General features: G+C 49.3%; 2 long non-coding RNA genes and 1 pseudogene across 2 annotated transcripts; 1 reads left to right on the top strand and 2 right to left on the bottom strand.

Annotated features, from left to right (window-relative positions):
• Positions 1–4,688: 4,688 nt before the first annotated feature.
• LOC119878514 lies at positions 4,689–6,103 on the bottom strand. The gene is made up of 3 exons (XR_005386962.1): positions 5,941–6,103; positions 5,714–5,859; positions 4,689–4,950 (listed from the first exon to the last, which is right to left on the bottom strand). It is a non-coding gene; the product is annotated as an uncharacterized LOC119878514 (long non-coding RNA).
• Positions 6,104–25,079: 18,976 nt separating this feature from the next.
• LOC119878512 lies at positions 25,080–32,861 on the bottom strand (annotated as a pseudogene).
• A 20,228-nt stretch (positions 32,862–53,089) lies between these two features.
• LOC119878513 lies at positions 53,090–54,541 on the top strand. The gene is made up of 3 exons (XR_005386961.1): positions 53,090–53,311; positions 53,393–53,538; positions 54,302–54,541. It is a non-coding gene; the product is annotated as an uncharacterized LOC119878513 (long non-coding RNA).
• The last annotated feature ends 8,294 nt before the right edge of the window (positions 54,542–62,835 follow it).

The following is a 62,835-nucleotide window of genomic DNA, read 5'->3' as shown; positions in this document are numbered from 1 at the left end:
CTAAAGTCTATACATTTCATTTGAGACAATTGCAATTTGTAAACATACATAGTATGATGACCCCCAGATAATGCTCCCGGTCCAGCCAGGGCCCTGCACTGACCATACGGGGCCCCTGGGGCAGGTGTCACAGCAAACCCCAGACTGGGGTCGCCATTATCTGTAGACGTCCGTGTGCATCTTAGAGAAAGAGGATGCCCTGTGTCTGCAGGCACCCTGAGCCATCCTGCTCATTCCCCACCCCCACACCATCCCCTACATCATCATCCCCCATGGCATTGTCCCCATACCATCCCCCCTACACCATCCCCCTCACACCCCCACACAATCCCTGACCACACTATACCCCCACACCATCCCCCTACACCTTCCGCCACACTCCACCACCATCATACCTCTGCCCAACACCATCGGCCCCCCAGCAAGCACCCAGTGCAGCTGCCCCTGTGGGACATGCTCAGCCTCCCCGGGGTTCTCTGGACAGCCTACTCCCATCAGAAGCCCTGGCTGTCCCATAGAGTACCCAGGGGTTGCAGGGAAGAGGGAAGGCCGGGAGCCCCTGACAGGGTGGGTGCAGGTGGATGGAACACAGGATGCACTGTGCCCTGCCTCCTCCCACTGTCCGTCCTGGAGGGCGGCACACCCTGCACAGGACACCAGCCCCTAACCCAGAGGGACCTGGGCTGGCCTGGCCCTGGGCTCTGTGGGGGCTGGGGTGATTTGAGCCCTCCCCAGGCCCAACACAAAGACTAATGGGATCCATTAGTCTGGCCGGGCCTGGATTCTGGCTCTAGGCTGAACGAGTCCTCCCACAGCTGGATGTGTCCTCCTGGGCCCTGGGCGTGCCCCACAGATCCGGGTCGCTGACCTAGGGCAGCCCTGGGGATCCCGGGACACCCGAGGGTGGGGAGAACAGGGGTAGGCTGGTGGGCCCCACCAACACCCACAGCAGGAGGCAGGCTCCTCCAGGTGCTGGGGCCCCAGGGGGCCCGAGGCCGGGGTCCAGCTGCCCTGAAGGGACCCAGCGCAGGAGCCCATGAGCTGCAGGTCCAGGTCAGCTCTGCTGTCCTCAGAACCGTCTCTCAGGCTGAAACCTGTGTTTGGGGGACACACGCCCCCAAACGGAGTCCACACATGCTTCCAGGTGGGGGACTCCAGCCCCCGCCCCCCCACCCCGTGTGATTCTTGCCCTCGCCTGAAGGACAGAAAGGGCTCCCTCCCCAGGGGAAGGTGGGCACCCTCGGCTCTGAGCCCGTTTGCTGTAGCAAGTCAAGAAAGTGTTGTGGTGCGAAAATGCACAGCCAGCCCATTTCTGTGTCTCCAGGAACTCTGTGCACGGGGCGTGGAGAGACCCCCAGAGAGGAGGAGGGGCACCACCCAGGCCCCAACCAGCCCCTGCAGGGGCGCCGCCAGGCATACACACAGCTGACGTCCCCACGTGCCTACCAGGGGCGGCCAGACACCAGGGTCAGGACCCCACGGACTTTACTGGGACTCAGCCCGTGCCCCCGGGCCAGGAGGGGCTGGGACAGAGTGACAGTCAGGGAGCCTCAGGTCACCAGGGTCTGTGCAAAGCGACCTAGGAGGTCTGTGCTCCCTCTGTCCTGGGGGCCCGGGCTGGCCGGGTTCCGGGGCACTTCCTCCCCTCCCCGCATCCCCGTGCCTGTGTGCCTCGGGCACAGAGGGCCTGTGGGGCGGTCAGTGTGGCCCTGGAAGGGAGGTCAGGGCAGCAGGCCCTGGTCTTGTGCCCAAGATTGCAAATACGAGAAACCACCAAGGAGCTGACACCGATGCAAACACACGAGGGTTTATTTACAAGCTCCAGCATGGGTCCAAATATACCCGACACTGCGGAGCAGGGACTTGGACCCCGAGACTAAGAGGCGGCGTATCAGCTTTATAGGGGCCAGTGGCCCATGGGATTAACAGAAAGGTGCACAGTCATGTCGGTCCACACGCAGGTGGCCGATTGAATTACATCTTACCCTATAGTATCCATTTTAGCTGGCCTATTACTTTGGTCAGAATTGGCACGCATTTTTGGCGGGCACAAAGCAGGGTTACATTGTTCTGAGCCGATTTCCGATTAGGGTGTGCCCAGCGGCTCGACTAGGGTGGGGCAGCGCCTTAAGCAATAAGCAGGTTATGTGGGGGTCATACAGGAGGTGGCAGGTGTAGCACAAAATGGAATCAGTCCTCCTCTGCTTGTCCAGGGGTAGGGGATTTTTGTTAAATTTCCTGGGTCCCACATTCCCCCCTTTTTCAGAGGATCCTATGCAGGATCCAATCAAGGGTCCAGGTTGCTCTTAGGGTGAGCCAGGTGGAATGATTAAACCAGGATTTTAACCAACCTTGTTGCTGTTCTCGCTGCCATTTATATTCCAGTGAAGAAGCAGCATTCTACGTTTAAGGCAGCACATACCCCCCACACACACCACACACACACCCTTTGTTGTAAGAAGACTAAGTCTAATCCCTTTCTATTTTGAAGGACAACCTCAGACTAGGGAGTCTTGGAGGTGTGAAATTAGTGAGAACGGTGCACTCTTAGCTTTAGGGGATTGTCCTTGTCCGGGTGGCTTTTCCATTCTGGAACAAAGTTCTTGAGAACGGTATGTGGGTCAGCTGGCTGGACGTGGGTGTAGTGGACCAGGGAGTAATCCCGTCGACCTTGAGAGCATTGGGAGTGGTCAGGATCAGGGTGTAGGTCCCTTGCAGCGAGGTTGAAGTGTCCGGTGTTGGTATCTCCACACGTACACATGTACACCCAGTCACCTGGCTGATATCGATGGGGATCCGGGGGTGGCCCAGTCTCATAGAGGGCCCTCAGCTTAGGCCACACCTGCTCATGGGTTCATGACATTTGGAGGGAGAGAAGATGGTGATCATCAAATTCAGCAAGCACCTCAAGTTTTAAAATGGGGATAACAGGTGGAGGAAGACCGAACATGATCTCGTAGGGAGTCAGTCCCATCTTATATGGGGAGTTCCTCACCCGATATAGGGTGAAGGGGAGGAGAGTCACCCAGTCCCCGCCAGTCTCCAGGGCTAATTTAGTTAAGGTCTCCTTTAATGTTCTGTTCATCCTCTCTACCTGTCCTGAGCTCTGGGGCCTATATGCACAATCTAATTTCCAATCTGCCCCAAGTACTAGTGCCACTCCCTGTGTTACCTTAGAGAAGAATCCTGGGCCCTTGTCTGACCCAATCTTAACAGGAAAGCCATACCTCGGTAAGATGTTTTCCAGTAGTTTCTTGGTCACGGTCTGTGCCGTTTCATGTTTGGTGGGAAATGCCTCTGTGCATCCTGAAAAAGTATCTACAAACACTAATAAATACCTGTATCCATATTTTCCAGGTTTTACCTCAGTGAAGTCCACTTCCCAGTAGGCTCCTGGGCGGTCCCCCCGGAGCCAGGTGCCTGGGTTAGATCCATGGGCGGTGGCATTAGTTAACTGGCATGAGTGGCAGCTTGCCACGATCTGCTCGATCTTTGCTCGAGAGTCTTTAATAGTGATCTTTGCATGTCGTATGAGGTCTTCCATCTTCCTTGTTCCCGTGTGAGTACTCCGATGCGTTTTGGATAGGACTCGCCGTCCCAGTTCCTCTGGCAAGATGATGCTGGAGTCTGTGGCCCTCCACCAGCCACACAATCACTGGGTCATAGGCAAGCGTTTGATCCAGTGTAAGTCAGCATCACTATAGTTGGGGGTGTCCGGCAGGTTCCGTTCCCCCAGATCAGGTAGCGTGGTTGCTAAGACCTGGGTCACCAAAAGGGACACCTCCTTTGCTTTTAAATCGGCTAGCCGGTTTCCCCTGGCTACTGGTGTGTCTGCCTTTTGGTGCCCCGGACAGTGGATGATGGCTAGGGCCTTGGGCAGCCAGAGGGTCCTCAGGAGTTCAAGAATCTCCGTTTTGTTTTTAACAGTCTGCCTCTGCTGTCAGAAGCTCTCTCTCTCTCTGTAAAGGGCTCCGTGAATGTGAGCGGTGGCAAAGGCGTACCTGCTGTCGGTGTAGATGTTTATTCGTTTACCTTCCTCCATGGTCAGTGCCTTGGCCAGTGGGATCAGTTCTGCCCATTGAGCCAACATTTAGGCTGTCAATGGCTCCGCCCAGACGGTCTCTGTCTCCGTGGTTATGGTATGGCTGCCCCCGCAAATCGGACTCCTTCTCGGACAAAACTGCTGTCGTCCGTGTACCAGGTGGCATTGGCGTTCGGCAGTGGCTGGTCCTGGAGATCAGCTCTGATTCCGTACACCTGTGCCAAAATTTCTTGACAGTCATGCAGAGGGGGGTCCCAGTCTGGGTTAGGGAGTAGCGTTGCCAGATTCAGGGTTGTCGGTGGCTTAAATAAAATTCTGGTGGGGTTTAGCAGTAGGCTCTGATAATGGGTCAGATGGGCATTGCTGATCCAGCTGTCTGGGGGCTGTTTGAGTACCCCTTTAATAGCGTGTGGGGTGGTAACATGCAGTTCTTCCGGACTTTTTCTATTATAGACTCGTTCTGCTATTGTCACTAAGTCCTGCAAGCTCTTCTCTCCCAGTCTCTCTACTCTTTGCAATTTCTTTTTAATGTTCAGAACGGCCTGGTTAACAAAAGCCATGATAATTGCGGCCTTGTTTCCGGGGCTTCTGGGTTCATAGGGGTGTACTGCCTAAAAGCCTCTATTGCTCCCTCTAAGAAGGCTGCTGGACTCTCATCCTTACCCTGTCTCACATCATAGACCTTGGCCAGATTGGTAGTCTTGCACGCGGCAGCCTGGAGACCTGCCATTAGAGTCTGGCGGTGGACCCGGAGTCTCTCCTTACCTTCAGGCGAGTTGTGTGCTTTGGGGAGTAAAAACGGGTTTTAGCCAAGGAGGGGAATTCTCGATCATGTCCTGACAGGCCAGGATGTTGGGCATCTGGTCAGGGTGGCCATCTGGTTTGTCCCTGAAGTTCACGGCCTTAACCTGTAAGATAATAGGTAGGTGAAAATTTCCTTCTCGGGGCCATCCCACGTCAAAGGTTGGCCATTCTGATATGCAATAAATTTGGAATCTCTCTCTCTGTATGTCTATGCTCACAATAAGAGCTCTTTCCCTAACATCCGAGAAGTGGGAGAGCATAAGAGACAAGGGTATGGTTTGCATCTGTCCCATTATGTCCCCCGTCCACACCAAGGCACAGACAGTTATGACAGTTCACAAATAACACAGTCAAACACACAGTTAACAAGAACACAGTAACACAGACCAGCACACAAACAGGTAACACAGACCAGCGTGCAAAGAGGTAAGAAGAGCACAGTAACAGACAAACGTTCTAGTGCAGCTGCGGAGACAAGACAGAAAGTAATCCGAAGGGCTGGCAGCCAGCCCTCCTTACAGATGAGGACCCCCGTCCTCCATACAGACGAGGACCCCCATCCTCCTTACGGATGAGGACCCCCTGTCCTCCTTACGGATGAGGACCCCCGTCCTCCTTACAGATGAGGACCCCCGTCCTCCATACAGAGGAGGACCCCCGTCCTCCTTACGGATGAGGACCCCGTCCTCCATACAGATGAGGACCCCCGTCCTCCTTACAGATGAGGACCCCCGTCCTCCATACAGAGGAGGACCCCCGTCCTCCTTACAGATGAGGACCCCGTCCTCCATACAGATGAGGAGCCCCGTCCTCCTTACAGATGAGGACCCCCGTCATCCATACAGATGACGACCCCATCCTACTTACATATGAGGACGCTCATCCTCCATACAGATGAGGACCTCCATCCTCCTTACAGATAGGACCTCCATCCTCCAGGCAGGGGCAAGGGACGTCTCCTCAAGACCCCCGGTTGATGGCCCACCAGCGCATCCGCCTAAGTCAATGCTGACCTAATACAGATTGGAATTCCTACAGGTTAGAGCTCTTAGAGAATATGCACGCAAAAGGTGGAAAAAGTTGAGTGCACTCACCACGCGTGAAATCCTCCGGATAAGGTCCTGGAGGTCTCTCAGATCCCGGACGAGCCCCCAAATGTTGTGGCCAAGATTGTGAATCCTAGAAACCACCGAGAAGCCGACACCGATGCAAACACAAGAGGGTTTATTCACAAGCTGGAGCGTGGGTCTAAGTATACCTGACACAGCGGAGCAGGGACTTGGACCCCAAGACTAAGAGGCATAGCAGCTTTATAGGGGCAGTGGCCCATGGGATACACAGAAAGTTGCACAGTCATGTCGGTCCACACGCAGGTGGCCGATTGAATTACATCTTACCCTATAGTATCCATTTGAGCTGGCCTATTACTTTGGTCAGAATTGGCGCGCAGTTTTGGCTGGCACAAAGCAGGGTTACATTGTTATGGGCCGATTTCTGAGTAGCGTGTGCCCAAAAGCTTGACTAGGGTGGGGCAGCACCTTAAGCAATAAGCAGGTTATGTAGGGGTCATACAGAGGGTGACAGCTGTAGCACAAAATGGCATCTGTCCTCCTCTGCTTGTCCAGGAGTAGGGGATTTTTGTTAAATTTCCTGGGTCTCAGGGATCCGTGGGTGGCGCAGCGGTTTAGCGTCTGCCTTTGGCCAGGGGCGTGATCCTGGAGACCCGGGATCGATCCCATGTCGGGCTCCCGGTGCATGGAGCCTGCTTCTCCCTCTGCCTATGTCTCTGCCTCTCTATCTCTCTCTCGCTGTGTGACTATCATAAATAAATAAAAAGAAATTTCCTGGGTCCCACACTGACTGCATGTACACTTCGCTTCTAACAGGCCTAGGTTTGTTGCGGGACAGAAGTTGTGTGAGAGGCAATTGGAAGGTGCAGGCCAGGAGACATGTGTCTTGAAACTCAATCCAGCGACTACCGAGGAATTCCTCTCATACATTGCTACTACTTCCATACAAGAGAAGCTAGTTGAACGCAGTGTCCAGGGGAACTTGATTCTGAGAGGTGAGACCCCACGTAGTCCCTCACAGTTCCACACTGCCTGCAGATAGAGTTTTGAACATCCTCACTAGAGATGTATGCCAGAAGCTCATGGGACGCAAGGGGCAAGTTGAAGTCTTCAATGGTTGTGTCTCCAGGTGCAGTAGTGCGGTATTCATTGAACCTCCTGACTTTCGGCTTCGAGGCATGCTTCCTTTTGAGAGCTGAATTCAAGACAGGACCCTCCCGCATCCTGCCGGCCTGTAGACATAGCTGCTAACATCCTTATATTAGGTGCTGGGAGAGGTTGTGAGAAATGCATGTGGAAGCATGAGGCCTGTACTCACGTCTATCTGAGTTCAATACAATGATTGCCAACGTCCTTGTTCAATTAGAGTGTAGCTCGGGTATACCTCGCCTCGATAACTGTCTAGCAGACATCGGCCTGCAAAGCATACACACTTCTGAGAGTTTAGCTTTTGGCCTGTACTTTCCACATCCTGCCTGCAGGTACACTTCACTGCTAACAGGCCTAGGCTCGATGCGTGACTGAAGTGTTGTGAGAGGTAAGTGGAAAATCCCGGCATACAAGACTAGTGCCTCCAAGCTCAATCCAGCGATATCCTAGTAATTCCTGTAGTAGACAGGTGCTACATACTAAGTTCCATACGTGAGAAGCTAGCTGAACCCCGAGTCCAAAAGCATCTCTCTTCCGAGAGTTGAGCTCACACCCTGTCCCTCACAGTTCCACACTGCCTGTAGAATGAGTTTTGAACATCTTCACCAGAGACGTTTGTCAGAAGCTTGTGGGACACAAGTGGAATCATGCAGGCCTGGAAGGTGTCTCCAGGTGCAGTAGAGTGGTATTCTTCGAACCTCCTGAGTTAGAAGACTGCTATGGTCTCACGGCCATTAGAACGCAGCTAGTTGAAAGCTGGCTTCTAGGCATGCTCTCTTGTGAGAGCTGAGCTCAGGGCAGGACCCTCCCGCATCCTGCCTGCCCATTGTCATAGCTGCTAACATCCTTAAGTGAGGTTCTGGGAGATGTTGGAGAAATGCGAGTGGAAGTGTCAGAACTGTACTCATGTGTATCTGAGTTCAATATAGCGATTACGAACGTCCTTGTTCAATTAGAGTGTAGCTCGGGTATACCTCGCCTCGATAAGTGTCTAGCAACGTCGGCCTGCAAAGCATACACACTTCTGAGATTTGAGCTTATGGCCTGTACCTCCCCCATCTGACTGCCTGTGCGTTCCGCTTCCACAGCATTTCGTTGTATGCGAGAGAGTAGCGGAGTGAGAACCAAGTGTCTGCCTTGTTAATTTGGCTCCCAGCGGACAGCTGCCTGCAAGGCATGCACACACCTTTGGATTGAGCTTAGGACTTGAACCTCCCACATGCTGACCGCCTTTACGCTTAGCTTCCAAAGGATTTTGTTCGATACGGGACGCAAGTTTTGCGAGAGGCAAATGTGTGTTAGTTCAATCCAGCAACTTCTGAGGAATTCCTCCCTCAGATGGGAGCTACATACTAACTTCCAAACCTGAGTAGCTAGCTGAAAGCTGTCTCTCTGGGGAACTTCCCTCTCAGAGTTGAGCTGAAACGTGGTCCTTCCCAGTTCCACACTGCCTGCAGATACAGTTACGAACATCCTCACTAGACATGTTTGTCAGAAGCTCATGGGACGCAAGGGGCAAGCTGCAGGCTTCAAGGTTGTGTCTCCAGGTGCAGTAAAGCGGTATTCATGGAACATCCTGAATTACAATGCTGCCACGTTCTGATGGCCATCAGAACGCAGTAAGTAGAAAGCTTGCTTCGAGGCAGGTCTCCTTTTGAAAGCTGAGCTCAGGGCAGGACCCTCCTGCATCCTGCCTGCCCATAGTCATAGCTGCTAACGTCCTTATCTTAGGTGCTGGGAGAGGTTGGAGAAATGCAAGTGGAAGTGTCAGGATGGTACTCACGTGTATCTGAGTTCAATACAGTGATTGCCAACGTCCTTGTTCAATTAGAGTGTAGCTAGTTTCTAACTCCCATGTACGAGTGGGTAGCAGACATTTGCCTCCCAGTTGTACACACTTTTGAGAGTTGAGCTTATGGCCTGTACTTCCCACATCCTGCCTGCAGGTACACTTTGCTGCTAACAGGCCTAGGCTTGATGCGTGACTGAAGTGTTGTGAGAGGTAAGTGGAAAATCCCCGCATACAAGACTAGTGCCTCCAAGCTCAATCCAGCGATTTCCTAGTAATTCCTGTCTTAGACAGGTGCTACATACTAAGTTCCATACGTGAGAAGCTAGCTGAACTCTGAGTCCAAAAGCATCTCTCTCCCGAGAGTTGAGCTCACACCTAGTCCCTCACAGTTCCACACTGCCTGCAGAATGAGTTTTGAACATCTTCACCAGAGACGTTTGTCAGAAGCTTGTGAGAAGCAAGTGGAATAGTGCAGGCCTGGAAGGTGTCTCCAGGTACAGTAGAGTGGTATTCTTCAAACCTCCTGAGTTAGAAGACTGCTATGGTCTCACGGCCATTAGAACGCAGCTAGTTGAAAGCGGGCTTCTAGGCATGGTCTTTTGTGAGAGCTGAGATCAGGGCAGGACCCTCCCGCATCCTGCCTACCCATAGTCATAGCTGCTAACTTCCTTACATTAGGTGCTAAAAGAGGTTGGAGAAATGCGAGTGGAAGTGTCAGGACTGTACACGTGTATCTGAGTTCAATATAGCGATTGCCAACGTCCTTGTTCAATTAGAGTGTAGCTCGGGTATTCCTCATCTCTATAAGTGTCTAGCAGTCATCGGATGCAAAGCATACACACTTCTGAGAGTTGAGCTTATGGCCTGTACCTCCCCCATCCTGACTGCCTGTACGTTCTGCTTCCACAGCATTTCATTGTATGCGCGAGTGTGGCGGAGTGTGAACCAAGTGTCTGCCTTGTCAATTTGGCTCCCAGCGGACAGCTGCCTCCAAGGCATGCACACTCCTTTGGTTTGAGCTTAGGACTTGAACATCCCACATGCAGACCTTCTGTAAGCTTCGCTTGAAAGGATTTCGTTCGATAGGGGCGCAAGTTTTGCGAGAGGCAAATGTGTCTCCGGGCCTCCTCTCCGGGCCTCTGTGGTCTGACAACTTGGTGGCAGCGAGTGGTCTGTGTGGTGTCTGGCGATGGGATGTGGTGCTGATTGTCAGGTGCACATCTGCCTGGGAGATGCACCTGCGGGGATCAGTGACGGGGTGGGCATCAGCACCTCTGGCCTCCAGCGGGCAGTGCTGTGCTGCTCCCTGAGACTCGGGTCTGATGGGGGGGAGGCGGGTGGGGACGCTGGTCCTCTAGCTCTAGGACTGAGGATTCCGCCCCCCAGTCTGCAGGCCCACCACAGAAGAGCCGCCAAGCCCCCGGTTCCCTGCCGCTTCTCTCAGAACCCTGCTTTCACTCTGCCCGCGTCTGAGTTTCTTTTGGTTTTGTTTTTTATCTCAGACTGTTGTGCCCAAGATTGCGAATATGAGAAACCACCAAGAAGCCGATTCCGATGCAAACACACGAGGGATTATTTACAAGCTCGATCTTGTGTCCAAGTATACCCGACATTGCAGATCAGGGACTTGGACCCGAGGTAGGTTTTAGCTTAGTTTTAAGGGCTGGTCTTGGGGACCTCAAGAAGGGCTGGAGCAATTCCTCAAGTTCTGTTTACATTTTGATATGGGGCCTTCAAGGGCATTGAGCTCTGTTCTCATTCTAATAGGGGCTTCCTGCCCTTGGCCTGGGCTCAGTTTTGATTCAATTGTGGGGCTTTCTAGGACATTAAGCTGTAAACAGCAAAGGTTCCACACATGGAAGGGGGACGTCACACTGTCCCTATTTGCTGAAGACGCGGTACTAGAAACAGGAAACCCAAGAGCCTCCACCAAAACCTGTTAGAACTAAGGAGTGAGCTCAGTAAAGTAAAGGGACACAAACTGACCCTACAAAGCAGAGTAGCCTTGCTGTGTCCCGACAATGAGCACTCAGGAAGGAAAGGAAGGACGTGAAGGCCTTCTCAGGAGCATCAAGGAGAATAAATAATGAGACTGAACCAAAGGAGCACAAGTCTTGTGCACTGAGCCATACCAGGCTCTGGGAGGCCGTCCTGGGCTCGTGGGGTCGGAGCCTCATCTTGTGAAAATGTCCGCAGTTCCTGAAGCCACCCTCAGTTTCATGTCATTCCTATCAAAATCATGGTGGCAGATCTTAGAAATAGGAAAAAAAAAACAAAACCCATAACATCCAACCCCCACAACAAATGACCCCGGAGGTCAAATCAGTATTGGAGAAGCATGACAGAGTGGGACGCAGGCACTTTCCTATTTCAAAAGATGTCACAGAGACACAGGATAAAGCAGTGTGGTTCTCGGGCCCCCGGCTGGCTCCGTCGGTTAAGCATCCAACTCCTGACCTCACCTCCAGTCCTGATCTCAGGGGTCGTGAGTTCTAGGCCTGTGTTGGGCCATGGACGAGGCGTGGAGCCTACTTAGACAAACCAGACCCACGGGGGTGGTTCCCGGCATAAGCTGAATGAGCAAAACAGAGAGTACAGAAGGAAATGTGCTCTGATAGAACTGATTTTTTTAACTTAATTTAAACCCAATTAATTAACGTATAGCGTATTACACTTTCAGAGGAAGAATTCAGGGATTCACCAGTTGGAGATAACAGCAGTGCTCGTGACATCACGTGACCTCCTTCATGCCGGTCCCCTGTTATCCGCCCCCTCCAGCGACCCTCAGTTTGTTTCCTATCATTAAGAGTCTGTATTTCCTGCATCTGTTTTCATCTTATTTGTTTTTCCTTCCCTTTACAGTTGTTCATCTGCTTTGCTTCTTTAATTCCACCTATGAATGAAACCACACGTCATTCTCTTTTCCGAGTGAGTTACTTCACTTAACATGATCCCTTTAGTTCTATCCACATCATTGCAAATGGCAAGATTTCCTTCTCTTTGATAGCTGAGTTCCATTCCTCTCTCTATGACCATCATCTATCTCCCATCCTCTTTATCCATCATCTGGCAGCGGACACCGAGGGTCCTCCCACAGTGTGGCTACTGTGGACCCGGCTGCTGTGGACATTGGGGTGCAGGTGTCCCAAGTCTCACTGCATCTGTATCTTCGGAGTGAGCTCCAGGCCGTTCACCTGCTGGTCGCAGGGCGGCTCTATTTGTAACTTCCTGAGGGGCCTCCACACTGTTTCCAGGGCGGCTGCACCAACCCGCGGTCCCGCCCACAGTGGAAGAGGGTTGAGTGAGTTTTGCAGGACGTGGTAAAAGTCTGGTCCACATTTCCTTTCACGTCCTGTGGGCTCCAATTCCTTGTCCTTAAGTATTTCTGGGGAAGCCGGGTGTTGGGCTCCTTTTCAGTGAGATGTTTCCAAAGCTAACAGGCCCCAGATGAAGGCTGAAAGGAGGCAGGTGCAGCACAGAGAGCACCCGCTGCCTCCTGCACAGTCTCCTGTAGCGCCTGAGCATCCCGCAGGGGGCGCCTGAGCCCAGGCCCCTCCCATGGGGCATGCATGTGCAGTAGGCCTCCTCTGCCTGCACTAACAGGAGCCAGCCTGTGCTGGGGAGGCCTGCGGAAGACATGGGGACGCGTCTATGCTGATGAGCTGCAGCCTCCTCAGGACCCGCGGGGAGTCTTCAGGGGGAAATTGGGTCACATTCATGCTGACAGGAACCCCGGTCTCCTCAGGACCCGCGATGAGGCTTTAGGAATATGTGGGCCCACATCCACCCTGACAGGAGCCCCTGGGCCGCCTCAGGACCCGCAGGGAGGCTTCTGGAAGATGTGGGCCCACATTCACGCTGACAGGAGCCCTGAGCACCTCAGGACCCGCAGGGAGGTATCAGGAAATTGTGGGCCCGCATCCACGCTGAGAGGCACCCCTGAGCAGCCTCACGACCCCCGGGGAGGCTTCAGGAAGATATGGGCCTGCATCCACACTGACAGGAGTCCCTGAGCTGCCTCAGGACCTGTGGGGAGGCTTCAGGAAGATGTGGCGACGCGTTCACTCTGGCAGGAGCTCCCGGGTCCCTCAGGACATAAGTTGAGGCTTCTGGAAGCTGGGGGCTGCATTCATGGTTACAGGAGCCCCAGCCTCCTCAGAACCCTCGGCGACACTTCGGGAGGATTTGGGGCCACATGGACACAGCAGGACGCTGACTTCCTCAGGACCCCTGGTGTAGACTTGGGGAAATGTGTGGATGCGTCCATGGGGACAGAAGACCCCAGCTTTGTCAGGGTCTGTGGTGAGGCCTAAGAAAAATGTGGGTGCCGCATCCATAGTGACAGGAGTCTCCAGCCTCCTCAGGACCCACTGTGAAGTTTTGGGAAGATTTGGGGCCACATCCATGCTGACAGGAGCCCCCAGCCTCCTCAGGTCTTATGGTGAGGCTTGAGGAAAATGTGGGGCCACGTCAATGCTGACAGGTACCCTGTCTTCCTCAGGACCTGCACTTTGGCTTCGGGACATAAGGGGCTGCGTGTATGCTGACAGGAGCCCACAGCCTCCTCAGGACCCGCGGTGAGTTTTCTGGGGGACGTGGGGCCATGTCCAGGGTGACAGGAGCCCCCGGCACCCTGAGGACCTGCTGTGAGGCTTCCAGAGGATGTGAGGCATAGTCCACAGTGACAGGAGACCCAGCGTCCTCAGGACCCGCTGACTATGACTCAGGAACACGTGGGGCCACGTCCGCACTCACAGGAGCCTGGCTTCCTCAGGACCCCTTGGAGGAATCTGGAGGAGCTGTTGGGGGCCACTTCCACATCAGAAGGGACTCCTCAGAACCACAGGGTAAGTGAAAGTGTAGAATGAATGGTAGGGTGAGGAGAGGGGAGGAAGTTGGTGGTTAGCCTTAGGTTAGATGTTAGGGGTTAGTGATTATGCTTATGATTACGAATTAGAGGTTAGGTGAGGCATAAGGGTATTTGTCAGTGTTAAGAGTTAGGATGGGGGTTAGGGTAAGGGACAGGATTTAGTGTTAGGGTTAGGGTTTAGGCTCTAGGGATTAGGGCAGGAGGTTAGAGGTTGGGGTTAGGGTTATGGTTAGAGTTAGGGTTGGGCTTAGGTTTGCAGTTAGGGTTAGGGGTGAGGGTGTGAGTTATGGTTAGGGGTTAGAGTTAGGGGTTAGAGTTAAGGGTTACAGTTAAACTTAGGGCTAGGTTTAGGGTTAGAGTGAGGGTTAGGATTAGGATAGGGGTTAGGGCTAGGGTTAGGGTTAAGGTTTGGTTACAGGTTAGGGTTAGGGTCAGGTCAGGGTCAGGGTACGGTTTTGGAAAAGGGTAAGATATAGGGTTAGGGAGTGGGTTAGGGGTTGGTTTTAGGGTACGGGTTAGGGTACAGTTTGGGGTATGAGATAGGATTAGTATTAGAGGGTTAGGGTTAGGGTACAGGTTAAGGTTAGGAATAGGATTTGAATACCTTATATTAAGGTTAGGGTTAGAGGTTAGGGTTCGGGTTAGATTTAAGGTAGGGGTCAGGATTAAGGAAACCTAAGTTTAGGTGAACCTACGTTTAGGAGTTAGGGTGAGGGTTGGCAGAAAGGTTCAGTGAATGTGTTTTGGTCTTGGGGTTTTTGTTTGTTTTTCGATTAGTGATGGGTCTTGTTTAAGGGCTAAGTTAACATTAGGATTAAGTGTAGGGTTAGAGTTATGTCTGTGTATGGTTAGAGTTTGGGTCTGGCATGTGCCTGCACTGGGACTCCTAGCATCTTGGGCCGCTTAGTTTTATGCACTCTATTTAGGTTTTGGGTTCAAAGATAGCCTGACTCCACCAAGTCAGTGGCCTCCCCAGAGAATCAAAATCCAGCCTTCTGATGGGGTCAGAATAGACATAGCAGGCTTCTCCCGAGGTGAGCTAAGGAGGGGATTTGTGGCTCTAAAGACTCTTTATTTGGATTTTCAGTTGCCTTTCTGATTTTATCTCTAGTGCGTACATGTTTCATCAATACTACCTATTATTATTTTAAAGTTTTACTTGGGGATCCCTGGGTGGCGCAGCGGTTTGGCGCTGCCTTTGGCCTAGGGCGCCTTCCTGGAGACCCAGGATCGATTCCCACGTCGGGATCCCGGTGCATGGAGCCTGCTTCTCTCTGCCTGTGTCTCTGCCTCTCTTTCTCTCTCTGTGACTATCATAAATAAATAAAAATTAAAAAAAAATAGTTTTACTTGAATTCCTGTTTGTATACACAGAATGATATAGTTTCAGGTTTACCACATAGTGATTCAACCCTTGGATACAACGCCTGGTACTGGCCACAGGTGCCCTCCACTATCCCCATCCCCTGATTCCCCATCCCCCTCACCTTCCTCTGGTATTTATTAGTTTATTCTCTGTGGTTAAGAAAGTGTTTTTTTGTTTGCTTCTCTCATCCCCCCTGTGTCCCTTTGCCAGTTTGTCTGGTTTCTTAAAATTCACATGTGAATGCAATTGTATGGTATTTGGTATCTTTCTCTGACTGACTGAGTTCCTTGAGCATAAGTCCTTTCCACTTCTCCCACGTCATTGTAAATGGCTTCATTTCATCGCTTCTGATGACCCGGTGATGTCGCAGTGGGTATATTTACCACATCGTCACTGCCCATTCATCACTCGATGGACATCTGGGCTGTATCCACAGTTTGGCTGTTGTTGATAACGTTGCTACAAACACTGGGCTGCGTGTCCCACTTGGAATCTACTAAACGACTTTTGTATCCTTGGGGTAAATACCTAGCTCTGCAATTTTGGAATCGTAGGGTAGCTCTATGTTTAACTTCTTTTTTTAATTTTTTTATGATAGTCACAGAGAGAGAGGCAGAGACACAGGCAGAGGGAGAAGCAGGCTCCGTGCACTGTGAGTCCGACGTGGGATTCGATCCCGGTTCACCAGGATCGCGACATGGGCCAAAGGCAGGTGCCAAACCGCTGCACCACCCAGGGATCCCCTATTTTTAACGTCTCGAGGACCCCCCACAGTGTTTTCCACAGTGGCTGCACCTGTTCGCATGTCCACCAGGAGTGTAAGGGGGCTCCCTCTTCTCTATAGCCTCAACAACACCTGTTGTTTCTTCTGTTGTTAATTTTAGCCATTCTGACGGCTGTCAGGTGACATCTTATTGTGGTTTTCATTTGCATTTCCCTGATGATGGGTGACGCTGAGTGTCTTTCGGTGTCTGGTGGCCATCTGGATGTCTTGTCAGAGACAAAGTCCATTCATGTCTTCTGCCCATCTGCAGTTGGATAATTTGTGTTTAGGATGCTGAGATTTATATTTGCTTTACGTATTTTGCATACTGTTTATTGGATGTGTTGTTTACAAATATCTCCTTTCATTTTGTATGTTGCCTTTTAGCGTTGGTTGTTTCTTTCACTTTGCAGAAGGTTTTGAATTTGATGAAGTCTCAATAGTATTTTTGCTTTTGTTTCCCTCACCTCAGAGGCATATCTAGAAAGAAGATCCAATGGCCAACGTCAAAGATGTTGCTGCCTATCTTTTCTTCTTTGTATGGTTTCAGGTCTCACATTTAGGTCTTTCATCCATTTTGAATTTATTTTTTATATATATGGTGTAAGAAAGTGGTCCCGTTTCATTCTTCTGCATGTGGCTGCCTGGTTTTCCCAACACTATTTGTTCTTATCCTGGGGTCAGGGTTAGGGTTTTTTGAAGAGACTGTCTTTGTGCCATTGGATATTCCTTGCTGCCTTGTTGTCGATTAATGGATCCTAGAGTTACAGGTTTGTTTCTTGTTTCGGCATTCCATTCCATTCTATTCTATTGATCTTAGCGTCTCCTGTTGGGAGATTCTTGATTGCTGATTCAATTTCGTTGCTGGTTATCTGTCTGTTCAAGTTTCTTATTTCTTCCTTTTTCATTTTTGCTATGTTATATATTTCCAGGAATTGATCTATTTCTTCCAGGTTCTAGGTTGCTGGCATATAATTTTTCATAATGTTCTCTTATAAATGTTTGTATTTCTCTAGTGTTGATTGTTATTTCTCTTTTTTTCATTTGTGATTTTATTTGGGTCCTTTCTCATCATTTATCTTTTTTCTTTTTTAAAGATTTTATTTATGTATTCATGTGAGACACAGAGAGGCAGGGGTATAGGCAGGGGGAAAATGAGGCTCCATGCAGGGAGCCTGATGTGGGACATGATTCCCCAGGACCCCGGGATCATGACCTGAGCCAAAGCAGATGCGCAACCACTGAGGCACCCAGGTTCCTTTGCTAGTTATGGGTGTGTTCACATTTTCTATTTCTTCCTATTTCAGTTTTGCTCGTTTATACATTTCTAGGGATTTGTCCATTTATTCCAGGTCTCCCAGTTTGTTAGTGTATAATCTTTCATAGTATTCCCTTATAATTGTCTTATTTTTCTGGTGTTGATTGTGATCTCTCTTCTCTCTTTTGTGATTTTATTTATTTAGTTCTTTTCTGTTTTCTTGTTGATAAGGCTGGCGAGGGCTTGATCCATTTTCTTAGTTATTTTGAAGAACCAGTTCTTAGTTTCATTATTCCATTCTACTGTTTCGTTGTTTCTGTATTGTTTATTTCTGCTCTCATCTTTATTTTTCCCTTCTTCTGTAGGCTTTAGACTTTGTTTCCTATTCCTTTTCCAGCTCCTTTAGGTGTAGTGTTGGGTTGTGTATTGGAGACTTCTTGTTTCTTGAGGTAGGACTGTATTGCTATCTACTTCCCTCTAAGGACTGTCTTTGCTACATCCTAGAGGTTTGAAGAAACATGTTTTCATTTTCATTTGTTTTAAATTTCCTCTTTAATTTCCTGGTTGCTCCATTCATTCTCTAGTAGGATGATCATAATCTCCACGAATTTTTGGTCTGTCCAAATTTTTTCTTAATGTCGACCTCGAGTTTCATAGCGTCATGGACCGAAAATGTACATGGTGTGATACCATCCTTCTTGTACCTGTTGTACCTGTTGAGGGCTGATTTGTGGTCCATGATATAATCTATTCTGGAGAATGTCCCATGTGCACTTGAAAAGAATGTGTATTCTGCTTTAGGAAGAAATGTTCAGACTATATCTGTTGAGTCTCTTTGGTCCAGTGTGTCAAGGCTATTGTTTCCCTGTTGATTTTCTGCATAGACGATTGGTCCATTGCCATAAGTGGGTGTTAAAATCCCCAGTCATTGTATTATTATCAGTGTGTTCCTGTACGTTTGTTGTTAATTGGTTTCTATATTTCGGTACTCCCATGTTGGCAGCATAAATATGTAGTTGTTTGATCTTTTTTTAAAAATAAATTTATTTTTTATTGGTGTTCAATTGACCAACATACAGAATAACACGCAGTGCTCATCCCGTCAAGTGTCCCCCTCAGTGCCCGTCACCCATTCACCCCCACCCCCTGCCCTCCTCCCCTTCCAGCACCCCTAGTTCTTTTCCCAGAGTTAGGAGTCTTTATGATCTCTCTCCCTTTCTGATATTTCGCAAACGTTTCTTCTCCATTCCCTTATGTTCCCTTTCACTATTATTTATATTCCCTGAAGGAATGAGAACATACACTGTTTGTCCTTCTCCGATTGACTTACTTCACTCAGCATAATGGTGGGTATTTGTCGTTTCTAATGGCTGAGTAATATTCCATTGTATACATAAACCACATCTTCTTTATCTATTCATCTTTCGATGGACACCGAGGCTCCTGCCACAGTTTGGCTATTGTGGACATTCTGCTATAAACATCGGGGTGCAGGTGTCCCGGCGTTTCATTGCATCTGAATCTTTGGTGTAAATCCCCAATAGTGCAATTGCTGAGTCGTCGGGCAGGTCTATTTTTAACTCTTTGAGGAACCTCCACACAGTTTTCCAGAGTGGCTGCACCAGTTCACATTCCCACCAGCAGTGTAAGAGGGTTCCCTTTTCTCTGCATCCTCTCCAACATTTGTGGTTTCCTGCCTTGTTAATTTCCCCCATTCTCACTGTGTGACATGGTATCTCATTGTGGTTTTGATTTGTATATCCCTAAGGGCAAGTGATGCAGAGCATGTTTTCATGTGCATGTTGGCCATGTCAATGTCTTCCTCGGTGAGATTTCTCTTCATGTCTTTTGCCCATTTCATGATTGGATTGTTTGTCTCTTTGGTGTTGATTTTAAGAAGTTCTTTATAGATCTTGGAAACTAGCCCTTTATCTGATACATCTTTTGCAAATATCTTCTCCCATTCTGTAGGTTGTCTTTTAGTTTTGTTGACTGTATCCTTTGCTGTGCAAAAGCTTCTTATCTTGATGAAGTCACAATAGTTCATTTTTGCTTTTGTTTCTTTTGCCTTCATGGATGTACCTTGCAAGAAGTTGCTGTGGCCAAGTTTAAAACGGGTGTTGCCTGTGTTCTCTATGATTTTGATAGACTCTTGTCTCACATTTAGATTTTTCATCCATTTTGAGTTTATCTTTGTTTATGGTGAAAGAGAGTGGTCTAGTTTCATTCTTCTGACTGTGGATGTCCAATTTTCCCAGCACCATCTATTGAAGAGACTGTCTTTCTTCCAATGGATAGTCTTTCCTCCTTTATCGAATATTAGTTGACCATAAAGTTCAAGGTCCACTTCTGGGTTCTATTCTGTTCCATTGATCTATGTGTCTGTTTTTGTGCCAGTACCACACTGTCTTGATGACCACAGCTTTGTAGTACAAGCTGAAATCTGGCATGTGGTGCCCCCAGATATAGTTTTCTTTTTTAAAATTCCCCTGACTTGGGATCCCTGGGTGGCGCAGTGGTTTGGCACCTGCCTTTGGCCCAGGGCACGATCCTAGAGACCCGGGATGGAGTCCCACATCGGGCTCCCGGTGCATGGAGCCTGCTTCTCTCTCTGCCTGTGTCTCTGCCTCTCTCTCTCTCTGTGTGTCACTATCATAAATAAATAAAAAATAAAATAAAATAAAATAAAATAAATTTCCCCTGGCTTTTCGGGGTCTTTTCTGATTCCACACAAATCTTAAAATAATTTGTTCTAACTCTCTGAAGAAAGTCCATGGTATTTTGATAGGGATTGCCATTAAACGTGTACATTGCCTGGGTTACATTGACATTTTCACAATATTAATTCTGCCAATCCATGAGCATGGAATATTTTTCCATCTCTTGTGTGTTCCTCAATTTATTTCAGAAGTTTTCTATAGTTTTTAGGGTATAGATCATTTACCTCCTTGGTTAGGTTTATTCCTAGGTATCGTATGATTTGGGTGCAATTGTTAATGAGATTGACTCCTTAATTTCTCTTTCTTCAGTCTCATTGTTAGTGTATAGAAATGCCTTTGATTTCTGGGCATTGATTTTGTATCCTGCAACGCTACCAAATTGCTGTATGAGTTCTAGCAATCTTGCGGGGGAGGGTTTTGGGTTTTCTAGGTAGAGTATCATGTCATCAGCAAAGAGGGAGAGTTTGACTTCTTCTTTGCCAATTTGAATGCCTTTAATGTCTTTTGTTGTCTGATTGCTGAGACTAGGACTTCCAGTACTATGTTTTTTTTTTTCCAGTACTATGTTGAATAGCAGTGGTGAGAGTGGATATCCCTGTCTTATTCCTGATCTTAGGTGAAAGGCTCCCAGTGCTGTCCCATTGAGAATGATATTTGCTGTGGGCTTTTCGTAGATGGCCTTTTTTTTTTTAATTCCTAATTCTTTTTTTTTAATTTTTTAAATTTATTTATGATAGTCACAGAGAGAGAGAGAGAGGCAGAGACACAGGCAGAGGGAGAAGAAGGCTCCATGCACCGGGAGCCTGATGTGGGATTCGATCCCGGGTCTCCAGGATCGCGCCCTGGGCCAAAGGCAGGCACCAAACCGCTGCGCCACCCAGGGATACCTCGTAGATGGCTTTTAAGATGTCGAGGAATGTTCCCTCTATCCCTACGCTCTGAACTGTTTTGATCAGGTATAGATGCTCTATTTTGTCAAATACTTTCTCTGCTTCTAATGAGATGATCATATGGTTCTTGGTTTTTCTCTTGCTGATATGATGAATCACATCGATTGTTTTACGAGTGTTGAACCATCCTTGTGTCCCGGGGATAAATCCTACTTGGTTATGGTGAATAATATTCTTAATGTATTGTTGGATCCTATTGGCTAGTATCTTGTTGAGAATTTTTGCATCCATGTTCATCAAGGATATTGGTCTGTATTCTCCTCTTTGGTGGGGTCTTTGTCTGGTTTTGGAATTAAGGGGATGCTGGCTTCATAGAACGAATTTGTAAGTACTCCATCTCTTTCTATCTTTCCAAACAGCTTTAGTAGGATAGGTATGGTTTCTTTAAACGTTTGATAGATTTCCCCGGGGAAGCCATCTGGCCCTGGACTTCTGTGACTTGGGAGGTTTTGGATGACTGCTTCAATTTCCTCCCTGGTTATTGGCCTGTTTAGGTTTTCTATTTCTTCCTGTTCCAGTTTTAGTAGTTTGTGGCTCCAGAAATGCATCCATTTCTTCTAGATTGCCTAATTTATTTCCGTATAGCTGTTCATAATATGTTTTTAAAATCGTTTGTATTTCCTTGTGTTGGTAGTGATCTCTCCTTTCTCTTTCATGATTTTATTAATTTGAGTCTTCTCTCTCTTCTTTTTAATAAGACTGGCTAATGGTTTATGTATGTTATTAATTCTTTTAAAGAACCAACTCCTGGTTTTGTTGATCTGTTCCACATTTATTGTGGTCTCAATTTCCTTGAGGTCTGCTCAAATTCTAATTAAATCTCTTATTCTTTTGGGTGTAGGATCTAGCTGCTGTTTTTTTCTCTAGCTCCTTTATGAGTAAGGTTAGCTTTTGTATTTGAGTTCTTTCCAGTTTTTGAATGGATGCTTGTATTGTGATGTATTTCCCCCTTAGGACTGCTTTTGTTGCATGCCAAAGATTTTGAACATTTGTATCTTCATTCTCATTAGATTCCATGAATCTTTTTAATTCTTCCTCAATTTCCTGGTTGACCCTTTCATCTTTTAGCAGGATGGTCCTTAACCTCCACGTGTTTGAAGTCCTTCCAAACTTCTTGTTATGATTTAGTTCTAATTTCAAGGCATTATGGTCTGAGAATATGCCGGGGATGATCTGAATCTTTTGGTATTGGTTCAGACGCGATTTGTGATCCAGTATGTGGTCTATTCTGGAGAAAGTTCCATGTGCACTTGAGAAGAATGTTTATTTAGTTCAGTTTGGATGTAAAGTTCTGTAGATATCTGTGAAATCTATCTGCTCCAGTGTATCATTTAAAGCTCTCGTTTCGGGATCCCTGGGTGGCGTAGCGGTTTGGCGCCTGCCTTTGGCCCAGGGCGCGATCCTGGAGACCCAGGATCGGATCCCACATCGGGCTCCCGGTGCATGGAGCCTGCTTCTCCCTCTGCCTGTGTCTCTGCCTCTCTCTCTCTCTCTCTGTGACTATCATAAATAAATAAATAAATAATTAAAAAAATAAATAAAGCTCTCGTTTCTTTGGAGATGTTGTGCTTAGAAGACCTATCGAGGGTAGAAAGACCTAGATTGAAGTCACCAAGTATAAGATAATTATTATCTAAGTATTTCTTCACTTTCGTTATTAATTGGTTTAAATATTTGGCAGCTCCAATATTCGGGGAATATATATTGAGGATTGTTAAGTCCTCTTGTTGGATAGATCCTTTAAGTATGATTTAGTGTCCGTCTTCATCTCTCACTATAGTCTTCGGGGTAAATTTTAGTTTATCTGATATAAGGATGGCTACCCCTGCTTTCTTTTGAGGACCATTTGAATGGTAAATGGTTCTCCAACCCATTATTTTCAGATTGTAGGTGTCCTTCTGTCTAATATGAGTCTCTTGTAGACAGCAAATAGTTGGGTCCTGCTTTTTTATCCAGTCTGAAACCCTGCGCCTTTGAAGGGGTCATTAAGCCCATTCACGTTCAGAGTTACTATCCACGGATATGAGTTTAGTGTCATCATGATATCTATTCAGTCCTTGTTTTTGTGGATTGTTCCACTGAACTTCTTCTTAAAGGGGAATTTTAAGAGTCCCCCTTAAAATTTCTTGCAGAGCTGGTTTGGAGGTCACATATTCTTTCAGTTCCTGCCTGTCTTGGAAGCTCTTTATCTCTCCTTCCATTTTGAATGAGAGCCTTGCTGGATAAAGTATTCTTGGTTGCATGTTCTTCTCATGGAAGACCCTGAATATATCCTGCCAGCCCTTTCTGGCCTGCCAGGTCGCTGTGGAGAGGTCTGCTGTTACCCTAATGATCCTCCCCATAAAGGTCAGGGATTTCTTGTCTCTCGCTGCTTTAAGGATCTTCTCTTTATGTTTGGAATTTGCAAGCTTTACTATTAAATGTCGAGGTGTTGGACGGTTTTTATTGATTTTAGGGGGGGATCTCTCTATTTCCTGGATCTGAATGCCTGTTTCCCTTCCCAGATTAGGATTGTTTTCAGCTAGGATTTGTTCAAATACATATTCTGGCCCTCTGTCCCTGTCGGTGCCCTCAGGAACCCCAATTACAAGTAGGTTTTTCTTCCTCAGGCTGTTGTTTATTTCCCTTAATCTGTCTTCTTGCTCTCTTGTCTGTCTCTTTTTTCCTGAGTTTCCTTCTTTGCCATCAACTTGTCTTCTATGTCACTCACTCGTTCTTCCACCTCCTTAACCCTCGTCGTTAGGACTTCTAGTTTGGATTGCATCTCATTCAATTGATTTTTAATTTCTGCCTGATTGTATCTAAATTCTGCAGTCATGAAGTCTCTTGAGCCCTTTATGCTTTTTTCTAGAGCCACCAGTAGCTGTATAATCATGCTTCTGAATTGGCTTTCTGACATTGAATTGTAATCTAGATTTTGTAACTCTTAGGAGAGAGGACTGTTTCTGATTCTTTGTTTTGAGGTGAGGTTTTCCTTCTATTCATTTTGCTCAGTGCAGAGTGGCCAAAAAAAATTGTATTGGGAAAAGGAGAAAAAGAGAGGAGAGAAAGAAGGAAAGAAAAGAGAAAAAGAGAAAAGGAAGAAAAAAGAAGAAAAAGAGAAAGAAAAAGAAAGAAAGGAATAAAGGGTGGGGGATGCAACAAATCAAAAAGAAAGAAGAAAAGAAAAGAAAAGAAAAGAAAAGAAAGAAAAGAAGAAAGAGAAGAGAGAGAAGAGAAAAGAAAAGAAAAAAGAAAAGAAAAGAAAAAACCACGGGAGAGTATCTTTTGATTCTGTATACTTTAAGTCCGTTGACTTCCCTGGAACTTGTCCGTCTAGCTTGTCTTCTGGGGGAGGGGCCTGTTGTGCTGATTTTCAGGTGTTAGCTCTTGAGATAGATATAATTCTTTTAAAGAAACAACTCCTGGTTTGTTGATCTGTTCCACATTTAGTGGTCTCAATTTCCTTGAGGTCTGCTCAAATTCTAATTAAATCTCTTATTCTTTGGGTTGAGGATCTAGCTGCGTTTTTATTCTACTAGTCCTGGGGAGAGTTTGACTTCTCTTGCCAATTTGAATGCCTTTAATGTCTTTTGTTGTCGATTGCTGAGACTAGGACTCGCAGTACTATGTTTTTTTTGTTTTCATTCCAGTACTATGTTGAATAGCAGTGGTGAAGTGGATATCCCTTTCTTATTCCTGATCTTAGGTGAAAGGGCTCCCGTGCTGTCCCCATTGAGAATGATATTGCTGTTTTTCGTAGATGCTTTTTTTTTTTTAATTCCTAATTCTTTTTTGTTTTATTTTGTTAAATTATTATGATTCACAGAGAGAGAGAGAGAGGCAGTGACCAGGCAGAGGGAGAAGAAGGCCTCCATGCACCGGTGAGCCTGATGTGGATTCGATCCCGGGTCTCCAGGATCGCGCCTGCCAAAGGCAGGCACCAAACCTTCTGTGGCCACCCCAGGGATACCTCTAGATGGCTTTAAGATTCGAGGAATGTTCCTCTATCCCTACGCTCTGAACTGTTTTGATCAGGTATAGATGCTCTATTTTGTCAAATCTTTCTCTGCTTCTAATGAGATGATCATATGTTCTTGGTTTTTTCTCTTGACTGATATGATGAATCACATCGATTGTTTTACGAGTGTTGAACCATCCTGTGGTCCCGGGGATAAATCCTACCTTGGTTATGGTGAATATATTCTTTTTTTTTTTTTTTTTTTTTTTTTTTTTTTTTTTTTTTTTTTCTTTTTTAAATAAATACGTTATTTAACAAGTCAGTTGTGTGACTTCTGTTCCTTGCGCCCAAAGCATTATGATGCCAGTGGGTTGTTGTCCTGGTACATTGTAACAATACCAGCAAGGAGGAGGAGGTGCCAAGCGCAGCTAACATCATGCTTGAGTAGTGGGGAGAGGTCAGCTGCGATGCCCACCCCACTCGGGCAGAAGGCGCCTCTGGCTTAAGATTTTGAGGAAGGGGGAGTCGGGCCGCGTGTAATTGGCCAGGTAGATGGTCTCTCCACCGGAAGGTAGGCACCCAGATCCAAATGTCCCAATGGTCATGATGGGTGGTTTGCACTGGGTAAGCAATGCAAAATCCTTGGCTGGTGAGCTCTCGATGCCATTGCCCGCGAACACCACATCCACCGGGGAGGAGTTGATGTTTCTGCCGACACAGGCCATGCCATTGCTGGTTACCACAAAGATGGGAGAGTTGTAGCGAGTCCGGAACCAGTCCAGAGTCTGTCTAGGTACCCGCTGGTCGGCAAACCACGCCCTTCCAACGTTTGGCATGACCTGCACTGTAGTCCCCCCCGGCGCACGTGGACCCCCCACGAAGGTGCCCGGCTGTCTTCCGTTACCTGCAGGCCCCGCAGAACTTCGAGCCTCCTCCCGCACGTGGTCCGTGAGGGTAACTCCCGCAAGATCTCATGGCGGAGGTCGTGGTTGGGTAGAAGGTCCAGGAGCCAGGGTAGCCGTGAGGCGCACGTAACTCCCCCGGGCATGTTGTGGCGGGGTACCTCCTCCCATCCAGTCGTTCAGGTTGGTAGTTCTGCCACGGGATTTTTGCTGGCCGTGGTGGCCGTGCCGAGGACGGGGGGGTGATTCTGAAGATGGGGGCCAGCGTGCGTGCATCTCGGCCGGGGATGAAGGCCGGCCCGCGTTCATCTTGGCCAGGGCGTTACAGGGTGGCGTACTCACCCATCTGGTTCCCAGGCGGCAATTGCATTGATCTTTCCACATTCCCCTAGCGGGGGGCTCGTGGGGGCTTTCTGTCGGCGCAAAACCAGTGTCTCAAACTCCCACGTGGTTGAATCTTTCGCTAGCCGCTTGCTGAAGGTGAATATAGTGGGAAGCGTTGATAACCAAGACAGGATGAGGGACCATGGGGAAGAAAAAGACACACTGACTGACTGAGCATGGCTTGGCTCGGGGCGCCGCGGGGAGGTGCGGGGCTGGGCTTCTGCGGCCAGGTGTGCCCCGAGCCCGGTGAATAATATTCTTAATGTATTGTTGGATCCTATTGGCTAGTATCTTGTTGAGAATTTTTGCATCCATGTTCATCAAGGATAGTGGTCTGTATCTCCCTTTGGTGGGTTTCTGTGTCTGGTTTTGGAATTAAGGGGATGCTGGCTTCATAGAACGAATTTGAAGTACTCCATCTCTTTCTATCTTCCAAACAGCTTTAGTTAGGATAGGTATGGTTTCTTTAAACGTTTGATAGATTTCCCTGGGGAAGCCATCTGGCCCTGGACTTCTGTGACTTGGGAGGTTTTGGATGACTGCTTCAATTTCCTCCCTGGTTATTGGCCTGTTTAGGTTTTTTTCTTCTTCCTGTTCCAGTTTTAGTGTTTGTGGCTCCAGAAATGATCCATTTCTTTCTAGATTGCCTAATTTATTTTTCCGTATAGCTGTTCTATATGTTTTTTAAAATCGTTTGTATTCCTTGTGTTGTAGTGATCTCTCCTTTCTTTCTCTCATGATTTTATTAATTTGAGTTCGTCTCTCTCTTCTTTTTAATAGACTGCTAATGGTTTATGTATTTTAATTCTTTTAAAGAACCACTCCTTGTTTTGTTGATCTGTTCCACATTTATTGTGGTCTCAATTTCTTGAGGTCTGCTCAAATTCTAATTAAATCTCTTATTCTTTTGGGTGTAGGATCTAGCTGCTGTTTTTTTCTCTAGCTCCTTTATGAGTAAGGTTAGCTTTTGTATTTGAGTTCTTTCCAGTTTTTGAATGGATGCTTTTATTGTGATGTATTTCCCCCTTAGGACTGCTTTTGTTGCATGCCAAGATTTTTGAACATTTGTATCTTCATTCTCATTAGATTCCATGAATCTTTTTAATTCTTCCTCAATTTCCTGGTTGACCCTTTCATCTTTTAGCAGGATGGTCCTAACCTCCACGTGTTTGAAGTCCTTCCAAACTTTCTTGTTATGATTTAGTTCTAATTTCAAGGCATTATGGTCTGAGAATATGCGGGGATGATCTGAATCTTTTGGTATTGGTTCAGACGCGATTTGTGATCCAGTATGTGGTCATTCTGGAGAAAATTCCATGTGCACTTGAGAAGAGAATGTTTATTTAGTTCAGTTGGATGTAAAGTTCTGTAGATATCTGTGAAATCTATCTGCTCCAGTGTATCATTTAAGCTCTCGTTTCGGGATCCTGGTGGCGTAGCGGTTGGTGCCTGCCTTTGGACCAGGGTGCGATCCTGGAGACCCGGATCGATCCCCATCGGGCTCCCGTGCATGGAGCCTGCTTCTCCCTCTGCCTGTGTCTCTGCCTCTCTCTCTCTCTTCTCTCTGTACTATCATAAATAAATAGAAATAATTAAAAAAAAAATAAAAAGCTCTCGTTTCTTTGGAGATGTTGTGCTTAGAAGACCTATCGAGGGTAGAAAGACCATAGATTGAAGTCACCAAGTAAGATAATTATTATCTAAGTATTTCTTCACTTTTGTTATTAATTGGTTTAAATATTTGGCAGCCCAAGATTGCGGGGATATATATGAGGATGTTAAGTCCTCTTGTGGATATATCCTTTAAGTATGATTTAGTGTCCGTCTTCATCTCTCACTATAGTCTTCGGGGTAAATTTTAGTTTATCTGATATAAGGATGGCTACCCCTGCTTTCTTTTGAGGACCATTTGAATGGTAAATGGTTCTCCAACCCATTATTTTCAGATTGTAGTGTCCTTCTGTCTAATATGAGTCTCTTGTAGACAGCAAATAGTTGGGTCCTGCTTTTTTATCCGTCTGAAACCTGCGCCTTTTGAAGGGGTCAGTAAGCCCATTCACGTTCAGAGTTACTATCCACGGATATGAGTTTAGTGTCATCATGATATCTATTCAGTCCTTGTTTTTGTGGATTGTTCCACTGAACTTCTCTTAAAGGGGAATTTTAAGAGTCCCCCTTAAAATTTCTTGCAGAGCTGGTTTGGAGGTCACATTTCTTTTCATTCCGTCTGTCTTGGAGCTCTTTATCTCTCCTTCTTTTGAAATGAGAGCCGTGCTGTATAAAGTATTCGTTGGTTGCATGTTCTTCTCATGGAAACCCTGAATATATCCTCGCCACCCTTTCGGCCTGCCAGGGTCGCTGTGGGAGGTCTGCTGTTACCTAATGATCCTCCCCTAAAGGTCAGGGATTTCTTGTCTCTCGCTCTTTAAGGATCTTCTCTTTATGTTGGAATTTGCAAGCTTTACTATTAAATGTCGAGGTGTTGGACGGTTTTTTATTGATTTTAGGGGGGGATCTCTCTATTCCTTCCTGGATCTGAATGCCTGTTTCCCTTCCCAGATTAGGATTGTTTCAGCTATGATTTGTTCAAATACATATTCTGGCCCTTGTCCTGTCGGTGCCCTCAGGAACCCCAATTACAAGTATGTTTTTCTTCCTCAGCTGTCGTTTATTCCCTTAATCTGTCTTCTTGGTCTCTTGTCTGTCTCTTTTTCCTGAGTTTCCTTCTTTGGCCATCAACTGTCTTCTATGTCCACTCACTCGTTTTCTGCCACCTCGCTTAACCCGCGGGTTAGGACTTATAGTTGGATTGCATCTCTTCAATTGATTTTAATTTCTGCCTGATTGTTCTAAATTCTGCAGATCATGAAGTCTCTTGACCCTTTATGCTTTTTCTAGAGCAACGCCAGGATAAGGGTCTGAATAAATCATGGCTTCGAAGTGGCTTTCTAGACCATAAGAAATTTGTAACTCTAGATTATTGTAATTATAAGGAGGACTGTTTTAGTGCGATTAAATTGGTTATGGGATTCTTTAGGTTTTTCGGGGATTCCTGTCGTAATTGTTTTCTCAGTGCAGAGGTGGCCAGAAAAATATTGATTATCGGGAAAGATGAGAAAAGTGCAGGAGAGGATCACTATGGGCCAAGTGAAAGACGAAAGCGGAGAAAAAAGACGAAAAGGAGAGAAAAGAAGAGAACAAAGAAAAGAGAAAAGAAAAGAAAGGAAATAAGGGTGGGGGAAGCACAAATCAAAAAGAACGAAGAAAAGAAAAGAAAGAAAAAAAAGAAAAAGAAGAGAAGAGAAAAGAAAAGAAAAAGAAAGAAAAGAAAAAACCAGCGGAGAGTATCTTGTTGATTCTGCTATACTTTATAATGTCGTGGACTTCCCTGGACTGTCAGTCTAGCTTGGTCTCTGGGGAGGGTTCTGTTGTGCTGATTTCAGGTGTTAGTTGTGAGGGAGCTGCTCTGCCCTCGTCCTCGTGCAGGGCGTCAGTGGGGGTTTTTAAAAAAAAAAAAAAAATTAAAAAGTAAAAAAAAAAAAAATAAAAAAAAAACAAACTAAAAGAAAAAAAAAAATGAGAAAAAAAAGTTCCCAAGAATGGGGGCAGGCCTCGCTCCTTTCCCCCTCCCCCCCCTTTCCCCCACCGTGGGGGGGGGGGGACGGGGGGGTAAGAAGGAGGTGAAAAAGGACAGGTGGTCCAAAAAAAACAAAAAACTAAAATACCTTTAAAAAACCAACAAACATAAAAAAACCAAAACCACAACCACAACACAACAAAAAAGTTTACAAAAAACCACACCACCCACCAAACCCACGTTATTCACAAGCAACCACCCCCCCAAACCAGTTTTTCCCCAAAGCCCACCGTCAGACGCCTCCAGGGGGAGTGACGCGGCTGCCTTCAGAACGGACGTTTGTACATCCCCCCCCCCCCCCCCCCCCCCTTTGCCCCCCCCCGCGGCTCCCCCCGTGGGCCCACCCCGGGGCCCTGCTTCGGCTATCCCCCCTCCCCCCCCCCCGAGGGATTTCCCCCCCCCCCCCCCCCCCCCCCCCCCTTTTACCCAACCCCCCCCCCCCCCCCAAACAATCGGGGGGGGCTGGTCATCCCCAAGTCCCCGTGGGTTCGGGTCGGGAAGGGGGGGAGAGTGAGGGTGGGTGGGGTTCAGATAACTCCCCTCCCCTCTCCCTCCCCCCGGTGTCCCCAGGGGAAAGGGGCAGTGGTCCTGCACCGGCAGAAGCAGCGAGATGGAGCACGTAGAGGGGGCAGGTGTCAGGCGCGACCACCAGCGGGGGGGGGGACACAGGGGGGCGGCCGCCCAGCCGGGGCCCCCAGGCTCTGCTCACATACCCGAGGGCGGCCGCACGCCCCAAAAAAAAAGAAATAAGAGCGGGTGGGCCACGATGGTGGTCCCGGCGCCCACAAGAGTGCGGGGGAGGGGGGTACTCGGGGGCGACCCCGGACCCCGCAGTCCCCTCAGGGCATCCAAAACAGCCCCCTGGTGTGTGTCAACTCTCCAGATTATAACTCCGCCCCCACCGGCTCCCCCCCCCCACCCCCCACCCCCCCCCCCCCCCTCCCCCCTGGGGGAAGGGGGGGAGATGAGAAGGAGTGTCAACGTATTGGGAGGGGGGGGGAGAGAGAATAGGGAAGACAGCGGCGCGACCCGGCGGTGCCGCCAAAACGTCCGCCCCCCCCCCCTTCCTCAGCGCCGGCCGCCCCTCCCGGGGAGACCCAGCCCATCCCCCCCGAACCCCATCCCCACCCCCTCCCTGCCCCCGACGCTGTGCACCAGCGGGATCGGGGGGCCGCACAGCCAGGGGGTACTGACACCCCATGACAAGACTCATCGACCCCGTCCCGGTCCGCAGCCCCCCGAGAAGCGAAGAACAGCGAGCCAGACGAGGGGAGAAAGGGAGGGGCGCTCCTTGTCCACGAGAGAGGTCAACCAGCCAGGGGGGACCAGGGGTAAATCCCTAAGGGTGGGGGCAGCCCATCCCTACCCGCACATGGGGAGAGGGGGGGTGGTCCCGGTGGATCCGACACACCCGGAGCCGGGCGGCATGCAGCAGGACCGGCCTCAACACCACTACCGGGGGGGGGGGGCACCCGACAGCCGCCCGCTAAGCGCCCGCACCATTCGCCGTGTCCAGGATCCAGAAGCCAACGCCACACCTCGACACGAACGCCCCCGTGGGGTGACCCCAACCTCTACTATTCGAGGGGGTCCCCCGGTACCCACGGACGTCCCTCTCCCGGCGCCGGGGGAGGGGGGAGGGGTGGTGGGGGAGGGTGGGGGGGAGGTGTGAAGTTAGGGAGGTAGTGTGTGTAGGAGGGGTGGGTGGGGGGTGTGGGTGGGGGGGTGGTCGCCGGAACCCCACTGGTCCCCCAACGTTCACTCCATCCCGGGAGTCGCGCAAACGGCCCGAGTCCGCAACGTGCGCCGGGGCGACCGTGTTTTGAACCTATAGCCACCAGCGGCAGGACAGAGAGGGCCGGCCACCACGCGCGACCCCCCCGCCTCACCCCCACCTCCCCCCCCATTGTTTCCCCCCCCGCAGCCCACCCCAATCCCCCAGCCCGCACACCGATCCAACAAGCCCCCACCCCCCGGCGCTGCCGGAAAGGGCAACACCGACGTACATCCCCCCCCCCCCCACCTCCCCTATCCGCATCCCCCGCAGAACCCCCCCCCCCCAACTCCATAACACCGGATCCGTCCCCCTTAAACCATATTCCCCAGGGCGGCGGGAGGGGGGGGGGTGGGGGTGTTGGGGGGGAGACTCGACGGGGGGGGGGGGTGGGGGGGGGTGCTGGGGGGGTCCCGGCGGGCGGCCCCCGTGTTGGCTTCCCGGTCGCCCTCCCCCCTCAGAACTCCCCTTTTTGGTCGACTTCTTAACTAAGCCATTTAGATTCCAACCCCACACTCCCGCTACCCCCCCGCTACCCCACCTCTCCGCACGAGCAAGTTACCAGCCCGCTGCCGTAGAGAGAGGCCCTGGGTTTTCCCGCCTCCAAAACCCCCCGACTCCCCCCCCCCCCCCCGGGGAAGGGACCCGCCGGGCCCGCGTTTGCCCCCGGGGCGGTCAGCGCGGCACACGAACCCCCTAAGATTCCTGGAACGCGCGGGAGGGGGGCCCCCCCTACCCCCATCCCCCCCCCCACAGGGGGGGGGCAACCGAACCCCAAGGGCACCAGGAGGGCCCGCATCCGACAACATGGGTGGTGCCCCCGGCCAATGGCCTTCCAACCACACCCGTACCCCAAAGGGGGGTATACCAAACGCACGGGGAACAAGGGAGGACGAGTAGGATGCGGGGCGAAGGGGGAGGGACGAGCAGGGGGGGAGACACACTGGGAGACCCGGGACAGGTAAATCGCGCAAGATAAGGGGGGTCGAACCCGGGTTGTTCCCAGGGCCAAAGAACAACACCCGTGAGCCCCAGGAGGAAAACCATCCGCATGACGCCTGCAGCGCTGGAACCCTGGATTCACTCCCACGTAACTATGGATCTCTCCCTCTGCATGACCTGGAGGTGCCAAGCTGGGACGCTGACCTGCTTCAGCGGCGGTGTCAGAAGCTTCCTATCTGTCGTGGGCCTTCGCCGTGCTCTGCCTAGTCCCAGAGGGGGAGCCAAATCCTGGTGCTGTGGTTCCGTGTCACCCTGTGCTAAGTGCCTAGCTGTTGGATTCCCCCTCCGGCCACACAGCCGCTCCGCGGCGCTGCCGGGCGGCCCGAGGGGCCCCGCTCTGAGGTTGGGGTCCCAGAGCCTCCGCAGCCCTCGTCCGCAGGGAAGGTCCTCTTCCTCCTTCTGCTTAGCCCTCTCCTGACTGGCTCCTTGGCCTCGCATAACCCCCCTCCATGCGAGCCGCCACCGGCAAGCCCCTCGAGCTCTCTGTCCTGCAGCTCCGTGTGCACCTTCAATCTCCGTGGGCCCTCCTCTTCACTCCGGGGCCCTGCATTCTTTTAGGGGAGCCTCGCCCGCGGGTATGGTGCAGTCTCCGGTGCGCAGGGTGGTCCTAGGTTAGTGTTCCAGGGAGCCCGAGGGCATCCCTCCCCGCCATCCTGGCGTCCTGCTCCAGACCCCTGCATTGCCTTTCCACCCACCACCCAGGAAGTTGGTGAAGCTCCTGCTTCTCCGGGACAGATTTCCTGTCCCTGGGGCACTCGCCCCGGCCGGTTAGAGCCCGGCACCTCGTGGGTCCCCTTCCCCTTGGATGCCCTTTTGGTTCTTTATTTCTTTTCCCCCCCTCTTACCTACCTTGATTAGAAGTGGTGAAACTCTCTCCTGTAGCATTCCAGCGTGTCTCTCTTTAAATCTCACCAATCATAGATTTTCATGATGATGAATAATTAATCTAGGTATTTGGTGGGTGAAAGTGATTTGGGGGACACTAACTTTCTCCATCTTGCCCCTCCCTCCACTTTCCTATTTCAAACAATGTCCACAGAGACACAGGATAAAAGCAGGAGTTTGGGTTCCGGAATCTCGGGGGCCCCCCCTGGTCTCCCGTGGTGGTTAATCAGCTGTACTCCTACTTCACCCTTGGTCTTGATCTCGGGTCATGAATTCCTAGCCCCGTGGTGCTTGTAACGAGAGTGTGACGGAGGCTGAGGTGCCTACAGTTAAAGGCAAACCACACCCACATGGGTGTGGTTCTGGTCATGAGGAGGGAGCTGCGGAAGCGAGAGAATGGATGGGACCGTGGATAAAATAATCCACTCATACCGGTTCAGAACGGTGTGATTTTTTAACCGTGTAATTTAATTTTAAAAGACGGAGTTCCAAGTGGGTGGAAGTAGACGTATAGTATTATACTTGTCAAGGTGTGGAGAGATTTCAGGGATTCACAACCAGTTTTGGCAGATAAGCACCAGGGCCTCATTACATCAATCGTGCGCTGTGGCAACAGCGATGAAACTGCCCATCTACCTAGTTACCCTTTCCTCCACCCCCTCCCCTCCCTCGACCCCTCAGGGTTTGTTTCCTTGATTGAGTCTTTTTTTCCTCCATGTCTCTAGTTTTTCCATCTTAGTGGTTGTTTCCTTCCCTCCACATACACCCTCTACTATGGAACTGCTTTCGAACAGGTATTCATCACCTATTAATGCGAAACCCGAGATACGGTAATTTTCATTTCCTGGACTGCTTTTATGTCACTTAACATGATCCCTCTATTCTATCCACATCCATGGCAAATGGCCAGATTTTTCTCCTCAAAGTTTGATAGCTTGAGTAACATCCTATCATCTAACTAATCTATCATACTATGACACATCATCTATCGAATTCATCCAAACTCTTATCCATCATCTGCCTGAGGGCACCAACGGTCCTCCCACACGGTGGCGACGTTGTGGACCCTGCTCTGTGTAATCTGTGGTGCAGGTGTCCACGAGTCCATCAGCCAAAGAAAATCTGTTGCTATATCTTCGGAAACTGAGCTAGGGGGAGCCGTGCCACCTGCTGGTCCCAGTGCGCTCTATTTGTACTTCCTGGGGGGAGTAGCTCCACAGTGGGTAGACACTGGTTTCCAGGGCGGCTGCACCAGCAGATCTGCTTTCCCGGAAAAGCCCACATAGTAGGAGGGTTATTTGAGTTTTTTCAGGCTGCGTGGTTAAAGTCTGGTACACGGGAGTGGTTCTTTTTGTGTCCGGTGGGCTCTAAACTCAAAAAGTGTCCCTTAAGTATTCTCTGATGGAAGCCGGTATTGTGTTCCGTTTCAGTGAGTCGTTTCTGAAGCTCCTAGGCCTCAGCTTGGAGCCTGTGAAGGAGGCATTGTGGCCCCGGGTAGCGGGGGAAGCTGCCTCCTGCAATGCCTCCCTGCAGTGCCTTAGCGTCCCGACAGGAGGCCGCCCGAGCCCAGCAACAGTCCAAGGGCCGCGAGGTCATTGAGGGGGTGGATGGGGCCCGGGTGCGTTCCACGCTTCACTAACATGACGGCACGGGCACCGTATAGGGTGGGGGGGCTTGGGGAGGCCCTTTAGGGAGGGGGACATGGTAACGCATCCACGGGGGCTGATGACCCCCGTCTTCTCAGTAACCGCGGTGAGCTTCAGGAGATGGTGGGCGCGCAACAGGCAAAGAAAAAGGCCCAAAAAGAATCCACAAAAACCATAGAGAAAGCGAAGTAAGCACCCTGAGGCTGCTTCAGACCTGCAAGGGAGGGGGGCAATCAAAGCTGTGAGGGCGGCTGTGGTGGCCGGGGTGGTGGAAAAGGACAGGAAGAAAAGGAAAGTGGGCGTCCATCTGCAGAGTTCCCGGGCCGCTCAGACATAAGTTTGAGGCTTCTGGAAGGTGGGGGGCGCATCCACGGTGTCATGAGCCCTGGCCCTCCTCCAAGTCAGGGGCGCCGCCCAGCCGGCGACAGCGCCGGCTGACGGTCCACGCTCCTTGATCTGACGCGCCGTTGCTTACGGGGGGTTTGCTGCTCACCTGGCCCTCTTCCCGCATGGCTTCCGGCTGGGCGACCGTCTGGCAGGGCAGCCAGGGGGGCGTGTACGTGTGCCCCCCGCACGCGGGCCGGACCCGTAACGGGGGCAACTCGGGGCAACAGGGGCAACGTGGGCCTAAGGGGCGGGAGGCACGCGCTCTACGCGGGCACCCCGGGTGGCTGGGATCTTATCACGTTCCGTGACACGACAAGTAAGGGATCGGAGAGATGGAAAAGCTTGGGGGCGATGGGGGTGTCTTCCAATGGTCGGGTGTCCAGGAAGACTGCCCCCAAGTGGTCACTATGCGGGTGAAATGGCATCAGGGTACGGGTGCGGTGGGGGTGTGTGAGGGGACTCACAAAAATAACCGAGATAGGTGACATATAAAAAAGAACAAAAAACTAACGGGATGGGGGAGACAGGGCAAAGACGCAACGACTGAGATATCTAGAGAACAGCGTGCCTAGGCGGGTCTCAACACTTCGGAGTACGATATCAGGGCTGTCCGAGTGCATTGGAATATGCGGGGGCACGACTAGTATAGGGACATTTGAGCGTCTAGAGCGACAAAGTCACACACACAGACAATCTAGACGGCGGCGCCCCTCTCCGCCTCAAGAGGAAGACAAGTACCACGTTAATCGATGCACTTTTCCTCAATGGGGGACAACAGGTCTCCACATACGCGCGTGGGATCCATGGGGGGCACACGTCGGGAAGCAGGGGTTGTAGTAAACAAAGACACAAAAAAAAAACCGTAAACACAAAAAGAAGGGCCCGCGACTAAGGGGCTGTGATGGAGAGCTTAGAGTCGCTGAGGGTGTCGTTGGGTGTCGGACGCTTTATCAGCCAAAAGAGCTCGGCACTAATGACAGGAGAACACCACTCGTGCGAAAGGTAACACGCAAGTGACTCAAAATCTTGAAAACAACGGGCTCGACAATGTATGCATCGGTATCACGCAGTGAACGGGGGCGGGGGGGGAGTAACAGTGGGGCCAGTCGCCACGCAACGGATCCTGGCTTCACAGGAGACCGGCCTAGGCCTGGAGGACTCTGGAGGCGCCGTGGGGGGGCCACGTCCTCCATCAGAAGGGACTACTCAGAACCACAGGGTAAGTGAATGGTAGAAGGAATGGTAGGGTCAGGGGAGGAGGGAGGCGTTGGTGGTTACGTTAGGTTGATGTTAGGGTTAGTGATTCTTATGGTTACGATTAGAGGTTAGGTGAGGGATAAGGGTAAGGGTAGTGGTTAGGAGTTAGGATTGGGGGTTAGGATTAGGGAAAGGGGTTAGGGTTAGGACAGGTTTAGAGTTGGGTTAGGTTTAGGCTTTAGGGATTAGGGCAGGAGTTAGGATTTGGGTTTAGGGTTATGGTTAGGTTAGGGTTGGATTAGTTTGCAGTTAGGGTTAGGGGTTTAGGGTGGGATTTAGGTTAGAGTTAGGGTTAGGTTGGGTTAAGTGAGTGCTAGGTTTAAGAGTTGGGTGAGGTGGGTAGGGTTAGGGTTAGGTTAGTGGTTATGGTTAGGTGTAAGGTGTCAGGTCAGGGTGGGTCAGTGTACTGGTTTTGAAAAGGTAAGATTGGTTAGGAGTGGTTAGGTGTTAGTGTTTTTAGGGTACGTTTAGGGTTACAGTTTGGGTATGAGAATAGGTATATTAGGGGTTATATTAGGGTACTAGGTATAGGTTTAGAATGGTTTGAATACCTTATAGGTTATGGTTAGAGGTTAGGGGTGGTTAGATTTAAGGTAGGGGTCAGGTTAAGGAAACCTAAGTTTAGGAACTAGTTTAGGTAGTTAGGGTGAGGTTGGGCGAAGGTTCAGTGAATGTGTTTGTTCTTGGGGTTTGTTTTGTGTTTCGATTAGTGATGGTCTGTTTAAGGTTAGGTTAACATTAGTTAAGGTTGGGTTAGGGATATGTCTGTGTATGGTTAGAGTTTGGGTCCTGGCACTGTGGCTGCACGGGACTCCTAGTACTTGGGCCGTTATTTATGACACTCTATTTAGGTTTTGGGTTCAAAGATAGCCTGACTCCAACAAGTCAGTGGCCCTCCCCAGAGAATCAAATCCAGCTTTTGCGGGTCAGAAAGACATGGCAGGCTTCTCCCGAGCTGAGCTAAGAGGGGATTTCTGTGGCTCTAAAATACTCTTTATTTTGAATTTTCAGTTGCCTTTCTGAGTTTTATCTCTATGTGCGTACATGTTTCAATCAATACTACAATTATTATTTAAAGTTTTACTTGAAATTCCTGTTTTGAAGACACAATGATATAGTTTCCAGGTTACCACATAGTTGATTCAACCCTTGGAGCCACGCCTGGTACTGCACAGGTGCCTCTCACTTCCCTCCCCATCCCTGATTCACCCATCCCCCTCACATTCCTCTGGTATCTATTGATTTTTATTCTCTGTGGTTAAGAAGTGAGTTTTTGTTTGCTTCTCTCATCCAACCCCATTGTGCCCCTTGCCAGTTTTGGGTTTCTTAAAATTCACATGTGAATGCAATTGTATGGTATTGGGTATCTTTCTCTGACGACTGATTCCTTGAGCATAAGTTTTCCACTCTCCCACGTCATTGTAAATGGCTTCATTTCATCCCTTGTGATGACGATGTGATGTCGCGTGGTATATTTACCACATCGTCTTGCCCATTCAATCGTCTATGGACATCTGGGCTGTATCACATGTTGGCTGTTGTTGATAACGTCATACAAACACTAGGCTGCTGTTGTCCCTCTTTTGAATTCTAAGAGAGCTACTTTTTAGTATCCTCGGGATAAATACCTACTTTGCAATTTTGGCATCGATATGGGCACTGTTCTACTTTTTAACCAGATCCCTTGGAAAGCGCGAGCACCCCCCACAGTGTTTTCCCAACAGTGGTGACCTGTTCGACATTGCCACCGAGGAGTGTACGGGGGCTCCCTCCTTCCATAGCCTCACAACACCTGTTGTTTCATTCTGTTGTTAAATTTTAGCCATTCTGCGGTTCTGTCGGGGTGACATCTCATTGTGGTTTATTGGTTGCATTTCCCTATGATGGGTGACCGCTGATTGGTCTCTGTCGTGTGTCTGTGGCCATCGGGATGTCTTGTCAGAGACCCACCAACAGTCCATTCATGTCTTCTGCCCATCTGCAGTGTGATAAGTTGGTTTAGGATCTTAAGGATTATATTGCTTTACGTATTTTGAATACTTGTTTTATTGTGATGTTGTTGTTTAAATATCGCCTCTCATTTTGGGTAATGTTGACATTTTAGCGTTGCTTGTTTTCCTTCACTTTGCAGAGCTTTTAATTTGAGAACTCCCGCTATTTTTGCTTTGTTTTCGCTCACCTCAGAGACTATTAGAAAGAAGATCCATGCCAATGTCAAAGCTGTTGCTGGGCCTATCGTTTCCTTCTTTGCTAATGGTTTCCAGGTCTCACATTTAGGTATTCTATCCATTTTGTGAATTTATTTTTTTATAATCTGGTGTAAATAAAGAAAGTTGTCCCATTTTCATTCTTCTGGCATCTTGCTGATGACATGATACTCTACCTAGAAAACTCAAAACCCTCCCCCGCAAGATTGCTAGAACTCATACAGCAATTTGGTAGCGTTGCAGGATACAAAATCAATGCCCAGAAATCAAAGGCATTTCTATACACTAACAATGAGACTGAAGAAAGAGAAATTAAGGAGTCAATCTCATTAACAATTGCACCCAAATCATACGATACCTAGGAATAAACCTAACCAAGGAGGTAAATGATCTATACCCTAAAAACTATAGAAAACTTCTGAAATAAATTGAGGAACACACAAAGAGATGGAAAAATATTCCATGCTCATGGATTGGCAGAATTAATATTGTGAAAATGTCAATGTAACCCAGGCAATGTACACGTTTAATGGCAATCCCTATCAAAATACCATGGACTTTCTTCAGAGAGTTAGAACAAATTATTTTAAGATTTGTGTGGAATCAGAAAAGACCCCGAAAAGCCAGGGGAAATTTATTTTATTTTATTTTATTTTATTTTATTTTATTTTTTATTTATTTATGATAGTGACACACAGAGAGAGAGAGAGGCAGAGACACAGGCAGAGAGAGAAGCAGGCTCCATGCACCGGGAGCCCGATGTGGGACTCCATCCCGGGTCTCTAGGATCGTGCCCTGGGCCAAAGGCAGGTGCCAAACCACTGCGCCACCCAGGGATCCCAAGTCAGGGGAATTTTAAAAAAGAAAACTATATCTGGGGGCACCACATGCCAGATTTCAGCTTGTACTACAAAGCTGTGGTCATCAAGACAGTGTGGTACTGGCACAAAAACAGACACATAGATCAATGGAACAGAATAGAACCCAGAAGTGGACCTTGAACTTTATGGTCAACTAATATTCGATAAAGGAGGAAAGACTATCCATTGGAAGAAAGACAGTCTCTTCAATAGATGGTGCTGGGAAAATTGGACATCCACAGTCAGAAGAATGAAACTAGACCACTCTCTTTCACCATAAACAAAGATAAACTCAAAATGGATGAAAAATCTAAATGTGAGACAAGAGTCTATCAAAATCATAGAGAACACAGGCAACACCCGTTTTAAACTTGGCCACAGCAACTTCTTGCAAGGTACATCCATGAAGGCAAAAGAAACAAAAGCAAAAATGAACTATTGTGACTTCATCAAGATAAGAAGCTTTTGCACAGCAAAGGATACAGTCAACAAAACTAAAAGACAACCTACAGAATGGGAGAAGATATTTGCAAAAGATGTATCAGATAAAGGGCTAGTTTCCAAGATCTATAAAGAACTTCTTAAAATCAACACCAAAGAGACAAACAATCCAATCATGAAATGGGCAAAAGACATGAAGAGAAATCTCACCGAGGAAGACATTGACATGGCCAACATGCACATGAAAACATGCTCTGCATCACTTGCCCTTAGGGATATACAAATCAAAACCACAATGAGATACCATGTCACACAGTGAGAATGGGGGAAATTAACAAGGCAGGAAACCACAAATGTTGGAGAGGATGCAGAGAAAAGGGAACCCTCTTACACTGCTGGTGGGAATGTGAACTGGTGCAGCCACTCTGGAAAACTGTGTGGAGGTTCCTCAAAGAGTTAAAAATAGACCTGTCCGACGACTCAGCAATTGCACTATTGGGGATTTACACCAAAGATTCAGATGCAATGAAACGCCGGGACACCTGCACCCCGATGTTTATAGCAGAATGTCCACAATAGCCAAACTGTGGCAGGAGCCTCGGTGTCCATCGAAAGATGAATAGATAAAGAAGATGTGGTTTATGTATACAATGGAATATTACTCAGCCATTAGAAACGACAAATACCCACCATTATGCTGAGTGAAGTAAGTCAATCGGAGAAGGACAAACAGTGTATGTTCTCATTCCTTCAGGGAATATAAATAATAGTGAAAGGGAACATAAGGGAATGGAGAAGAAACGTTTGCGAAATATCAGAAAGGGAGAGAGATCATAAAGACTCCTAACTCTGGGAAAAGAACTAGGGGTGCTGGAAGGGGAGGAGGGCAGGGGGTGGGGGTGAATGGGTGACGGGCACTGAGGGGGACACTTGGCGGGATGAGCACTGCGTGTTATTCTGTATGTTGGTCAATTGAACACCAATAAAAAATAAATTTATTTTTAAAAAAAGATCAAACAACTACATATTTATGCTGCCAACATGGGAGTACCGAAATATAGAAACCAATTAACAACAAACGTACAGGAACACACTGATAATAATACAATGACTGGGGATTTTAACACCCACTTATGGCAATGGACCAATCGTCCATGCAGAAAATCAACAGGGAAACAATAGCCTTGACACACTGGACCAAAGAGACTCAACAGATATAGTCTGAACATTTCTTCCTAAAGCAGAATACACATTCTTTTCAAGTGCACATGGGACATTCTCCAGAATAGATTATATCATGGACCACAAATCAGCCCTCAACAGGTACAACAGGTACAAGAAGGATGGTATCACACCATGTACATTTTCGGTCCATGACGCTATGAAACTCGAGGTCGACATTAAGAAAAAATTTGGACAGACCAAAAATTCGTGGAGATTATGATCATCCTACTAGAGAATGAATGGAGCAACCAGGAAATTAAAGAGGAAATTTAAAACAAATGAAAATGAAAACATGTTTCTTCAAACCTCTAGGATGTAGCAAAGACAGTCCTTAGAGGGAAGTAGATAGCAATACAGTCCTACCTCAAGAAACAAGAAGTCTCCAATACACAACCCAACACTACACCTAAAGGAGCTGGAAAAGGAATAGGAAACAAAGTCTAAAGCCTACAGAAGAAGGGAAAAATAAAGATGAGAGCAGAAATAAACAATACAGAAACAACGAAACAGTAGAATGGAATAATGAAACTAAGAACTGGTTCTTCAAAATAACTAAGAAAATGGATCAAGCCCTCGCCAGCCTTATCAACAAGAAAACAGAAAAGAACTAAATAAATAAAATCACAAAAGAGAGAAGAGAGATCACAATCAACACCAGAAAAATAAGACAATTATAAGGGAATACTATGAAAGATTATACACTAACAAACTGGGAGACCTGGAATAAATGGACAAATCCCTAGAAATGTATAAACGAGCAAAACTGAAATAGGAAGAAATAGAAAATGTGAACACACCCATAACTAGCAAAGGAACCTGGGTGCCTCAGTGGTTGCGCATCTGCTTTGGCTCAGGTCATGATCCCGGGGTCCTGGGGAATCATGTCCCACATCAGGCTCCCTGCATGGAGCCTCATTTTCCCCCTGCCTATACCCCTGCCTCTCTGTGTCTCACATGAATACATAAATAAAATCTTTAAAAAAGAAAAAAGATAAATGATGAGAAAGGACCCAAATAAAATCACAAATGAAAAAAAGAGAAATAACAATCAACACTAGAGAAATACAAACATTTATAAGAGAACATTATGAAAAATTATATGCCAGCAACCTAGAACCTGGAAGAAATAGATCAATTCCTGGAAATATATAACATAGCAAAAATGAAAAAGGAAGAAATAAGAAACTTGAACAGACAGATAACCAGCAACGAAATTGAATCAGCAATCAAGAATCTCCCAACAGGAGACGCTAAGATCAATAGAATAGAATGGAATGGAATGCCGAAACAAGAAACAAACCTGTAACTCTAGGATCCATTAATCGACAACAAGGCAGCAAGGAATATCCAATGGCACAAAGACAGTCTCTTCAAAAAACCCTAACCCTGACCCCAGGATAAGAACAAATAGTGTTGGGAAAACCAGGCAGCCACATGCAGAAGAATGAAACGGGACCACTTTCTTACACCATATATATAAAAAATAAATTCAAAATGGATGAAAGACCTAAATGTGAGACCTGAAACCATACAAAGAAGAAAAGATAGGCAGCAACATCTTTGACGTTGGCCATTGGATCTTCTTTCTAGATATGCCTCTGAGGTGAGGGAAACAAAAGCAAAAATACTATTGAGACTTCATCAAATTCAAAACCTTCTGCAAAGTGAAAGAAACAACCAACGCTAAAAGGCAACATACAAAATGAAAGGAGATATTTGTAAACAACACATCCAATAAACAGTATGCAAAATACGTAAAGCAAATATAAATCTCAGCATCCTAAACACAAATTATCCAACTGCAGATGGGCAGAAGACATGAATGGACTTTGTCTCTGACAAGACATCCAGATGGCCACCAGACACCGAAAGACACTCAGCGTCACCCATCATCAGGGAAATGCAAATGAAAACCACAATAAGATGTCACCTGACAGCCGTCAGAATGGCTAAAATTAACAACAGAAGAAACAACAGGTGTTGTTGAGGCTATAGAGAAGAGGGAGCCCCCTTACACTCCTGGTGGACATGCGAACAGGTGCAGCCACTGTGGAAAACACTGTGGGGGGTCCTCGAGACGTTAAAAATAGGGGATCCCTGGGTGGTGCAGCGGTTTGGCACCTGCCTTTGGCCCATGTCGCGATCCTGGTGAACCGGGATCGAATCCCACGTCGGACTCACAGTGCACGGAGCCTGCTTCTCCCTCTGCCTGTGTCTCTGCCTCTCTCTCTGTGACTATCATAAAAAAATTAAAAAAAGAAGTTAAACATAGAGCTACCCTACGATTCCAAAATTGCAGAGCTAGGTATTTACCCCAAGGATACAAAAGTCGTTTAGTAGATTCCAAGTGGGACACGCAGCCCAGTGTTTGTAGCAACGTTATCAACAACAGCCAAACTGTGGATACAGCCCAGATGTCCATCGAGTGATGAATGGGCAGTGACGATGTGGTAAATATACCCACTGCGACATCACCGGGTCATCAGAAGTGATGAAATGAAGCCATTTACAATGACGTGGGAGAAGTGGAAATGACTTATGCTCAAGGAACTCAGTCAGTCAGAGAAAGATACCAAATACCATACAATTGCATTCACATGTGAATTTTAAGAAACCAGACAAATTGGCAAAGGGACACAGGGGGGATGAGAGAAGCAAACAAAAAAACACTTTCTTAACCACAGAGAATAAACTAATAAATACCAGAGGAAGGTGAGGGGGATGGGGAATCAGGGGATGGGGATAGTGGAGGGCACCTGTGGCCAGTACCAGGCGTTGTATCCAAGGGTTGAATCACTATGTGGTAAACCTGAAACTATATCATTCTGTGTATACAAACAGGAATTCAAGTAAAACTATTTTTTTTTAATTTTTATTTATTTATGATAGTCACAGAGAGAGAAAGAGAGGCAGAGACACAGGCAGAGAGAAGCAGGCTCCATGCACCGGGATCCCGACGTGGGAATCGATCCTGGGTCTCCAGGAAGGCGCCCTAGGCCAAAGGCGGCGCCAAACCGCTGCGCCACCCAGGGATCCCCAAGTAAAACTTTAAAATAATAATAGGTAGTATTGATGAAACATGTACGCACTAGAGATAAAATCAGAAAGGCAACTGAAAATCCAAATAAAGAGTCTTTAGAGCCACAAATCCCCTCCTTAGCTCACCTCGGGAGAAGCCTGCTATGTCTATTCTGACCCCATCAGAAGGCTGGATTTTGATTCTCTGGGGAGGCCACTGACTTGGTGGAGTCAGGCTATCTTTGAACCCAAAACCTAAATAGAGTGCATAAAACTAAGCGGCCCAAGATGCTAGGAGTCCCAGTGCAGGCACATGCCAGACCCAAACTCTAACCATACACAGACATAACTCTAACCCTACACTTAATCCTAATGTTAACTTAGCCCTTAAACAAGACCCATCACTAATCGAAAAACAAACAAAAACCCCAAGACCAAAACACATTCACTGAACCTTTCTGCCAACCCTCACCCTAACTCCTAAACGTAGGTTCACCTAAACTTAGGTTTCCTTAATCCTGACCCCTACCTTAAATCTAACCCGAACCCTAACCTCTAACCCTAACCTTAATATAAGGTATTCAAATCCTATTCCTAACCTTAACCTGTACCCTAACCCTAACCCTCTAATACTAATCCTATCTCATACCCCAAACTGTACCCTAACCCGTACCCTAAAACCAACCCCTAACCCACTCCCTAACCCTATATCTTACCCTTTTCCAAAACCGTACCCTGACCCTGACCTGACCCTAACCCTAACCTGTAACCAAACCTTAACCCTAACCCTAGCCCTAACCCCTATCCTAATCCTAACCCTCACTCTAACCCTAAACCTAGCCCTAAGTTTAACTGTAACCCTTAACTCTAACCCCTAACTCTAACCCCTAACCATAACTCACACCCTCACCCCTAACCCTAACTGCAAACCTAAGCCCAACCCTAACTCTAACCATAACCCTAACCCCAACCTCTAACCTCCTGCCCTAATCCCTAGAGCCTAAACCCTAACCCTAACACTAAATCCTGTCCCTTACCCTAACCCCCATCCTAACTCTTAACACTGACAAATACCCTTATGCCTCACCTAACCTCTAATTCGTAATCATAAGCATAATCACTAACCCCTAACATCTAACCTAAGGCTAACCACCAACTTCCTCCCCTCTCCTCACCCTACCATTCATTCTACACTTTCACTTACCCTGTGGTTCTGAGGAGTCCCTTCTGATGTGGAAGTGGCCCCCAACAGCTCCTCCAGATTCCTCCAAGGGGTCCTGAGGAAGCCAGGCTCCTGTGAGTGCGGACGTGGCCCCACGTGTTCCTGAGTCATAGTCAGCGGGTCCTGAGGACGCTGGGTCTCCTGTCACTGTGGACTATGCCTCACATCCTCTGGAAGCCTCACAGCAGGTCCTCAGGGTGCCGGGGGCTCCTGTCACCCTGGACATGGCCCCACGTCCCCCAGAAAACTCACCGCGGGTCCTGAGGAGGCTGTGGGCTCCTGTCAGCATACACGCAGCCCCTTATGTCCCGAAGCCAAAGTGCAGGTCCTGAGGAAGACAGGGTACCTGTCAGCATTGACGTGGCCCCACATTTTCCTCAAGCCTCACCATAAGACCTGAGGAGGCTGGGGGCTCCTGTCAGCATGGATGTGGCCCCAAATCTTCCCAAAACTTCACAGTGGGTCCTGAGGAGGCTGGAGACTCCTGTCACTATGGATGCGGCACCCACATTTTTCTTAGGCCTCACCACAGACCCTGACAAAGCTGGGGTCTTCTGTCCCCATGGACGCATCCACACATTTCCCCAAGTCTACACCAGGGGTCCTGAGGAAGTCAGCGTCCTGCTGTGTCCATGTGGCCCCAAATCCTCCCGAAGTGTCGCCGAGGGTTCTGAGGAGGCTGGGGCTCCTGTAACCATGAATGCAGCCCCCAGCTTCCAGAAGCCTCAACTTATGTCCTGAGGGACCCGGGAGCTCCTGCCAGAGTGAACGCGTCGCCACATCTTCCTGAAGCCTCCCCACAGGTCCTGAGGCAGCTCAGGGACTCCTGTCAGTGTGGATGCAGGCCCATATCTTCCTGAAGCCTCCCCGGGGGTCGTGAGGCTGCTCAGGGGTGCCTCTCAGCGTGGATGCGGGCCCACAATTTCCTGATACCTCCCTGCGGGTCCTGAGGTGCTCAGGGCTCCTGTCAGCGTGAATGTGGGCCCACATCTTCCAGAAGCCTCCCTGCGGGTCCTGAGGCGGCCCAGGGGCTCCTGTCAGGGTGGATGTGGGCCCACATATTCCTAAAGCCTCATCGCGGGTCCTGAGGAGACCGGGGTTCCTGTCAGCATGAATGTGACCCAATTTCCCCCTGAAGACTCCCCGCGGGTCCTGAGGAGGCTGCAGCTCATCAGCATAGACGCGTCCCCATGTCTTCCGCAGGCCTCCCCAGCACAGGCTGGCTCCTGTTAGTGCAGGCAGAGGAGGCCTACTGCACATGCATGCCCCATGGGAGGGGCCTGGGCTCAGGCGCCCCCTGCGGGATGCTCAGGCGCTACAGGAGACTGTGCAGGAGGCAGCGGGTGCTCTCTGTGCTGCACCTGCCTCCTTTCAGCCTTCATCTGGGGCCTGTTAGCTTTGGAAACATCTCACTGAAAAGGAGCCCAACACCCGGCTTCCCCAGAAATACTTAAGGACAAGGAATTGGAGCCCACAGGACGTGAAAGGAAATGTGGACCAGACTTTTACCACGTCCTGCAAAACTCACTCAACCCTCTTCCACTGTGGGCGGGACCGCGGGTTGGTGCAGCCGCCCTGGAAACAGTGTGGAGGCCCCTCAGGAAGTTACAAATAGAGCCGCCCTGCGACCAGCAGGTGAACGGCCTGGAGCTCACTCCGAAGATACAGATGCAGTGAGACTTGGGACACCTGCACCCCAATGTCCACAGCAGCCGGTCCACAGTAGCCACACTGTGGGAGGACCCTCGGTGTCCGCTGCCAGATGATGGATAAAGAGGATGGGAGATAGATGATGGTCATAGAGAGAGGAATGGAACTCAGCTATCAAAGAGAAGGAAATCTTGCCATTTGCAATGATGTGGATAGAACTAAAGGGATCATGTTAAGTGAAGTAACTCACTCGGAAAAGAGAATGACGTGTGGTTTCATTCATAGGTGGAATTAAAGAAGCAAAGCAGATGAACAACTGTAAAGGGAAGGAAAAACAAATAAGATGAAAACAGATGCAGGAAATACAGACTCTTAATGATAGGAAACAAACTGAGGGTCGCTGGAGGGGGCGGATAACAGGGGACCGGCATGAAGGAGGTCACGTGATGTCACGAGCACTGCTGTTATCTCCAACTGGTGAATCCCTGAATTCTTCCTCTGAAAGTGTAATACGCTATACGTTAATTAATTGGGTTTAAATTAAGTTAAAAAAATCAGTTCTATCAGAGCACATTTCCTTCTGTACTCTCTGTTTTGCTCATTCAGCTTATGCCGGAACCACCCCCGTGGGTCTGGTTTGTCTAAGTAGGCTCCACGCCTCGTCCATGGCCCAACACAGGCCTAGAACTCACGACCCCTGAGATCAGGACTGGAGGTGAGGTCAGGAGTTGGATGCTTAACCGACGGAGCCAGCCGGGGGCCCGAGAACCACACTGCTTTATCCTGTGTCTCTGTGACATCTTTTGAAATAGGAAAGTGCCGCGTCCCACTCTGTCATGCTTCTCCAATACTGATTTGACCTCCGGGGTCATTTGTTGTGGGGGTTGGATGTTATGGGTTTTGTTTTTTTTTTCCTATTTCTAAGATCTGCCACCATGATTTTGATAGGAATGACATGAAACTGAGGGTGGCTTCAGGAACTGCGGACATTTTCACAAGATGAGGCTCCGACCCCACGAGCCCAGGACGGCCTCCCAGAGCCTGGTATGGCTCAGTGCACAAGACTTGTGCTCCTTTGGTTCAGTCTCATTATTTATTCTCCTTGATGCTCCTGAGAAGGCCTTCACGTCCTTCCTTTCCTTCCTGAGTGCTCATTGTCGGGACACAGCAAGGCTACTCTGCTTTGTAGGGTCAGTTTGTGTCCCTTTACTTTACTGAGCTCACTCCTTAGTTCTAACAGGTTTTGGTGGAGGCTCTTGGGTTTCCTGTTTCTAGTACCGCGTCTTCAGCAAATAGGGACAGTGTGACGTCCCCCTTCCATGTGTGGAACCTTTGCTGTTTACAGCTTAATGTCCTAGAAAGCCCCACAATTGAATCAAAACTGAGCCCAGGCCAAGGGCAGGAAGCCCCTATTAGAATGAGAACAGAGCTCAATGCCCTTGAAGGCCCCATATCAAAATGTAAACAGAACTTGAGGAATTGCTCCAGCCCTTCTTGAGGTCCCCAAGACCAGCCCTTAAAACTAAGCTAAAACCTACCTCGGGTCCAAGTCCCTGATCTGCAATGTCGGGTATACTTGGACACAAGATCGAGCTTGTAAATAATCCCTCGTGTGTTTGCATCGGAATCGGCTTCTTGGTGGTTTCTCATATTCGCAATCTTGGGCACAACAGTCTGAGATAAAAAACAAAACCAAAAGAAACTCAGACGCGGGCAGAGTGAAAGCAGGGTTCTGAGAGAAGCGGCAGGGAACCGGGGGCTTGGCGGCTCTTCTGTGGTGGGCCTGCAGACTGGGGGGCGGAATCCTCAGTCCTAGAGCTAGAGGACCAGCGTCCCCACCCGCCTCCCCCCCATCAGACCCGAGTCTCAGGGAGCAGCACAGCACTGCCCGCTGGAGGCCAGAGGTGCTGATGCCCACCCCGTCACTGATCCCCGCAGGTGCATCTCCCAGGCAGATGTGCACCTGACAATCAGCACCACATCCCATCGCCAGACACCACACAGACCACTCGCTGCCACCAAGTTGTCAGACCACAGAGGCCCGGAGAGGAGGCCCGGAGACACATTTGCCTCTCGCAAAACTTGCGCCCCTATCGAACGAAATCCTTTCAAGCGAAGCTTACAGAAGGTCTGCATGTGGGATGTTCAAGTCCTAAGCTCAAACCAAAGGAGTGTGCATGCCTTGGAGGCAGCTGTCCGCTGGGAGCCAAATTGACAAGGCAGACACTTGGTTCACACTCCGCCACACTCGCGCATACAATGAAATGCTGTGGAAGCAGAACGTACAGGCAGTCAGGATGGGGGAGGTACAGGCCATAAGCTCAACTCTCAGAAGTGTGTATGCTTTGCATCCGATGACTGCTAGACACTTATAGAGATGAGGAATACCCGAGCTACACTCTAATTGAACAAGGACGTTGGCAATCGCTATATTGAACTCAGATACACGTGTACAGTCCTGACACTTCCACTCGCATTTCTCCAACCTCTTTTAGCACCTAATGTAAGGAAGTTAGCAGCTATGACTATGGGTAGGCAGGATGCGGGAGGGTCCTGCCCTGATCTCAGCTCTCACAAAAGACCATGCCTAGAAGCCCGCTTTCAACTAGCTGCGTTCTAATGGCCGTGAGACCATAGCAGTCTTCTAACTCAGGAGGTTTGAAGAATACCACTCTACTGTACCTGGAGACACCTTCCAGGCCTGCACTATTCCACTTGCTTCTCACAAGCTTCTGACAAACGTCTCTGGTGAAGATGTTCAAAACTCATTCTGCAGGCAGTGTGGAACTGTGAGGGACTAGGTGTGAGCTCAACTCTCGGGAGAGAGATGCTTTTGGACTCAGAGTTCAGCTAGCTTCTCACGTATGGAACTTAGTATGTAGCACCTGTCTAAGACAGGAATTACTAGGAAATCGCTGGATTGAGCTTGGAGGCACTAGTCTTGTATGCGGGGATTTTCCACTTACCTCTCACAACACTTCAGTCACGCATCAAGCCTAGGCCTGTTAGCAGCAAAGTGTACCTGCAGGCAGGATGTGGGAAGTACAGGCCATAAGCTCAACTCTCAAAAGTGTGTACAACTGGGAGGCAAATGTCTGCTACCCACTCGTACATGGGAGTTAGAAACTAGCTACACTCTAATTGAACAAGGACGTTGGCAATCACTGTATTGAACTCAGATACACGTGAGTACCATCCTGACACTTCCACTTGCATTTCTCCAACCTCTCCCAGCACCTAAGATAAGGACGTTAGCAGCTATGACTATGGGCAGGCAGGATGCAGGAGGGTCCTGCCCTGAGCTCAGCTTTCAAAAGGAGACCTGCCTCGAAGCAAGCTTTCTACTTACTGCGTTCTGATGGCCATCAGAACGTGGCAGCATTGTAATTCAGGATGTTCCATGAATACCGCTTTACTGCACCTGGAGACACAACCTTGAAGCCTGCAGCTTGCCCCTTGCGTCCCATGAGCTTCTGACAAACATGTCTAGTGAGGATGTTCGTAACTGTATCTGCAGGCAGTGTGGAACTGGGAAGGACCACGTTTCAGCTCAACTCTGAGAGGGAAGTTCCCCAGAGAGACAGCTTTCAGCTAGCTACTCAGGTTTGGAAGTTAGTATGTAGCTCCCATCTGAGGGAGGAATTCCTCAGAAGTTGCTGGATTGAACTAACACACATTTGCCTCTCGCAAAACTTGCGTCCCGTATCGAACAAAATCCTTTGGAAGCTAAGCGTAAAGGCGGTCAGCATGTGGGAGGTTCAAGTCCTAAGCTCAATCCAAAGGTGTGTGCATGCCTTGCAGGCAGCTGTCCGCTGGGAGCCAAATTAACAAGGCAGACACTTGGTTCTCACTCCGCTACTCTCTCGCATACAACGAAATGCTGTGGAAGCGGAACGCACAGGCAGTCAGATGGGGGAGGTACAGGCCATAAGCTCAAATCTCAGAAGTGTGTATGCTTTGCAGGCCGACGTTGCTAGACACTTATCGAGGCGAGGTATACCCGAGCTACACTCTAATTGAACAAGGACGTTCGTAATCGCTATATTGAACTCAGATACACATGAGTACAGTTCTGACACTTCCACTCGCATTTCTCCAACATCTCCCAGAACCTCACTTAAGGATGTTAGCAGCTATGACAATGGGCAGGCAGGATGCGGGAGGGTCCTGCCCTGAGCTCAGCTCTCACAAGAGAGCATGCCTAGAAGCCAGCTTTCAACTAGCTGCGTTCTAATGGCCGTGAGACCATAGCAGTCTTCTAACTCAGGAGGTTCGAAGAATACCACTCTACTGCACCTGGAGACACCTTCCAGGCCTGCATGATTCCACTTGTGTCCCACAAGCTTCTGACAAACGTCTCTGGTGAAGACTGTTCAAAACTCATTCTACAGGCAGTGTGGAACTGTGAGGGACAGGGTGTGAGCTCAACTCTCGGAAGAGAGATGCTTTTGGACTCGGGGTTCAGCTAGCTTCTCACGTATGGAACTTAGTATGTAGCACCTGTCTACTACAGGAATTACTAGGATATCGCTGGATTGAGCTTGGAGGCACTAGTCTTGTATGCCGGGATTTTCCACTTACCTCTCACAACACTTCAGTCACGCATCGAGCCTAGGCCTGTTAGCAGTGAAGTGTACCTGCAGGCAGGATGTGGAAAGTACAGGCCAAAAGCTAAACTCTCAGAAGTGTGTATGCTTTGCAGGCCGATGTCTGCTAGACAGTTATCGAGGCGAGGTATACCCGAGCTACACTCTAATTGAACAAGGACGTTGGCAATCATTGTATTGAACTCAGATAGACGTGAGTACAGGCCTCATGCTTCCACATGCATTTCTCACAACCTCTCCCAGCACCTAATATAAGGATGTTAGCAGCTATGTCTACAGGCCGGCAGGATGCGGGAGGGTCCTGTCTTGAATTCAGCTCTCAAAAGGAAGCATGCCTCGAAGCCGAAAGTCAGGAGGTTCAATGAATACCGCACTACTGCACCTGGAGACACAACCATTGAAGACTTCAACTTGCCCCTTGCGTCCCATGAGCTTCTGGCATACATCTCTAGTGAGGATGTTCAAAACTCTATCTGCAGGCAGTGTGGAACTGTGAGGGACTACGTGGGGTCTCACCTCTCAGAATCAAGTTCCCCTGGACACTGCGTTCAACTAGCTTCTCTTGTATGGAAGTAGTAGCAATGTATGAGAGGAATTCCTCGGTAGTCGCTGGATTGAGTTTCAAGACACATGTCTCCTGGCCTGCACCTTCCAATTGCCTCTCACACAACTTCTGTCCCGCAACAAACCTAGGCCTGTTAGAAGCGAAGTGTACATGCAGTCAGTGTGGGACCCAGGAAATTTCTTTTTATTTATTTATGATAGTCACACAGCGAGAGAGAGATAGAGAGGCAGAGACATAGGCAGAGGGAGAAGCAGGCTCCATGCACCGGGAGCCCGACATGGGATCGATCCCGGGTCTCCAGGATCACGCCCCTGGCCAAAGGCAGACGCTAAACCGCTGCGCCACCCACGGATCCCGAGACCCAGGAAATTTAACAAAAATCCCCTACTCCTGGACAAGCAGAGGAGGACAGATGCCATTTTGTGCTACAGCTGTCACCCTCTGTATGACCCCTACATAACCTGCTTATTGCTTAAGGTGCTGCCCCACCCTAGTCAAGCTTTTGGGCACACGCTACTCAGAAATCGGCCCATAACAATGTAACCCTGCTTTGTGCCAGCCAAAACTGCGCGCCAATTCTGACCAAAGTAATAGGCCAGCTCAAATGGATACTATAGGGTAAGATGTAATTCAATCGGCCACCTGCGTGTGGACCGACATGACTGTGCAACTTTCTGTGTATTCCATGGGCCACTGCCCCTATAAAGCTGCTATGCCTTAGTCTTGGGGTCCAAGTCCCTGCTCCGCTGTGTCAGGTATACTTAGACCCACGCTCCAGCTTGTGAATAAACCCTCTTGTGTTTGCATCGGTGTCGGCTTCTCGGTGGTTTCTAGGATTCACAATCTTGGCCACAACATTTGGGGGCTCGTCCGGGATCTGAGAGACCTCCAGGACCTTATCCGGAGGATTTCACGCGTGGTGAGTGCACTCAACTTTTTCCACCTTTTGCGTGCATATTCTCTAAGAGCTCTAACCTGTAGGAATTCCAATCTGTATTAGGTCAGCATTGACTTAGGCGGATGCGCTGGTGGGCCATCAACCGGGGGTCTTGAGGAGACGTCCCTTGCCCCTGCCTGGAGGATGGAGGTCCTATCTGTAAGGAGGATGGAGGTCCTCATCTGTATGGAGGATGAGCGTCCTCATATGTAAGTAGGATGGGGTCGTCATCTGTATGGATGACGGGGGTCCTCATCTGTAAGGAGGACGGGGCTCCTCATCTGTATGGAGGACGGAGTCCTCATCCGTAAGGAGGACGGGGGTCCTCCTCTGTATGGAGGACGGGGGTCCTCATCTGTAAGGAGGACGGGGGTCCTCATCTGTATGGAGGACGGGGTCCTCATCCGTAAGGAGGACGGGGGTCCTCCTCTGTATGGAGGACGGGGGTCCTCCTCTGTAAGGAGGACGGGGGTCCTCATCCGTAAGGAGGACAGGGGGTCCTCATCCGTAAGGAGGATGGGGGTCCTCGTCTGTATGGAGGACGGGGGTCCTCATCTGTAAGGAGGGCTGGCTGCCAGCCCTTCGGATTACTTTCTGTCTTGTCTCCGCAGCTGCACTAGAACGTTTGTCTGTTACTGTGCTCTTCTTACCTCTTTGCACGCTGGTCTGTGTTACCTGTTTGTGTGCTGGTCTGTGTTACTGTGTTCTTGTTAACTGTGTGTTTGACTGTGTTATTTGTAAACTGTCATAACTGTCTGTGCCTTGGTGTGGACGGGGGACATAATGGGACAGATGCAAACCATACCCTTGTCTCTTATGCTCTCCCACTTCTCGGATGTTAGGGAAAGAGCTCTTATTGTGAGCATAGACATACAGAGAGAGAGATTCCAAATTTATTGCATATCAGAATGGCCAACCTTTGACGTGGGATGGCCCCGAGAAGGAAATTTTCACCTACCTATTATCTTACAGGTTAAGGCCGTGAACTTCAGGGACAAACCAGATGGCCACCCTGACCAGATGCCCAACATCCTGGCCTGTCAGGACATGATCGAGAATTCCCCTCCTTGGCTAAAACCCGTTTTTACTCCCCAAAGCACACAACTCGCCTGAAGGTAAGGAGAGACTCCGGGTCCACCGCCAGACTCTAATGGCAGGTCTCCAGGCTGCCACGTGCAAGACTACCAATCTGGCCAAGGTCTATGATGTGAGACAGGGTAAGGATGAGAGTCCAGCAGCCTTCTTAGAGGGAGCAATAGAGGCTTTTAGGCAGTACACCCCTATGAACCCAGAAGCCCCGGAAACAAAGGCCGCAATTATCATGGCTTTTGTTAACCAGGCCGTTCTGAACATTAAAAAGAAATTGCAAAGAGTAGAGAGACCGGGAGAGAAGAGCTTGCAGGACTTAGTGACAATAGCAGAACGAGTCTATAATAGAAAAAGTCCGGAAGAACTGCATGTTACCACCCCACACGCTATTAAAGGGGTACTCAAACAGCCCCCAGACAGCTGGATCAGCAATGCCCATCTGACCCATTATCAGAGCCTACTGCTAAACCCCACCAGAATTTTATTTAAGCCACCGACAACCCTGAATCTGGCAACGCTACTCCCTAACCCAGACTGGGACCCCCCTCTGCATGACTGTCAAGAAATTTTGGCACAGGTGTACGGAATCAGAGCTGATCTCCAGGACCAGCCACTGCCGAACGCCAATGCCACCTGGTACACGGACGACAGCAGTTTTGTCCGAGAAGGAGTCCGATTTGCGGGGGCAGCCATACCATAACCACGGAGACAGAGACCGTCTGGGCGGAGCCATTGACAGCCTAAATGTTGGCTCAATGGGCAGAACTGATCCCACTGGCCAAGGCACTGACCATGGAGGAAGGTAAACGAATAAACATCTACACCGACAGCAGGTACGCCTTTGCCACCGCTCACATTCACGGAGCCCTTTACAGAGAGAGAGAGAGCTTCTGACAGCAGAGGCAAAGACTGTTAAAAACAAAACGGAGATTCTTGAACTCCTGAGGACCCTCTGGCTGCCCAAGGCCCTAGCCATCATCCACTGTCCGGGGCACCAAAAGGCAGACACACCAGTAGCCAGGGGAAACCGGCTAGCCGATTTAAAAGCAAAGGAGGTGTCCCTTTTGGTGACCCAGGTCTTAGCAACCACGCTACCTGATCTGGGGGAACGGAACCTGCCGGACACCCCCAACTATAGTGATGCTGACTTACACTGGATCAAACGCTTGCCTATGACCCAGTGATTGTGTGGCTGGTGGAGGGCCACAGACTCCAGCATCATCTTGCCAGAAGAACTGGGACGGCGAGTCCTATCCAAAACGCATCGGAGTACTCACACGGGAACAAGGAAGATGGAAGACCTCATACGACATGCAAAGATCACTATTAAAGACTCTCGAGCAAAGATCGAGCAGATCGTGGCAAGCTGCCACTCATGCCAGTTAACTAATGCCACCGCCCATGGATCTAACCCAGGCACCTGGCTCCGGGGGGACCGCCCAGGAGCCTACTGGGAAGTGGACTTCACTGAGGTAAAACCTGGAAAATATGGATACAGGTATTTATTAGTGTTTGTAGATACTTTTTCAGGATGCACAGAGGCATTTCCCACCAAACATGAAACGGCACAGACCGTGACCAAGAAACTGCTGGAAGACATCTTACCAAGGTATGGTTTTCCTGTTAAGATTGGGTCAGACAAGGGCCCAGGATTCTTCTCTAAGGTAACACAGGGAGTGGCACTAGTACTTGGGGCAGATTGGAAATTAGATTGTGCATATAGGCCCCAGAGCTCAGGACAGGTAGAGAGGATGAACAGAACACTAAAGGAGACCTTAACTAAATTAGCCCTGGAGGGATCCCTGGGTGGAGCAGCGGTTTGGTGCCTGCCTTTGGCCCAGGGCGCGATCCTGGAGACCCGGGATCGAATCCCACATCGGGCTCCCGGTGCATGGAGCCTGCTTCTCCCTCTGCCTGTGTCTCTGCCTCTCTCTCTCTCTGTAACTATCATAAATAAATAAAAATTAAAAAAAAAATAAAATAAATTAGCCCTGGAGACTGGCGGGGACTGGGTGACTCTCCTCCCCTTCGCCCTATATCGGGTGAGGAACTCCCCATATAAGATGGGACTGACTCCCTACGAGATCATGTTCGGTCTTCCTCCACCTGTTATCCCCATTTTAAAACTTGAGGTGCTTGCTGAATTTGATGATCACCAACTTCTTTTCTCCCTCCAAATGTCATGAACCCATGAGCAGGTGTGGCCTAAGCTGAGGGCCCTCTATGAGACTGGGCCACCCCCGGATCCCCATCGATATCAGCCAGGTGACTGGGTGTACATGTGTACGTGTGGAGATACCAACACCGGACACTTCAACCTCGCTGCAAGGGACCTACACCCTGATCCTGACCACTCCCAATGCTCTCAAGGTCGACGGGATTACTCCCTGGTCCACTACACCCACGTCCAGCCAGCTGACCCACATACCGTTCTCAAGAACTTTGTTCCAGAATGGAAAAGCCACCCGGACAAGGACAATCCCCTAAAGCTAAGAGTGCACCGTTCTCACTAATTTCACACCTCCAAGACTCCCTAGTCTGAGGTTGTCCTTCAAAATAGAAAGGGATTAGACTTAGTCTTCTTACAACAAAGGGTGTGTGTGTGGTGTGTGGGGGGGGTATGTGCTGCCTTAAACGTAGAATGCTGCTTCTTCGCTGGAATATAAATGGCAGCGAGAACAGCAACAAGGTTGGTTAAAATCCTGGTTTAATCATTCCACCTGGCTCACCCTAAGAGCAACCTGGACCCTTGATTGGATCCTGCATAGGATCCTCTGAAAAAGGGGGGAATGTGGGACCCAGGAAATTTAACAAAAATCCCCTACCCCTGGACAAGCAGAGGAGGACTGATTCCATTTTGTGCTACACCTGCCACCTCCTGTATGACCCCCACATAACCTGCTTATTGCTTAAGGCGCTGCCCCACCCTAGTCGAGCCGCTGGGCACACCCTAATCGGAAATCGGCTCAGAACAATGTAACCCTGCTTTGTGCCCGCCAAAAATGCGTGCCAATTCTGACCAAAGTAATAGGCCAGCTAAAATGGATACTATAGGGTAAGATGTAATTCAATCGGCCACCTGCGTGTGGACCGACATGACTGTGCACCTTTCTGTTAATCCCATGGGCCACTGGCCCCTATAAAGCTGATACGCCGCCTCTTAGTCTCGGGGTCCAAGTCCCTGCTCCGCAGTGTCGGGTATATTTGGACCCATGCTGGAGCTTGTAAATAAACCCTCGTGTGTTTGCATCGGTGTCAGCTCCTTGGTGGTTTCTCGTATTTGCAATCTTGGGCACAAGACCAGGGCCTGCTGCCCTGACCTCCCTTCCAGGGCCACACTGACCGCCCCACAGGCCCTCTGTGCCCGAGGCACACAGGCACGGGGATGCGGGGAGGGGAGGAAGTGCCCCGGAACCCGGCCAGCCCGGGCCCCCAGGACAGAGGGAGCACAGACCTCCTAGGTCGCTTTGCACAGACCCTGGTGACCTGAGGCTCCCTGACTGTCACTCTGTCCCAGCCCCTCCTGGCCCGGGGGCACGGGCTGAGTCCCAGTAAAGTCCGTGGGGTCCTGACCCTGGTGTCTGGCCGCCCCTGGTAGTCACGTGGGGACGTCAGCTGTGTGTATGCCTGGCGGCGCCCCTGCAGGGGCTGGTTGGGGCCTGGGTGGTGCCCCCTCCTCCTCTCTGGGGGTCTCTCCACGCCCCGTGCACAGAGTTCCTGGAGACACAGAAATGGGCTGGCTGTGCATTTTCGCACCACAACACTTTCTTGACTTGCTACGGCAAACGGGCTCAGAGCCGAGGGTGCCCACCTTCCCCTGGGGAGGGAGCCCTTTCTGTCCTTCAGGCGAGGGCAAGAATCACACGGGGTGGGGGGGCGGGGGCTGGAGTCCCCCACCTGGAAGCATGTGTGGACTCCGTTTGGGGGCGTGTGTCCCCCAAACACAGGTTTCAGCCTGAGAGACGGTTCTGAGGACAGCAGAGCTGACCTGGACCTGCAGCTCATGGGCTCCTGCGCTGGGTCCCTTCAGGGCAGCTGGACCCCGGCCTCGGGCCCCCTGGGGCCCCAGCACCTGGAGGAGCCTGCCTCCTGCTGTGGGTGTTGGTGGGGCCCACCAGCCTACCCCTGTTCTCCCCACCCTCGGGTGTCCCGGGATCCCCAGGGCTGCCCTAGGTCAGCGACCCGGATCTGTGGGGCACGCCCAGGGCCCAGGAGGACACATCCAGCTGTGGGAGGACTCGTTCAGCCTAGAGCCAGAATCCAGGCCCGGCCAGACTAATGGATCCCATTAGTCTTTGTGTTGGGCCTGGGGAGGGCTCAAATCACCCCAGCCCCCACAGAGCCCAGGGCCAGGCCAGCCCAGGTCCCTCTGGGTTAGGGGCTGGTGTCCTGTGCAGGGTGTGCCGCCCTCCAGGACGGACAGTGGGAGGAGGCAGGGCACAGTGCATCCTGTGTTCCATCCACCTGCACCCACCCTGTCAGGGGCTCCCGGCCTTCCCTCTTCCCTGCAACCCCTGGGTACTCTATGGGACACCAGGGCTTCTGATGGGAGTAGGCTGTCCAGAGAACCCCGGGGAGGCTGAGCATGTCCCACAGGGGGCAGCTGCACTGGGTGCTTGCTGGGGGCCGATGGTGTTGGGCAGAGGTATGATGGTGGTGGAGTGTGGGGGATGGTGTAGGGGGGATGGTGTGGGGGTATAGTGTGGTCAGGGATTGTGTGGGGGTGTGAGGGGGATGGTGTAGGGGGGATGGTATGGGGACAATGCCATGGGGGATGATGATGTAGGGGATGGTGTGGGGGTGGGGAATGAGCAGGATGGCTCAGGGTGCCTGCAGACACAGGGCATCCTCTTTCTCTAAGATGCACACGGAGACGTCTACAGATAATGGCGACCCCAGTCTGGGGTTTGCTGTGACACCTGCCCCAGGGGCCCCGTATGGTCAGTGCAGGGCCCTGGCTGGACCGGGGGCATTATCTGGGGGTCATCATACTATGTATGTTTACAAATTGCAAATTGTCTCAAATGAAATGCATAGACTTTAGAAATATATAAAGCATCGAGGGTGGGTGTCACCCTGACCCGTCCGGCCCTCATCGGATCGATGTGTGTCCTGTTCTAGCCACGGCCATGCCGCCTGGCCCCCAGGTCCCCTTACTGCTCCCCACGGCTCCACCCCAGCCCCTTGCCTTTCAGGCGGCTGTCCCTCAACCCTTTGGAGTTCAGCTCACATGGCAACCCCTGGAGGCCCCATCCTAGTGGCCTCCTCATCCCCGAACTCCGGGTGTGGGGGCACGGGGGTCATCCCCAGCACCTTACCATGCGGCGGTGTGTTGTTGGCTGCTGTTGCTACCCCCGGCCTCAGAAGCCCCGTGTTTCCTACCCAGAAGCCCCCAGGCCTCCCCTGGGGCCTGGAACCCCCCCGGCCCAGGAGCCTCACCCGACCCCATAGCGGGCCCAAAACATGGTGTGGCTGCCGAACGTCCTGTTGACGTCCAGGCCTATCTGCGTGATGTCCCTGGAGGAGACCAGGGCCTCCTCCTTCATTTCCTGCGGGAAAACCGGGGAGGAGGAGCCGGCATCAGGGACACAGACCCCGACCTGTCACCAGCTGCAGTCCTGGGCAGGGAGCCCTGGGGCCACCATGGGAGTGTGTCCTGCCAAAACCTCCTTCCTTCCCCTGGGAGGCCGGGGATGGCGGCAGTGCGCACCATGCCCATGGGACTTCTGTGAGGGCCTGTGCCCAGCTGTTGTGGGCTGGGAGGTGACTGAGGGTCAGCCTGGGTGGGAGGGGACAGGGGGTCAGCCCAGGTGGGGAGGTGACATGGGGGTGTTGTGCTCAAGATTGTGAATCCGAGAAACCACTAAGGAGCCAACACCGATTCAAACACAGGAGGGTTGATTTACCAACTCGAGCTTGCGTCCAAGTATACCCGACAGGGCGGAGCAAGACTTAGACCCCGAGGTGGGTTTTAGCTTAGTTTTGTTTTTTTGTTGTTTTGGTTTTTTTTTAGCTTAGTTTTAAGGGCTGGTCTCAGGTACCTCCAGAAGGGCTGGAGCAATTCCTCAAGTTCTGTTTACATTTTGATATGGGGCCTTGGAGGGCATTGAGCTCTGTTCTTATTCTAATAGGGGCTTCCTGCCCTTGGCTTGGGCTCAGTTTTTATTGTAATGTGGGGCTTTCTAGGACATTAAGCTGTAAACTTTTGTTTTTTTTCCCCGTAACTGAAGTAATGTAAATTTCAGCTCTTATTCACAGGGACCTGGGATGGCTGGACATGTGCTAACGCTGAACATAAAGTGGAATGGCCTTAATTTTCTTGGCCTCCACATGTCCCATCCTATCTAGCTCCTTCCCCCTTCCCCAGAGCTCCTAAGAGAGCAATTGCAAATGACCTCTGGTGCTAGCATGTGTTGGGGGACAGGCCCAGGGATTTGGGATCAAGAAGACCTGGAGCTCGGGCCTCCTGGGTGGCTGTGCAGTGGGATTCCATGCTGCAGACTCTTATTCCCTAAGGCTATCTTGACAACTGACTTTGTACATAGAAAACCTCTCCTTTGTCTTTAAAAGATGAAGAGCCAGTCAAAGCATTTTTTCTCTGCCCATCTGATTGCTCAGATTCCAATGTGAGACGTATTTCCTGTTAATAAGGATAATTTACTATCCGTAGTACTATGGTTAAAATATTCTGACACAAGTAGTTCAGAGGGATGAGGGTTTCTCATCTCTTTCTTCACAGTTGAGTCACTCATAAGGAAATGCATCTTTATGGATTTGGAACGAACTGAGAGACATTATTACCAATGGTCCTATTACTATGTGAAGGATTCTTCCCTGAGATTCTTCCCCTGTTTTAACTGACACTGAAACACTGCGAACTCTTTGGAAGACAAATGTCCAGGAAATAAATGTTATGCATTGCTAATTTTAAATGCACTTGCAATATGGTGTCTAATATAAAAGAAGTATTTTTATCTGATATTTGCTATTTATTATCCTTTCCTGCTTTTCAGGTTGAGGAGGCATTATACGTGCTCATAAGTGTTTTTCTTTCCTTCTGATATAAAATTCTTACTTTGTTCCCATTGAAGGAACTCTTTAAGAATAAGGCAAAAATTAATTAAACTATTCTAAAATCTTCACACTTGGAGCCTGATTCATTTATGTCAATTTTCAAAATAAATCTTATTGATTAGAAAAAAAAAAGATTTATAGGGAAATTGAGAAGATAGTACAGAGAATTCTCATGCACTCGCACTCAATTTCTCCAATTATCGATATCTTATATTAGTACGGTACAAATATTAGCGAATGAATCAATATTAAAATATTCGCATTAACCAAAGACCATACTTTATTCAGATTTCCTTTTTTTTTTTTTTTTGCTAAGTTACCATCCCTCATATCACATTAAACTTGTCATCATGTTTTCTTAGGCTCCTCTGGATTTTGACAGTTTTTCAGCCTTTTCTTCTTGTTGTTGAACTGGAACACTTTGAGAAGTAGAGTATTTTGTAAAATTTCCCTTAGTTGGGACATGTCTGTTGTTTATCTCATGATTGAACTGTGATTGTGGATCATATACAGAGATATACTGCCATTTTTATTATATCATATAGGGGATAGATACTATCAACATGATTTATCAGTCTTGGGAGGCAGATGTCTGCTACCCACTCCTACATGGGAGTTAGAACCTAGCTACACTCTAATTGAAGAAGGCCATTGGAAATCGCTGTATTCAACTCAGATACACGGGAGTATAGGCCTGACGCTTCCACATGCTTTTCTCACAACCTCTCCCAGCACCTACCATCAGGATGTTAGCAGCTAAGTCTACAGGCAGGCAGGATGCGGATGGGTCCTGCCCTGTCCTCAGCTCTCAAAAGGAAGCATGCCTCGAAGCCAGCTTTCTACTAGCTGCGTTTTTATGGCCATGAGAACGTAGCAGCATTGTAAGTCAGGAGGTTCCATGTACACCGCTCTACTGCACCTGGAGACACAAGCATTGAAGCCTGAGCTAGGTAGGCCCTTGTGTCCTATGAGCTTCTGACAAACTTGTCTAGAGAGGAGGTTCGAATTTCCATCTGAAGGCTGTGAGGAACTGTGAGGGACTGGGGGTGAGCTCAAGTCTCAGAAGCAAGTACCCATTGGACACTGAGTTCAACTAGCTTCTCATGTAAGGAACTTAGTATGTAGCACCAAACTAAGAGAGCAGTTCCTCAAATATCTCTGGATTGGGATATGAGACACTAGTCGTGTGGGCCGGCACCTTCCACTAACCTCTCACAACCCTTCTGTCACGCATCAAGGCTAGGCCTGATAGGAGCGAAGTGTATCTGCAGTCAGCATGTGGGAGGTACAGGGCATGAGTTCAACTCTCAGAAGTGTGTATGCTTTGCAGGCAGATGTCTGCT

This window comes from Canis lupus, unplaced genomic scaffold (assembly GCF_011100685.1).
Source record: "Canis lupus familiaris isolate Mischka breed German Shepherd unplaced genomic scaffold, alternate assembly UU_Cfam_GSD_1.0 chrUn_S1680H1874, whole genome shotgun sequence".
In the NCBI taxonomy this organism is placed as follows: domain Eukaryota; kingdom Metazoa; phylum Chordata; class Mammalia; order Carnivora; family Canidae; genus Canis; species Canis lupus.
Note: the sequence above shows the minus strand (reverse complement) of the source record. Positions and strands in the feature narration are given on the sequence as shown.